The sequence below is a fragment of the Corapipo altera genome, unplaced genomic scaffold (assembly GCF_003945725.1).
Source record: "Corapipo altera isolate COAL_440 unplaced genomic scaffold, ASM394572v1 49, whole genome shotgun sequence".
Classification (NCBI taxonomy): Eukaryota; Metazoa; Chordata; class Aves; order Passeriformes; family Pipridae; genus Corapipo; species Corapipo altera.
The window spans coordinates 18,858,278-18,930,366 of NW_020884879.1; the positions used below are offsets into that span (position 1 = coordinate 18,858,278).

The following is a 72,089-nucleotide window of genomic DNA, read 5'->3' on the forward strand; positions in this document are numbered from 1 at the left end:
GTTGGCAAAAACTAAATCTTACAATTCCTTCATCTTCACTATTGTTTTGCAGTTTCATTTAGAAATCTGATGAATGCTTAAGTTTCATTGGTTTTCTTTCCTAAACATAGGTAGATCACGAGACAATGCCACTTATATTCTTAGAGAATTTATCCGGGTTTTGTAAATAAAGTAGTCATGTTGCTTGGGGCTTAGATGCTTGAGTTTCAGGCAGAGGAGGAAGGAACAGAGACATTTTTCCTCCTCCAGCATTGAAAAAGATGTCTGATATCTGACAGCATCAGGCAATCCACTCAATACAGCTGAGTCACTAGCTTGTAACTATATCTTACGACTGTTCTGAGATTCAAGGGTACTTTCCAAAGCCCCTTGAAAGCCCAAACTGTATTTTGATTTGGTATTGTTATAGAACCTGAACACTTCACTCTATATGGCCACTGTTTGGTTTCCAACAGAAAGAGAAGTGGGAGGGTAAGAAAGACACTGGTGTAGATGATGGCGGCAACAAGAAGATTTTCAAAGTAAACTTTTCCTTGAGATATAGACTATGTTTACTATAATAGATTCAATTTTTAGAAAAGCCTGGAAGATGGTCTATACACAGTTTTCTTTTTTGCAGAATGAGAGAGTTGGGAAGATCCTGGTCATGTATTTCTGTTATATTTTTAAAGCAGAAAGAAACACATACACAAGAGAATGAAACTTTATTCCCCTTTTCTTAAATTCTGAAGTATCTTTTCACTCAGTACTGTTTCATTGGTTTAGTTGTTTATGACACAAAACAGTAAAAAATAGTATTGAGGATAGAAAATGTCCATAAATTAAATGTTTGGAACACAGTAGCAGACATATAATAAGAACAAAAAAAAGATTTTTTTTCTGCTGCTGTTTGAACCCTTCCTATTGTCTTTGTCACTTCAAACTTCTGTGCAACACCTAAAAGCTTATCTAGGACCTGCATTCAAACACTGCACAGGGAAAACAGCTTCATGTACAAAAGGTTTCATGAAAGAGGAGTTTTAAAATTCTTAACAAGAAGATGGTCAACTGCAAAAAAAATGGAGATTGAATATACTGGTCTCTATTCTCCAGTCCTGCTCAACTTCCTTGAATTATGAGCCTGTATAAAAGGATTTAGGACAACTGAACAAAAAAGATAAATTGACAATTATTGCAGTTGTAATTGGAAACAATTTTGATGAGCTATCTGGTGAGTACGGCTTTTGCTGTTCTGGTGGTAGATAGTTCAGGAACAAACAAAATTTGTAGATAAATGTGAAAATTTGTAAGCTTTGTCAAAAAGAAATTATTAAAAGAGGAGGTGCTACATCTCCTTGGAAATTGCCCTTGCACTTCTAGCCCACCATGTGAAATCAGTCCTAGGCAAAATGTGAAGTAAGTTTGTCACTAAGAATAAAATGTGGTTTGAATTGGCAACCCTTGTTAGCTTCCTTCCTTTCTTTCTCTGTTCTGTCTCTGATAGATAGATATACATTTACAAATGACAGTATGAAAATTAAATGTCCAGACAACACCTGGCATGAGTCTCCATACTGTCTAATTCTGCTCTTGTGATGGTCCACACAAAACTATATTGATGGCACCATATGTTGGGTCAGCCCACACAGCTACTCCTGCTGGTCCTTCCCTGTCTCACAGAGATCAACTTACCCAACTTAGTTTTATCCATGGAATTCATATAGTGTTTGGAAGGTAAATGCTGCTCAAGATAATAGTTGAACTCTATCAACAGGTTTGAAGGCAAGAGAAAGCCACATTTCATTTGGTGACACACTCACTGCTCAGCTGAAATGCAGGAAATGCAACACACAATGCTGTTCAGAGACAATCTGAACACATTTGTGGGTATTTTCATGCAAGTGGAAACAAAGACTCAGAACAAATTCATTGTGTGGAGGAGAAACCAACAAACAGCAAATCTTTGTCCTCACCTATGGAACCTTAAAGCCAAAGTTCCTGTCTGTGTATACACCATAACTCATCCAACAGTACACATATACAATATGTTAGGTATGTATACAAAATATTTCTATAAGTATTCTAAATTCTTCATAAGAATTCTAAACTCTCATAAAGCCTATTTTTTTGCTATGTGATTGTACAGCAGTTCCAATCTATGAGGCAAATAAGTAAGTAAAATTATGTCTTTAATTTGTTGAAATAGGTGTTATGCAAAATACAAGATTTTCTTTTTCAAGAACAGTAGATAATTGTTTTCTTATACAATATACAGAAGTTTACATTTGCAAAGTGTTTTCTGGACTGAGTAAAGCATTGTATTATAAGTTGAAATGGAATTATTTTTGCTGTTACTAAAATATGATGGTATAAATTATTTTGTCTTCTGTTACTTCTGAGATTTAAAAATAAAGGTACAAAAATTCTAATTTTACTGTCTGTGGTGAACCTTTCACAGAAAAAGAATAATTTAGAAATGATGCAACTGAATATAATTTAGGTCCAGTAGATAAAGAAGAAAAGAGACAAATGCAGAAACTATTACATTCTAAGATGCATCAAATACCATCAACTCTTATTGTTGACTCAGTTACTGTTGACATCTATGGAAGTTATCTTCAGTATCTCCCAAGTGCTGAACTCCAAGAAGATACAGAACTGGCAATCAAGAGAGGTAATAAAAAGATATATTAATTAACAGAATAGTTCTTCCAACTACCACCTAAGGAGTCTTTCTGGTGTGCCTTTTACAACCGGATATGTCCATCTCGTATTGGCCTTTTCAGCCACCAACGCACTTGTAACAAATGTGGGTAGAGCCCTCCCCAAATCTTCGTTCACGAAGCCCAGCCATGATGAGTTCTTCCAACATAGTACTTTATTACCTTTTCAATTGAAAATAAGGGGTAACTTGCTTCCAGTGGAAAGCACAGTGATGAACCTATACAGAAAGGAAACCGATCATTAAAAGGACACATCTAGACAGTATAAACTCTTACATATTTGACTGCTGCCTCCCCTGCAGCCTAACCTAGAGCTGGTGCTGTCTCCTCACAGGCATGTGTGAGCTGAACTTCCAGGAGGTGTAAATCACAGAAATCAAATCTCACTTCTAACCATTGTTATAATAAAAAATACAGATATAGGCAGGTGCACCTCTTACAGCTTCTTTCTGTGTTATGTGGATGAGTCTCAGTCGTCAATGCACGTTTGGAGATCCTGGTGCATGCCTGCTGAAACATGCCTTTCAGGAGACATGGGTAATAGGGTGGTTGCTTAATAAATCCCAAGTTGTCTTAGACACTAGGTGAACATTGTCATGCTCCGCTCTCTCTCCCAAAGAGCTGTACTTTGGGATTGCATAGCACCAGACTAAGACATGTCTAAGAATTTTACTGTAGTAGTAAAGTTACTGGTAGAGAAAGGTGCCTACACATTCCATAGGGGTTGTTGATTCCTGTCTTGGATTTAGGTGCTGAAATACTTTGTTGAACATTCTCTTAGAACCTGATTATTTCTGTTGAAAACTAATCAAATTTATCTTATTACTATTTAAGTCTCTTTTTGTGAATATAAAGTTTAAAGAAGTTCTCCCTTAAATATCCTAGGAATCTACTAATTTCTAAATATGTGCTTTTTCCTCCCATATAATAACTGAAATTTATCTAGCAACTGCTTTTCCAAGATTCCTGAGAAGAGCAATCTCTGCTACATATTTCAGCAAATACCCCACCTAAGGTACAGGAAGACAAAGAGTTCACTAATTTATACAGAGCATTACTTTGTGTTTTCCTTTACACAATAGAAATTAATTAATTTTGCTAGTTATTGGCTGATTACTCACTGAATTTCTGGTGAGTTGGATTCATTAACTAATACACAGATTCAAGACCTGGTGTTAAATTAAACTGAAATATAAATTAAACAAGCAATACAGTATAATTTCACACTATATAAAGATGACTAAATAATTATACTATCAGAGTTCAAACAAATATATTTTTTTAGAGTTTCTCTCTCAAAATAGCAAACAGTAATTTTTTCTTATTCACTTTTCTTTTTGGTAGGTGATAAAGGCACCATTCAAGAGACAAATCTGTAGTGTCAGTCCTTTCCTGTTTGCCCAGAAAGCTTTATTCAGATCAGAAGTAAAATTGTTAAATAAAAATTAAAAACATTTGGAACCGTTAATGCAAGCCACTACAAACTTTGGAAGTACAAACCATTTCCATATTAGTGTTATATCTTTTTTTTTTTTTGGTACACACAAGGTACATTTGTTCTCCCTTACAAATCAGTAAAAACTTTTTTCCCCCTAATTTTATAATTCTAATGGAGAGCAGAGACACTACCAGTTGTACACTGTGCTTCTGATAAGATTTTTCAAATTTGAGCCAACTGTTTAAATAACATTAATCTATTTTTCTTTTAAGTGAAGCACTTTTTCAGGTTATGCTTTCTCTGTATAAGTAGATGTCATTTCAGCTAACATCACCAAAAATTTATTTTTCCTGAATTGTAATTGCTTTAGGCATGACTGTTATCTCATTGAATGCAGTTACCCTTCCTCATTAGAAATAATACGTGCTGTACTTAGAACTAAACTTATGCATATAATACTTTATTAGAAATATTTAAGTCAGAATTAGTTAAGTGATGGCTTAGTAAAAAGAAATGTCTGGATTTATTATTTATCAAGTAAAACAAACAGAAATATATTATGCTTCTATGATTGTTCCACATTAATAACGGAATGGTAAGCTTATTTCAAACTACCATTATTTCAAGAGAATTTTTTTGATTCCTGTTCTATTAGTATAGATTTATTTTTTCCCTAGAAGATTTAGGAAAATTTGTATCCACAGTAAGATTTTGTTGTTATTAGTAGGATGAGTGATCAGCAGCCAGATGCTGGACCAGTATCTTGTTTCCTGTCTTCTGCAGGTGTCTTGGCATATAGGAAACAATTTCTTCATAGCATTCAAATTAGTTTACTTGGTTTGGATGGACAGTCTTGTTGACTGGTTTCCTTGACAATGACATGAATCAATAAGGACACAATCCATGCTATGTGCATGAAGCTGAGGTGTCATCACAGTGAGCCGTTTATTATGCATTACCACTTACATCCAAATGTGAGAGAGGAGAGCCAATGTCTCATACTTTCAGATTCCTAGTTATGTAACATAGTTAGAATCTTGGTTCCAAGAACATAAGGATCATACATCTTGCATGCAAAATACCATGCTAGTGTTTTCAGGGCATAATACCTGTTTAAATTCTCATGACACAAATTAAATCAAACACTGTTGGAGGATTTGGTATAATAAATCTTAGGACCCTTTTGGTCAGGTTTTAATAGCAATCTTTTAATTTAGGTTGAAGTTTCTTTACCATCAATTTATTTATTGTTTAGTTTTCTCTAATTTTAATATAACATCTGCTTCTGAAGCAGATGGCTCCTCTTACCTTAGTTTCAACAAGATGTCTATATGAGACTAATAGCTAAATCATTTCCTTTTTTGTTCTTTGTTTTTATTCTTAGTGGACTTGCATACTGGAAACATTTGCTCTTGCTTCTTAGTATCCAGGGGCTTCTAATAAAGTACTCATAAACTGTTGTGTCCTTCAGTTTTAACTGCATGAGTTGGTTGGCTTTACCTTGAAGACTTTCAATTCTCATCGGCTTTTCAATATATAAATTAAATGTTTCACCTGAAATTTGATTGAACATAGATGCTTTCAATACCTTTACTCATTATCTGTTAAGTATGTTCATTAATCAACATTTCCTATTTTAAATAAAAATGTATTATTCTGACACTTGTGATTATGGTCTCCTAGCAACTTTCTCGAACCGACCCTTTTCATTTCAATGCTTGAAGGACAGAAAAGAATGAAGATAACCTTAATTCTATATGTGGTTTAATCCTTTTCTCCATGTGGTATAACTTTAATTTGCTAAAGGAGCTGATATCTGTAATTTCATTGGACTAATGATAAAGTGCAGTATTAAACTTCCATTCTACATGTCAGTGTAACCTATATCACAGAAAGAAAAATCTTTTCCCATATATTCACTTGGAGCCTGCAGTTAGCAGGCTGATTGTTTTTCACACAGAAAACTCCAGCAAGGCATTTTAAAGGAAAAACTTAATTCAATAGGTTTTTTCAATACCTCAGTAAGAATCAGCTTTTTTTTCATTTTACATGCTGCTCTCCTCAATCCAAGTGGCTGCATGAGGTAAATTTTCTTGTCCCCAGTTGCCAAGTACCTTCTCCTTTTTCAAGTCCTCCTTAAGCTTTTCTCTGAAATTACTTCCTCATCTTTTTATTTCTGTCCATATGTCTATAGCTTTTTTCCTCCTGGAACATATTTTTATGTTTTGTCACAGGTCATTCTTACAAAACTGTGTAAATTTTTCTCCTTAGGTGTCTGATCTTACAATCTCTGGCACCCTGGGGAACAGCTGCACTGCCTTCAAAAGAACACAAAAGTTTGTAATTCTACAACAGTAAATCTTAAAATTAATAAACCACCATATATCTCTCTATATATATTTATGTATGTATAATCTTACATATGAAGAAATCAATTTCTTCTTGGTATCAGGGTGCAATTTCTCATTTTTCACCACACTTGAATTTAGGATTAAACAGATCTGTTTGTGCTGGTTGGCACTTACTCCATAGCTCCATCTTCATGGATACAAGGAAAGCATGACTAATGACAACATCAGTGTTCATCCTTTCTATGTGTACCAAAGTTATGAAATTAAGTATATGATCCTGTTCCTGAATTTAGATTTGCTAATCATCCATGTTGTTTACAACACAATTAAATACAGACATACAGGATAAATTCTGTAGATTTCTCAAGGAAAGCCCTGCATATGCTCAGGGCTTTAGGATGGGCTCAAGTTTTTGCTTTTATAATCTGCAAAGGACAAATAGGTATTTTGAGTGCCCTGTCCTCTAGTAGGTATGTCAAAATCAGTTTTTCTTTGTTGACAGAGTCAACATCCTGGTCCTGTGTGGTTTGGAGCCAGAAATAGGTTTGGAAAGAGCCTAGGAGATAGTCATGCTTAAACCAGTCTAGGCTTTGCCCCATTGCCCTTACACGGCAAGAACTTGAATGAGAATGAAGGGATGATTTCTGTAGCACTGTTCTTACCAAATCATGGATTCTACATTGGAAACATGGACACCAGCAGCTTGACCTCCTTTGCTTAATTCTACTAATCACAGGAGGAAAACCATGTGGGGATTCTGCCCTGGAAAGAAATGAACTGGAGAAGCAACAAAGAAGCAGAGAGCATGCTGGGGGCACTCACAGATCCTTCTGCAGCACCAGTGATGTCAAAGTTGAAGCCAATGCTGCTTTCATGACTCCCTAATCCGACTGATGTCCTTTTTGTGTGGAGGTTGGTATTAGAAGGCAGCACGCATTCTCTGTCTGTTTTTATCTACTACTGAGCTCAGTTACAATACACAATCTGTAAGCATAGTTGGAATACATTGGAAACACTCACCATGTGAAATATATTTGAAATTACTTAGAAATTAAGTCTCTGTGGTTGTTTACAGATATACATATAAATACAGTCAGCTGAGCTTAAGCATTCAAAGTCTTTTTCTTATGACGAGTAGTGAGTTTATGAACACAGATGGGGATTGTGCCATGTAGACTGTCCAGAGTAACAAAAAACTAAGGTCCTGACAGGTTTCATTTTCTGGTATAGACATAGCATAGCTGTTAAATTTCTTGAAATCCTGAATCTGATCAGGTCAACAAAAGTCAGTTGGATCTGGATTTTGCTGTTTTCTTAAAGTTTGAACAAAGCTTTCTCCTTTAGGCCTTTCACCATTCATTTTCAGCATCAAATTACATACTATTTTTGTGGATACAGATACAAGATAGGGCATTGAGAAAGTGCAAACCAAGACACTTTCAATCATTTACCAGCATTGGTGAATGATTTTCAATCATTTACCATTTACTGAGGCTAACTGGGGAGGCCTCAGTTGACTGTAGGTTGGCAAACGTGACACCCATTTATAAGAAAGGACGGAACAACAGGTCCTGTCGGCCTGACCTCGATGCCAGGGAAGATCATTGAGTTGATCATCTTGAATGCCATCATGTGGCACCTGCAGGACAATCAGGGGATCAGGCTCAACCAGTGTGGGTTTGTGAAAGGTAGGTCCTGCTTAACCTGGTCCTACCTTGTACTGGTGTGGCCTCACCTCAAGTCATGTGCGCAGTTTTGGGTGCCATAATATAAAAAAGATTTTAAGCTATTAAAGAGTGTCCAAAGGAGGGCAACAAAGATGGTGAAGGTCCTTGAGGGGAAGCCATATGGGGACTGGCTGAGGTCATTTTGCTTTTTCAGCCTGGAGAAGAGGACACTGAGGGGAGATCTCATACCAGTCTACAGCTTCCAGGGGAAGTGAAGGGGCAGGCACTGATCTTTTCTCCCTGGTGACCAGAGACGGCTGGCTGAATACGAGCCAGCAGCATGCCTGGCTGGCCAAGAAGGCCAATGGCATTCTGGCCTATATCAGAAATAGTGTGACCAGAAGGATTAGGGCAGTGATCATCCCTGAGTACTTGGCATTGGTGAGGCTGCACCTTGAATCCTATGTTCAGTTTTAGGACCCTCACTACAAGAAACACACTGGAGCATGTCCAGAGAAGGGTAATGAAGCTGGTGAAGGGTCTGGAGCACAAGTGTTATGAGGAGTGGCTGAGGGAGCTGGGGTTGTTTAGCCTGAAGAATAGAAAGCTCAGGGGTGATGTTTTTGCTCTCTACAACTACCTGAAAAGAAGCTGTAGTGAGGTGGGAGTCAGTTTCTTCTCTCAAGCAACAAGTGATAGGATGAGAGGAAATGGACTCAAGTTGCACGAGGGGAAGTTTAGATTAGGTATTAGGAAAACTTTCTTCATGGAAAGGATTGTCAAGCATTGGAACGGGCTGCCCAAGGAAGTGGTTGAATCATCTCTGGAGATGTCTAAAAGACGTGCAGATGTGGTACTTAGGGACATGGTTTGGTAGTGGACTTGGCAGTGCTAGAGCAATGGTTGGATTTGATGATTCTAGAGGTCTTGTTCAACCTAAGTGACTCTTTGATTCTATGATTCTAAGACCAGATCTTGCTCTGGTTTTAGTTCATTGATTCACAGACACTTGGAGAAATGTTCTCTCCATGCTAAGAATAGTAGCAATGGAAAACAAAATGGGAAACAGGAGACTTACAGCAAGACTTAAAGTAGTATAAAACAACATTTACTTGTTGACTTTATCTGTGTATTTTGCTACTATCAGATTCTTCTCTAAGGGCTAAATTCAACCCCATCTTGGAGTTATTAATGAAATTAATTCTTCCAATTGGAAAATAAATTTTCTTTCTGATTCCTGCTGCTTGTCAGCTACTGTTTTGGTTTCTCTGCTTCAGACTTCCTCCATCCCTTTTCACCTTCACCTCAATATATTCCTTTGTCTCCTTTCCCTCCTTCAGCTATCAGAATTGAATTCTGTATCTACATAACTTAATGTAATGGAAATGTATTAGGGCGGACTCTATACGCTATACAGAATAGAATGAAACAAAATTGCATACACTTGCGAAGAGTAGTTTTTAGGTCCATCCTTTATTTTGTGCTCATCGTGAAAAAACAGAATTAAATTAATAGTTAATTACCAATTCTTTTAAAAGTAAACTTTAATTTAAAAATTTTTACAAAAGAAAAAAAAGGCAAGCCTGTTAGACAAAGAAAATTAGTGGCTGATTACTATGGGAAATTTCAATATTTTGAAGTATTAAGCAAGCAAGAAAGAAAGGAACGAAGGAGGGAAGAAAGAAAAGAAAGAATGAAGAAAAGACAACTATGTAACCTAGTTACATTTTGTTTAACCTCAAAGGAAGATTTTTCTCTCCTTTAAGTTACTCACTTACATGTACTTGCTATGAAATCAGCATTGTGAATAAGTTGATAGCCTGTACAGGAAAGGAAAGAATGGCAAGCTGATTACTTTTATGGTTATTTCACAAAACTGATGAGACAGCAAATGATATTCAATCCTATTAAAAAGACTAAGCACAGTCTTTCCCCCCCCCTTTTTAAAAAAATTCCTACCTTCCTTGTGCTGGGATTGGATGATATGATTCTACATATTCAGGGAGTCTGCAGAACATCTGCAATGAAATTGGTTTTCTGTGGAAAACTGATGAATCACTTACTGCCAATGACTGGAAGGAAAAGTACTTGTTTATGCCCTTATGTAATGAATTTTTATGAGGTGAAGTTTGCTGTTTATAAAAAATATACTTTCAGTTGCTGTAGATGTAAAATAATAGAATTCAGAATTTAGACCACCACATTACTGAAAAGGCAGTCACTAACAGAAAATCATCTACTTACAAAATGTTAAAAAGGGGCTTTTACATCTATAATAGAATTAAAAATTCCATCCATTTTGTAAGGTCTTACAAGAAAAAAAACCAAAGCAGGGACAATATTAACACCGTTACCTTTGTTAACATATCTTAAAATAAAATGAATACTTTTACCAAAAAATCTGCTTCAAAAAGTAGATCTAAACCATTATGCTCATGAGCAATTCCTCAAAAAGGAGGCAATGTCTCTCTGTAATCATGGAAAATCAATTGCATGCTTTTCCTTGCATGTCCCCTCTCTAACAACATCTTTTAAGCATGAGGTAAACTGATAGCTCAGGGGTAAGAACTGACCACTTCAATGTGAATAATAACTTTTCACAATCATATGTATGTTAAAGAGAGTTGTATGTCCGTAAATGAATTAGTGGAGCTAATTTTGAGAATTTAACCAAAATAATTGTTATATTTTTACATTCAAAAAGAGTTGGGTTTGATTGCTATAATCTTGTAATTACTTTTAGAATCTTGAGACATTTCATTCACTGCTTGAATGTCATTTCTTTTTGGACCCTGCCATATATTTCCAGGAATAGCTGTAGGTGACTGGAAATGTGCAGATATCTATTTTTAATGAGTAATGCATTTTGCATTTCTTTAGCAAAAGCTGGTTTGCTGTGTATGTGAAAAACTTCAAGTGCCATTTTCTTCAGACTTCTATCTCCTTGTCCTGACATCTATATTGGTTCTGCAAGTATGGCTAATGTACCATTTTTTCTTGGATCAATTTAGTATATTTTTATGAAGATGAGTTTTTGTGGCACTAAGCAATGATGCAATGAGCAACCTGCACTGCTTTGTGCCTTGCCACTCACCTATCAAATTGTTGCATAGTGCCTGCTGTTAATGCTATCGGTCACAGCGATTGTGAAAAGGATGGAACTGAGAAGGCACGCTGCAGGTCCATCTACACCTTCTGCAACAGTCAGGTTTGCTTACACCTGGAGACAACCAACCAAGTACAACTGAACTGTTACTCTATCTTCCTCAATGTGTCTAACAGAAGCTGTGCCACTTGGCTAATTGCCCACCTCATGCTTGCATTTGCAGCATGCTCTGGCCATTCAGGTGTTGCTTTTGGAGCAGAAATACCATTCACCACACTGGGACCATTCTGCCCTCTGTGTATGGAATGAACAGCAGTGAGTACATAGTTTTTGCATGGAACAGCCCCTCTTTGAAATCCCCATGCTGTTTACCCTGGAGCCATGTTCCTCTAGAGCTCTGATTCCTGTGTCCAGCACCCCTCACTGCCTCCAGTTTTGCCCAACACTGATCTTTTGGGTTAATATGGAACAAATCAGGGATTGGTCGTTATTATTGGTAGTGTAGCAATCATAGAGATGGTCAGAGCCTGTTGTGGAAGCCAACCTGAAGCGATGGCAATTATCTGCTCTTTGGATCATGTGACTTTATTAGATGGGGGCAATCCATAGGATCCACAATCTTAGGTAGGAGCATGCATCAAAAGAGGCTGGAGTTAGGAGTTATCAATAAATATTGCATTCACATCACAAAAACTTTTATTTTATTACAGGACACTGATTTGTGGATATTATAACTGGCTACAGCAGTCCCTCATATGAGGAACTTACCAACTTGAAGATCAGACTGAAATCTTCATCAGTGCAAAAGCATACTAAGAAGAGCTTAATTAGCCTCCCATGTAAGAGTCAATACTGCCACAAACACAGCCTACTGTCTTTGCCTGCTGCAGTAGGCACTCTCCCTGTGGCCCAGGGACTACCCTGCCCCTAGGCAGAAAACCCTGATCCTTTCTGCCTCCTGTCTTCAGGCCACAAACAAGAGAACTAACTACACGTGGCCTTGTTAGGGAATCAGGTGTATTTGCCTGAAGACTTCTACTGAATCTATAAGCTGTGACTCATTTCTTCCATTAAGACAATGTATCTCCAAGGAATATCCTTGACACAGTTATTGCACCAGAGGTATCCTTCCCAATTGTACAAACAATTTGGAGATGCTGTCTTGGGTTATTTCCTTGGCACGGAAAAGCCTATTTAGGTAATATCTTTAACCAAGATGGCACAGCAGCTATTGGCAAGTGACTAAAAGCTAGGACACTTTGGTCAGCTTAATAACACTTAGCAGGTCTGCAGTCAGAGGTTAGACAGAAGGTTGCAATGGACACAGAAAATGGCAGAAGAGTCAGCCTATCCCCCTCTCCTGATCTACTGCAACATGCTCTCATTAGTTCCCCATTACAGCTCTTCCAACATAGTCTAATGCAAAGCATGCACCAGACTGACAACCTTTACTTCCCTGAAATATCCTTGAAATACATCCACCAAAAGTAGACAGATTCAAGATGAATTGTAGCACACTGGCCAACTTTACCATACTTTCCACCAGTTTGTTCTCTAAGAAGTAGCTGTTCTCAGGATCAGAGAGGTATTCAGCTAAGGACATTGTACTTATTAAAAACTGCCTTCAAGATATAGAACTACCTTTACTTGCTGTTGCACAACTGGCCACACCTCCTATCTAAAATAGGTCTGCATTTTGCATGCAGTGAACAGATAGTTTGAACAGAGGTCCAAAACTACAGGTGTGCTCCAGAGAACAGAAAAGATGACTAGCTGGCCTCAGCAGATGCTCTACAATTATGCCTGTGCACGTTTGTGAGTCATCTGGTCTCAGTTTCCCAGTCTGAGAGGGATCCTGCCCACAACTGTCTTTTCCCTATTTGGTCACTTTGCCAGGCTTGTGCCAGCTCCAGCCTTGGAAGTGAACTCCCCTGGAATGGTGGAAACTTAAGACTGCAATAACAATTTAGGTGGATGTTTTGATGTTGTCAGTATGGAAAGTTCTCCTGGGAGGTAGAAGGCAGGCAGCTGGAATCTACTCAACCAATTCTACTAAGAGTTTTTCCTGGGAATGCATAATGGGTGGAAACACCATTTTGAAACTGTTCCTTGGTTTTGATTGTATTCACTGTGAGTTGCAGTATCCCAGGCTACTATACTTTTATTATTAAAAGTAAATGACCATCAACTTTACTATTGCGGCAGTAAGCACGTGACCTTATCCTGTGTCCAGCCATTGTCACGATATTCTCTTCTTAGAACAAGGCAAGACAGCTTCCTAGCAAACAGACAGTAAAGTGTAATGGTTGATAATTTGTTGCTATGACTAGTCTGCTCACAAGAACAAATATTAAAAAGCTTTAGAACCTTAAACTGAATGAAATTTTAAAGTGAACTCTAAACTAGTTTCTCACTTTGCATTTTAGTCTCATAAATACCAAAGTATGAAATCACCCATTGAGTAAGCATAACTACCCTTCAAAAGAAAAACGCAAACTTCAGAACCTCTTGATAAAAAAGTATAATTTATTTGTCAACTTGGATCTCATATGAATGATACATCCTAGAAAACAACTGCAGTAGTATTCTCAAATAAGGACATTCATTAGATTTTTAGGAAATATATATCTCTTATGTTTCTTCACATCTTCTCTTCATTAATGTTGAGATCATCTTTGCCCACCATTTATGGAAAAATGAAATATTTCCAGGTAATGTAGAAATCAGATACTATCATTCTCATTTTTTTTACAGAATATGTTTACAGAAAATACTGCTTTTAAGTCTTGTATAACATTACTTAAATAAAACCTCTCTTAAAGCATATAGAGTAGAAGGAGCGGTGGTAGCTTGTGGAAGCAAGGAATCAGATTTCTCTGACTCCTTTCAGCTGAATGTGTCCTGAATCACACTGTGGCAACTGGTAATTCTCATTCAAATGAAGATGTGAAAAGTTTTCAAGTATATTTATAATATAATCGATCTGTTTCAGTTACCACTTCATTTTCTGATTTTTGATACAATTAAAATATTCATGCAGCACACAAAGATGAACAACAGAGCACAAAGAAAACTGGTAATACAAGGCTGTAACTCCTATCCAAGACTGAATAAAAGTTCTGGTCCTTTAGCTCCCTTAAATTCTAGGCATTTATCCTTTTCACCGATGACTACTCAGAAGTACATTCTCATGGTAGCTGAGCACTAAAATCCTTTTGTTTGGAGATTAACATTCCAAAATAAATTTTATTCCCTCTACTGCAGGAAGCATTGCCAGATATAGTAGTATATAAAACTAATTATCCCTTGATTAGTCTACAAATTATCTGATTTTTTTTTCTGTAGTATCTTCAAGTAAGCCTTTTCTGCAGCTTATATATCACAAGACACAACAAAACAGAATTACAATATAAAAAAAGGTATATATTTAATTTTCAAGTGCTATAAGGGAGATGCTGAATATTGAAGTCCTAAAAAGCTAACTTGCTTTTCAATATGTAAGTTTTTCAATATGTAAGTTGGAACCTTGGTCTCGTCAATCTCAGCTGTGACTAAACTGAGCAAAGGTTTCACCATATGGTAGATTAAAAAAAATTAAATAATTCTTTATCTGACTAAAAGAACCACTCTCTTCCCAAACCTTCTACTACTGTGAGATGCCTGGTATCTGCTTACCTGCATGGGAAATAAAAGAACTAAACCCCCACCTTAAGATCTAGGATCTTATGGTAACACAAACTGTTTGGTTATGACACAAGAAACAGACTTTACAAACTTGGTCAATTCTTTGGACTACAAACCCAACACTGTGATGAGGAGGTGCTACATTAGCAGGCCAATGCTAAGTATCAAAAGTTCACTTCCAGAAGAAAAACAGTGAGGTAAAATGCAGTATAGCACAGCTGGCAAAAACTCGCTGTACAACAGAGGTACTGAACTGCTGGAAACAGGTTTTGTACTGATTGTGTACCTGCATGAAGCTGCAAGAGACAAAACAAACCTCGAGAAATTCATACCGATTAGGAAAATCAAACAGCAGGACAGAGAAACGTGAAACGAAAAAGGAAGATAACATTCTTTAAATATTCTGAAAAATTAAACATTTCTAAATAGGAAATAAGCTGACTCCTATCTAAGAAGGACATGACACCTAACAGAGGCCACTATAGAGAATCCATGCTCCTTTGACAAAATATCGCACTGTGACTTCAATTTCAGAATAAAGAGAGTTCACAGCAAACAAAGGTCTACTATGATTCTAAGCTACAAACACTGGATTTTGGATGCAAAAAGATCTTAATTAAGGTTAATTAAAGACAGAGGTAGCAGAAATGCTGATGATGCTTTCTGGAGACACTAGACCACCTCAAAGTCAGGGTTGCTAATACATTTCTTTGGGAAAAGGTATTAAGTGATGAAGAGGGAAAATTCACACAAAATGTCTTCAGGATCAGGAAGTGAATCCAGGATACACTCCAACTGTCTTGCCAGTTTTGATTCTTCTACTGAAGACAGATTTGCTCCTGCTGTTTCCAATTGCAACAGCAAATAACAGAAATATGGCAGGCTGCTAATATACACATTTGACGGCTAATAACATTGCGGCACAGTATGGGGAAGCAATTGCTCTGAAGTCTCTGTTGACTCATAGAACAGTAGCAGAATTAATGAAGTTTTGGGATGCCCAAAGATAGTTACAAACTTGCGAACTATATTTAATTGCATCAGATGAAAGCGAAGTGTGTCACTCTAAAGATCAAAACCTAGAATTTAAGATCTTCAAACAAATAGGCCGGTGGGTTGTTTTAATCAGAATGTAGAATGTAATAAATCATTTCATAAAAGTAGATCAAAGATATTGGATCAGTCGTTACCATAGTATTTTTGGGACTGACTATTGATGATAGCCAATCAAGAACACAGCCACCATAAAGCTATTTACTCAAATCATCTGTATAAGTTTTTGAAAATGTAAGAGTCAAAAGAGGATGAAATGTATTTTTGTGTTAATGAGACTCTTCTGAGTAAGACTTCCTGCTAAAAAAGAACTACAAAAAATAATCTTATAAAACCAGGTTGAAGAATAAAAGGATAAAGTGTTAGAACAGTAACACCATTGCAAAGCCAAATAAGAAACCAAATAGTGAAAGCAAAGAGCAGGAAAGCTACCTATTTTAATGCATCAACATGCACATAACTGTGTTTGAACTTTTTTTCTGTGTGGAGGTGAACTGTGAGATTTGGCATCCACCTTGACCACATCAAAAGAAGAAGAGTGTCAATTCCCACAGACAGCATCTTGTGAGTAAACAGTTTTCTCCAGTGTCTCAGACTCAGAAGAGTGCAAGTTACCCTTGGCAGCTGCTACATTCCAGTGAATGATGGACTTCATCCCTCAACTTTGTAGTAGAAGGTCATATATAAGTCACTGAAGATCAGAGACATAGCTGCCTGAGGAAACTAGTTCAGTCAACTCATGAAGGTGTAAAAGGTGCACAGTATTTGCACCGGAGGTGGTTATATCTCCTGTAGGCACATGTTAACTATGGGGTATTTACCTATCTACCAGCTGGATCACAAAGTTTATGGTCTATTAACAAGAAAACAATTCATCTTACATCTTCTCCTTTTTTTTAGTGAAACACCACACTGGGAATAATAAATAAACAAATTTAAAATTATTCTTTAGGCTCGAAAAGAATGACTGTTCCACCGAATCCATCTACTAGCTAAGTTAGTAATGGCACAAACTTTTACAACAAGCCTGAGAAAATACACAAAATGGGTAAGAGCTTACTGGGTGTCCTCTCTGTCTTTGAGGGAAGTATATAGAATGCAGTGAAGAAGCGGCAGGCTGATAAACTAGATCTAAAACCAAATTATTTACAACACAGGGGTACTAAACTGGGATCAAGTAGTATGAGAGAGAGTAGAAGAGCTGCTAAACTTGTTTTCTTTGCTTCAGAGTCAAGCTGGCACTTGTAGGAGACCAGAGGAATGGTTGACTGGGTCAAAACAACGAGGTGGGAAGCAACGGGGGAAGAGGGGGAGCTCTGAGTAGGTGGGCCATGCACTGCTCCCCCTGCCCCCTTGAGTCTTCTCACACTGTGTTGCGCAGTGACTTTAGGAAGTCAGCCACCCATCCACATGGTAACAGGGGCAGTCGACCGCATGGACCCACCAGGAACACTCTGGGTCTGTGCAAACACACCCATGAGACTTCAGTTCTGAAATCAGCATCAACTCACCTGGGGAAGGGCCCCAGCAGACCAGAACAGATAAAAGGATGGTGACACATGCATGTGGCAGTAGGGTCTACCCTGATAAGGCCCAGAATTTGATCAGAGAATGCAAACAATGCAAGCTATCTGTGATGAGTTACCAGTGGTGTCATAGTAATGTTTTTGGTGTTGAATTATGCTAAAACCAGCCTGGTTCACCATATTCCAAACACAAATCCTGCTTTTTAAAGTTGGATGTGACAGATAAGCTGGTAGTTGGCCTGTAAATTTGCGACTAGCAGTCAATCACTTTTATACTATAAAAGTCCAGTCCCCTTTCATAGAGTCAGGTTCTTCTAACATAACTCTTCTTGGGTGTATGTGCAGAGATTCCTCCCTCAGGCTGTGGATGCCCCCCAAGGATATTCCTCGAAGTTGAGCGAAAGAGATCTCCCCACAAGCGCTGGTATGGTTGAGTTACATTAAATCTCTACTTTATAATTATTTCATTTTGCTACCCTTAATTTAATTTCTTCAAGAATGGCTTCAATATAGAGTGCTGTCCTATCTTATACTATACTACTAGTAGTTTTAGCATTTATATGGTATAGTAAATAATTCTGGTTAAGATCTTTGTCTGATCATTTGTAATAATAAATGATTCATTTTATATAAACATTCTTGGTTTGCCATCATTAAAACCTGCAGGACAAAAGTGGTTCCATCACACTTCTATAATTCCTTCAATTTAAACCACTGACAAAATCCAAAGCTAAGGTTGGATACTTTCTGCACCTCATGATTCAACAGCAGGGTTTCTGGATTTAAAAGCTGCTTGAGACTACACTGCATCCTAGGGTGGTGATAACCTACCTTCCTCTCTCTCCTCTTACCTTCTTCTCCTCAAAATATATTGTAAGCCAGACCAAAAGGTTCCAGTAGATGCCTTGTTAAGTACCTTGTTGTGTCTCGATGAGTTAAAGATTACCAAGTTTAAGTCTGTCAAGTGCCTTAATCAGTCAGAACGTTCTACAGTTTGCAAGTAAAAGTTGTTATTGAACCTCCTGAGAATTTTGTTGTTTCTCCCATGCACCGCCTGGAGTAAATCCAACCACCTTCCCCTAAACCTGTCAAGCAGACAGGGGCATCACAGCACTGTTACTCAATAAAAAAACCTAAGAGTAGTAAAAAGTATATGTTACGACAAATTACAGAGTCTCCAAAACCATCTTTAAGCTTCCAGTAGCCTCTGAATTGTTCCATTAATCACTTCAATATATTTCATGTATTGTATAAAACAAAATCAACCGCATATCAGACATGCAATTCTGTCATTTCAATTTTATACTTCAGTGGTTGAAGAGTGTGTACCTCTGAGCCACATTTAGGACATGTAAAATACATATCAAATAAGTAGTTACTTTTAATACAGTAGTAACAAAAAACATGTGGACAGCCTATGGTATGAGGCATGGTAGGCCATTCCCCACACAGCGAACATTCCCTGCAGTGGCTTGCTAATGTGTTTTCACTATTGGAAAGACCTGCAATAGGTAAACAGCAAGAAGAAATTTTAAGTTTCAGTTTCTGTACATTAATAAGTGGCAGTAGATAAATCAGAAATTCAGCAAAGCCATGCCATAAGAGCTCCCTGTTCATGTATTCAAATCCTACCTGACGAACACTTTGCGGCTTGCAAAAAACTGACCTAATTCCTAGAATGCGTTCTGTAAGTGTTGCAAATGTTCCTTTCCGAAGAAAAATCAGAAAATTTAGAACTCCACAAAGTTTTAGAAGTCCAGTTCCAAAGCTAATATAGCTCTTAATTTTGGAGAAAGATTGTTGTTGACGATTGCTAAATAAATCATAACATCTTTCTTCCAACCATCTTCCACCAACAGTGAAAATAAGATACCATAACTTTTGTTGTTTGCTCAGAGGTTGGTATTTCTCTGTCTGAGATAAGTTATTCTTGTACTGAATATTCAGAATACCCTGTCCCACAGTTGCATTCTTGGAATAGATAGTGAATCTCCATAATATAAGACATAAAAATGCTTTTACTTCTGGTTCAAAGTGAGCCAACACCCCTGGTTTAAATCCATGAAAACAGTTGGTAAACTGGGACCACACGAGTTGTTCCAGGGCTTTGTTTAGTTCAAGAGCATCAAGTTGACTTATTCTGAGCACAGGATTCACGCCCTTTTCATTTCCAGTGCTGGAGGCCATTTCTTCAGAGAAAAAACTTTCTAGGAATAAAACACAAATAGATTTCAGTGTAATGGAGCATTTCTTATTTCTCTTTTTATTAAAGATAACAAAATTGTAATATACCAGCAGTAAATAAATATATTCAGAATGCTATTATTTGTTATTAATGTTACAAATCCTTTCAAGAAGCTTTGCATTAATAGTAAGAAATTTCAACTCAAAAGAAATTATATTTGACTATTTCTCATAAACAATATTTGGATTTGGTTACAGAGAAGCATTCAACATCTAGATATTTAGAAAAATCCACCAATTTAGTATTTTGCGGTATACACTTAAAAAAAATATTGCAGGGCATAACTGTAATATTCAACTGGACATTAAAATAGATCAGAAAGAACTGTAAAATTTTACGGTGTTGTATGGAAGAACTGGGAAAAGGAACATCCTATTAACTAAAAATCTAGAAAAGATTAGTGGGGAGGACAGAAAATATACTAACATGAACACTTCAGCAGCTGCATCTGAAAGTATAATCTTAGAAATACTAACAAATTCAGGATTTACTTTTTTAAAAGTGTTTCCTTTAAATGTTATTGTATCTGGAATTCTGTGACTAAGCAAATAAATTCATCCAACTGCAATAGCAAAATACAGATAACACCTGTTACACTCCAGATTTTAAGCCACAAGCTGCCCAGAGTAGCTACATTTATTTAAGACTTTTTAAAAGCCTTTTGGTTTGTTATTACCTCGAGTTCATGTCCGGAGAAAACGCTACTACGCTTTCATTAAGAGAATTTCTTTTAATTTAGTGATAGAAATAAGACATTTTGGCAAAACGTTTTACAGGAGTAAAATACAACCAAGAAAAGCATTTCACTAAAACACTTGACACAGAGATCTAGTTTACAGAAAACCCCTTTAAACTTCTCCTTCCTCATTAGCAGGCAAAACAGGGCTGAAAGTAGCACAAGGCCACCTCCTCTGGACAAACAGCTTTGGGGTTCATTGCATCAACTCAGACAGGTCAAAAAGTCAGCATACAAAGGCTGTACACCCAAGCCTGTCTCACTCACACTGTTCTGTAGCAGGAACCAAAGCACAGGAAACATTTTTCAGTACTACTCAAATAACTTCACTCCTCTACTTTATGATCAAAGGGTCAATTCAACCCCTACTAGATCTTACTGTATCACTTCAAGAGCTTGAGTGCTAACGATTATCCATCCTTCTACCCCTATCTTACCGCACTACCATTTTAGGAACCAGAGCCTCTTATCACCATTTGCTCTGGAACCTGTCACTCTGGTTTAGTGTTATTAACTCATAACCCCTAAAAGTCTAATGTCTTCTTCATTTTCTCTTCTACTCATTTCGCTCTGTTCAACTTGTTCCAGTGTTCTATACAATTCCAAAAACACAAAATCTCCTTTAAAAATCCTAAAGTTACTCGAAAGGGACATCTTATCAAACAACTTCCTTGATCCATCTACTAAGACGATTTTCCAACATCAGTTCAACCACCTTTTCCGGCTGTGTTCCATTATCCCACGTGCCGTGAGAAATTTCTGTTGCAGATTGTTCTTAAGTAAGGTAGACTAAACCTGTAGAGATTTTTCCCCCCATTATAACCATATTTTCTAAAGAAACCTGAGCAAGTGAGGAATGGGTCATCAGGAACTTTCTGAAACCCAAGGAAAAAGTGTCAAATACATAGGATTATGATGGATCATGAAATACATGAGAAAGTCAATGGACCCTTATAGGCTGGGAGCCTCTATGACTGTATACCCACTTTGAAAAAAGGATGCAAGGATTCTGGTAGACAGAAAGCTGAACACAAGTCACCAGTGCATCCTTGCAGTGTATTAGTATGGGTATAGCCAGTAGACTGGAGGATGTGCTTATCACCCTCCACTTGGCATTGCTGAGTCTACACCTGGGATAATACCTCCAGTTTTGCCTCATTTCTATCAATAGTACAAAAGAAATGTCAGCAAACTGAAGAGCCAAGTCACTAATACCTGATATTAGCCCCAAGACCTGATATATGAGAAGAGCTTGATTGTTCAACTTGAAGATAAGGCATCTAAGAAGTGATCTATGAGTAATCTTCCACTACCTAAGAGCTGCAGTGAAGATTAAGTCAAACTTTTCTGTGAGATGAAGTAAAAGAAAGAGAGACAACTGTGTGTTAAGTCACTACACAAGAAATTCCAATTGGACATAAGGAATTGTCAAATCCTTGCTGTTTTAACTCTCTTATTTTGAATAGTTTAAAACCTAAGAACTCAGAATCATAGACCCAGTAATGAAAGAGACAAGTATCAACACTCAAGTATATGATAAACTCTATGTGTGATTAACTTATTCATCATCATCATGGCCAGTCTTCGCGAACGAAGATTTGGGAAAGGTCTTTACCCTTCGAGCCTGTGCAGTGGATGTTTTAGGTGAGACACAGTGTGTGCTGAGCTGAGCCCACCCTTTAATCCTAAAGTTCATCTGCTGGGGTCGAGCAAGCTTGGACAGTGGCAGTGAGGTCCTCAGGACGTAGGTTTGTTTAGAGTGACCTTCTCTTAGATGGATGGCCTTACAGGGCTGAAGAGCTCCATCTGCCCAGAGGAGTTCCCTGACTGGGAATCAAACCCGGGCCGCGGCAGTGAGAGTGTCGCATCCTAACCACTAGACCACCAGGGGTCCGATTAACTTATTATATAAATACATTTTAAGACAGAATAGTAAAGACAAGACTACTACTTGGAAAGGTTCTCTGTTGATTTTATATTGTCGCAGATATTGCATAGAAAAAAACTGAATGGTCTCCCAGAAAAAAAAAACAAACAAACAAAAAACTAATATGATTCTTTCTTAAATAACCTATATTTTGTTTGTTTTGAATTTTTTTTAACTAAACAAACAGTTGTACAGTACATTGTGAAACAAAAATAACGATTGTATATCACTAGGGAAAGAGGAATTTCTGCTGCTATATATTAGTGTTGTTACTGAGCATTGTACAAATTATGAATTAATATATTTTATTTGGAAACATGTTATTGACAGAAATCTATCAATAGTAATGTGAGTATTGTCAACAGCCTGTCAATATTAATGTAATTATAATTAAGGTGATAACATGGATTTTAGCTATAATACCAAGTAACATCTCCTGCATTGCTGCTATCAATATAAGCATTATTATTGACCTCTTCTGGAACTATCAGTATGAGATGTATTACTATCATGGATATCTGTCAATGCATTCTGCCTACAAAAATTCTACATTTAAATTTACAGGTCTGTAAACTTTGCCTGCAGAAATATACAAATCCAAGTAACCTCTTGGGTGCCATTTTTTCCACAGGACTATTCCATTGTGGATAAGTAATCAAGGGGTTTCTACTATCTCAGAACTATTGCAATTGCATTTCCTGCTTTTCTAGCATAATCATTAAAAGAAAAATGAACCTATACGCAAAAGCCTCAAAATAACTTTATGATTTGTAAAAACACTTTTTGGGAAACCAAATAAAAATATATTTACTAAATGACAAAAATAACTTTGTTCCTTACTGCTCCAATTCTTTTAGATGATCTCTTCCGTGCAGCCAAAACATGTATTCGGAGCATTATACTTCTGCAGGGATGGAATAGACCACAAGTGACTACCAAATCCTAACTCAGCACAAACACAGGCTCAGGAATATATTTACAGGTGTTTAACTACCAAGAAAGCTAATTCCACAGTTTTTCTAAGTCGTTTATTCTCCAGTGTTTTATCACTCTAATAATTACAAAGAATCTTTTTCTCATGTTCAATCTAAAGCATCTTTATTACAAAGGAGGATGTTTTTCATTCCACAGTAACGACAGAGAAGAATTTCCATTTTGTTGCACCTTCTCAAGAGCAAAAAGCAGCAAGGCATGCGAGGTAGCCAACTACGCACAGAGGATTTGCCAAACTAGACAACATCCTCTTTCCTACAAGATGCCTGGTATGATCCTCCAGAAAAACCAAACCAAACAAAAAATCCAAACAAACCCCACAAATAAACAACTTTACTCTTTTCCAGCAGCATTATTAGAATTTACCTTGAGGTCTAGTATATCTTCTTATCTTTTTCTGTCACTTTTCTCTCTGAATAATTATTTCCTGTTTTCGATTCATGTATTTGAGTTTATCCTGTTAAATGCAGTGCTTCATACTCGCCTGCATTGCTTTTCATCTTGTTGATTTTCAATATTTTCTGCAAACCCATCAAGAGTTTTTTGGATTCATACCTTATGTTGAAAACAAAGTACAAAAATAAACAAACAAATTTTAAACCCCTCTCTGGTTACTATCCTGAGTAACATTTCTAAGTATGTGTTCTCTCCATCATCCAACTCATTAATGCCTTTTCATCTTGACAGGGAACTACAGATAATTACTCAGTAGAGGCAACTTTTCAACGTGATGCTGATAATATCAGCATGTAATGGAGATAGCATTGATATTACATTTCCTTAGTTTGTCTATGTAGGGAAAAAGACTTTGTTAAAATCAAGCTGTATTTTACTTAAAGTTTTCCTCTTCCTAAACTCGTGATCCTTTTTAAGAGGAGAAACAGACTGAGGTTTCTTACCAACAGGTCTCATCAAATCATACTGGCTGTTTTACAATCTCTCTTCTACCCATTATTAGATACAAATTAATTGCTAAACTATTTACTCCTAAACCTTTATCTGTAATCAAAACTGACAGCTTCAATAGTTCTCTTAACAGAAGAATAAACAGGTACAAAAACAGGCATGTACAAACCCATTTTGCTGGCTATTTTCACCCTCTGGGATATTAAATAAATAAATAAAATCAGTGGTGCCTAATTCCTCAATCATTCTAGGATGAATTTTATTAGGATTTGCCACTTGAGCACATCTATATTAAGATTCCTTAGGCTATTCTTTCTGTGCTTTGGTTCCACTCTTATTTCCTGTATAAGATTAATTTTATGAAAGGAGTAGGTCACAATATATCTCTTTTACAATTTCTGAAGTAAAGAATCAGTCTTTGAAAGTCTGTTACTTGTTCTCCTTTCTTATTTAATAACATCTAGGTAATGGACCTATCCCTTTGTGCCTCCTCTTACTCAGACTTTTGGATCCTTTCACTGATTCTTTTCTTGTGCTTTGTAAACTGAAACTTATTTTGTTATTCAGAGTCATCAATTTTATTCTTACATTCCTATGCTATTTGTTTATATCCATCATTAATCATGTTGTATTTTTGCCTGGACAACTCTTTTGATTTCCAGGCCATGGAAAAATTCCTGATATATAAAGTGTCTTTAACATTAATTATTACTATTTTAGTTTATTATACAAAGTATCTCAACACAAAGAAACAACCGGACAACTTTTTAGCCTTTTCAACAGACTAGATTCTGTCCAGTCCCAGCATTGAGATCTATGGTTCAGGTATGGGGAAGGAGCATGTAGAGTGGACATGCCAGGAATCATACCCCCTCTGGAGATAACACTAACACACAGTTCCTTTTCTCTTCAGGAGCTACAATGCACTTGGCATTATGCATTCAGTGTTGCCATACTGGGTGTGTGAGACAGCTCAAGAGCAAGTCATGCCCTTGGTCTACTATCCCTCCTTTTATGTTCATAAAGTTACAGTATCCAGAGACAGCAAACGAAGACTACCTTTCCACCCACCACAAGAATGCTGAGATTTTTTTTAATGTGGGGTGTTTTTTAATTGGCTTGGAGGTTTGGGTTTGGTTTTTTGTTTTTTTTTCTGGTGAAAATGTATACCATTGAACTGTTCTTTTCAGGTACTTTCAGTGGCAAAGGATATTTTAGATGTCAATTTAAAATCAATAAATTTTAAAGATGAGAAATCAAACAATATGTATTCAGTTAACTTTAAAATCTTCCTTAACACCAACTCTCATAGCACAGAACATGGACCCCAGCTGCTCAAAGCCTCATGTCTTACCACTAATTCTCATCTCGTTCTTGCTTATCAAGTGTGGAGAGAAATATCCTCAGATCAAAGTCTAATTGGGAGCCCCAACTGTGTTGTCTCTTAATCACTGTAAAATTAACTTATCGCTATATCATTACCTCAAATAACCTTACAAAAGATTGATTTTGTATTACTGTCTGGATTTCTATATACTTCAGCCAAATACCTATCATTTTCTAAAGAACATAAATTGATTCTTTAACCATTTGGAATAACTACTAACACTAACTGAAAACCCATAGCATATTGCAATCACAGAAACTATTATTTATTTCTTACATTCCTGGAAGAAAGGACTATTTCTTAAAATAGACAAAGTCAAGGAAAACACTGAATGACTGTGTAACAAATCAATCCAACAGATAAAATTAAGATTTTCATTATGAAGATTGAGTGAGCAGCTACTAACAAATTCCAAAATCCTAAATGCTACAATTACATTTAGTGTCCAAAGATCAAGTACAAGACAAAGATGCATTTAAATCACAGACTGCTTTTCCAACTTTAACTCAGTAAACTTAGATTCCATAAAATGAGGTACAAGAGATTAACCAATGCTGAATGCCTGGAGACAGCAAAAAAACATAATGGTAGCTCATTGGTTTACCTTCCATAAATTACCCTCCGAAGTCAAAATATTAGGGCTTCAAGTTACAAGATCATAACCGGCTCAGAAGAGCCAGAATTGATACAACAGTATGAAGAGCAGTAGGAAAGTGCTGCGCTGTTAGAAGTTGTATATCAGTCGTTTCTGTCAGCATTTGATGCAAAATGAAAATCCCGTCAGTGTAATACTTCAGTAAATGCCACCAACCTAGACTATTATTGGTCACCATTAAAGATACTCTGAACGCTAAGAGTTCTTATGGACTTCAGAAAAATTTGTCATCAGTCCACACTCATAAAAGACAGATTATTAGATGCAAACAACCAGATCTGATAGACTAATTACCACATAACTAATATTTAAAATACTACCTTTTAAAATTTGTGGTGTTGAATTCAAGGCTACAAAAGCTCTAAGTACATTTGTATTCCTCACAGCATAGAAGCCAGAGATAGCATCATCCTACCACTTTTCGGATATAGCCCTAATTTTCATTTATTGGAATAAATAGGAAGATAAGCATGTAACAAATTAATGTTCAATCACTCTACTTCTTAATCCTATATCCTACTTCTCTTCTTCCCCCATCTTATTTCCTCTCTTTTGTAACCCCTCTCTTAGTACATCAAATTACAAATTCATCTGTAAAGGGATGTGTCAGTTCCACTTATAAATTCCCATTCTCTGCTATACTAAATGAAATCCTGTTGTTCTTTTTAATTAATCAGTGATAAACACCCAAAAGCTTAAAAAACCAGCTACATTGTAACCTGAGGCTTTCCAAAAAACATGGTTAAAAAAAATCCCTTGATCACCAAGATGTTGAGCAAAACATATGTCCAATACAAAACATTCACTGTTTTTATTTTGGAATTAGGTAATGGGAATTATCTGCAAGTGCCTTACCTTTACAATTGATGAATCAAAATGGTGAAGAGAGATTTGAAGTAGTTGTACAGTGACAACTATGATGGTTAACTGGGAAGGAACAGCCCCTTGTAAGGAAGTGGCAACATTTCTGACTAAAGCAGGAGGTATAGGAGCATGGGAAAAATGTGAATGCCTTATGCTACAAATGTAGATCTCAACTGCTGATGTGATCACCCAAAACGGGGAGATCCTTGCATTTGAAGACATTTTGGTTGTGATAACATTAAAGGTTCTGCTAAAAGGATGGATAACAAAATAATATTGCAATGCATGTATAAAAGTGAAAAGGACATAAAGCTCAGTATATGTGCCATCTTTTGTGTAAAGCAGGTGAAACATCATCTGGTGGCAGAGTTATGCAGCTCCATTTCTGAATGGTCCAAAGACACAACATGAATGCACAGATGTCAGCACATTGTGGGCAATTAAAGCCATAACTCCTCCTTTGCTGGTTACTGTTACTTACCTGGTCTTACACCTCCTGACATATATAACATCTGCTTTTCACAATTGTAAGGGCACTGTATCTCACATCGCCTTATTTGTCAAGCACAGCATCAATTCCAATTTTATGGATCTTCTCCATGCCCCTCCTTACCTTTCTTCCATTCAAAACTACCTAAAACCCAAACAAAATAAAGTAATCTAACTTAAATTTCCATTTCACAGCTGTGTCTCTGTTCTGCTCCTACCTGTCTGATCCCTATGAATGGATCAGCAGACAGGTATGGAGATGCCGGGATGAAGATTGAGTAGATATGTAGAAGGGATTCCAGAAGGAACACCTGCTCTATATCCTCTGATATAATTTACCACAGATGACAGAATCCTGAAATTTTGCATTAAACACCTTATGTTTATCATTTGTGAAACAGTCACTGCCCAGATTTTATTCCAACTTTCTTTCTTTTTACATACATATGCATACCAACTGTAGAGTCATGAATATTCAGTGATATGCAAGTGTAACAGTGCTGATCCAAGCACTGCACTAAAGGAACATAAGGCCTCTTAACTTCTTATTAGAAATACGTATTAGATGAGAATAGTAAAATCTGTCCTAAATGCCTAGCTAAGTCATAATTAACCCCTGTCCCCATCTGTACCAAAAGAAGGACTGTATGCAAAAACAATGTTGTTACAGACTGTATATGATACGCTAGAGCTAATACAGTTCTGCATCAATAAAAAGACAAGCCTGTTCACTGTAAGTTTTAAGTTTTGGCCTTATTCTATACAGCACAACTTATGAAAAATTGTATCTAATTATAATCAAGATCTCTCAACTGGTGTAAGGATAAAGAACAGTACTTTACCTGACATATATCTCAATTTATAGGTGCGTGTTCTATAGAAACATAAGGTGATGTAATTTTTAAAAGATACAACTGCTGTTTCCCGTTTTCCTTCTACTGTGTACTGTGTCCTTCTCTTACAGACTAGCACCAGCACTCATTTGACCCTCTCTTGAACTGTTCTTTCATGCTAAACTGGCAAAAAAACCACCTGTTTTAATTTATTTTTCTGCAGATGTAGTACACATATGGACTACCACAGAATCAGGTAAGATACATGCAGTACCAGTAAGAAGAGCAACAGGGTGAATAAAGACAGGTAATCATGAAACCAGCTGCCTTTAATCTCAGTATCATACTCTTACACCCACCACCAGCCAACAGCAAGATAGGAAACTAAACTTTATGATCCTTGTGGGTCCCTTCCAACTCAGAATATTCTGTGATTCTCTGAACACCGAGACAGTGGTGATAAGGACTGGTAGAGACAGAAATTTTAGAGACATTGTTCCCAGGCAGCTACTGACACAAACATAATGAATATTAGCAGTGTTCAATTCAACTTCTTCCTAAAGGCCGAAAATCTCCACAGGCCACCCCTGGCAGAGAAAGTAGGAAGTGCCCAGACCCAGTCAGAATCAACCTTGAATCAAGAGTTGTTCCAGTCGAAATTCCCTTCTCTTCCCAAATTGTGTATTTGTCCTCTTTTTCATCTCAAAATTTTTTCTCTCTTCTCATTTGCACCTTTTCTTAGTCTGAAAAATCTGAATTTAGTTTCCTTTTGAAAACAGTCTGAAATAACCTCAGACTTCCAAATTTCTTGTATTCCACCTCCAAACCAAAAAAAAACCAACAACTTACCACCATCTCTGAGAGAGGTATGTTACAAATAGACAGCATCCTTCCTGTTTTCCTTCTCCTGAAGATTTTTGTAAAGCTTAGATGTAAACTGACAATGCTTGTAGATGTAGATCAGCTGCATGGCTGCAGGAACCATTTAGCTCATCCAGGAAGCTACAGGACAAAGAGCCTGCTACCTTCTCTGTTTGCAAGCACAATCTGACAAATGAGACTGCAGTTTTTAGCACAACATATTGGCCCTTTTAAATTTTTTTTTCATTTGCTGCTTTTAACTTCACATAGAGTGCTGTAGAGTAGCTGGTGTTGAGACCAGGCTAGTTAGTTAAAAGGAAAGTCACACCCCTTCTCTGCCTCCTGGTCTATGTGAAAAAGTATATATTGTATTAGGTGTCAAAAGGAAAAAAACTAACCCTATCTTCACCCCCTCTCCATCCAGTAAAACACCAAACCAAACCAAAAACCCCAACAAAAACCCTGAAACAGCATAAGCAGCCTGCTTGAAAAGATGATCCTGAAGTAATCTGCTGCTGCAGTCCTAGAGATGTAACAAGGCGTAGGGTCTATCATCATTAACTGCAGCAGCAATACAGTGAGTGAAGTCTATTTCCATTTTAAGTCATAAGCAACTTATTATCATTTAGGTTGAAAATTTAAATTCACTCTCTACATGCTCTAAAAAACTGCATGAATTCAGATGTTTTTCCTGTAAAATTAACATTTGGAAAGCAGAACTTCCTACGGAGAAATTTACATTAGCATATTCCAATGAAAGACTGATTTTAATTGACAAAATTATTATCTTTTAATTGCACACATTGTATACAAGTGCAAATATATCCTTTTCACATTTTGTATCTTACAAGTTGTTCAGCTCTGTATATACTAAACAAATGTATCAGGCTAATATACTTGTAGAGATTTAAGTGTATTTATGATGTGAAGGATCAATACAGACTTTAAAATATTTATTGAGATTTAAAGAAAAATATGCCACTCTCAAAGCTTGCTGGCAAAGCAGTCTTTTATTTGCAGTCATTCTACAGTAGTATAGTGCAGTTTTCCTCTAAAAATTTCCTAACTCTGCCTGTTGCTGGTGGGTTGCCCAAATACTGCTTGTGTATTTACTGCAAGCTAAGAAGACAAAATAAAAATAAAAACGAAAAGAGATGACATTGGAGTTGACTGTTACTCCCTCCATTTAATTTTTTCATGTATGTGATAATAGGGGCAAGTAGGAAGGGATCAGTGTGTTTACTGTCAACTTATGAAGTCCAAGCCCTGCCTGCTCAAGCAGGGCTGTCTGGAGCAATTTGTACAGGACCATGTCCAGACAGTTTTTGAGTATCTTGAAGGAGGGGGATTCTACAATCTCCCTGGACAACTAGGGCTTGGTCACCCTCACAGTGAAAAACTGTTTCCTTATGATCAGGCAGAGCTTCCTGCATTTTGGCAAGTGCCTGCTGCCTCTGGTCATGTCACTGCCTGGGTCTGTCCTCTTTGCACCCTCTTTTCAGGTACTTATATAGATGAAGAAGATCCTGCCAAGCTTTTGTTTCTCCAGGCTGGACAGTTCCAGCACTCTCAGCCTTTCCTCACAGAAGTCCTGCCCCAGTTCCTTAATCAACCTTGTGGCCCTCTGTTGGACTCTCCAGGCCTCGCCTATACCAGGAAGCACAGAACAAAGTACTCCAGATGTGGCCTCACCACTGCTGAGGAGAGTGACAGGATTTTCAACCACCTCCCTTGATCTGCTGGCAACACTCCTTCTTATGCAGTCAAGGATACCATCAGCCTTCTATGCCACAGGGGCACACTGCTGGCTCATTCTGAACTTGGTGTCCACTAGGACCCCCAGGGACTTTTCTCCAAAGCTACTTCCCAGATGCTTGCCACCCAGTAGACACCAGGGCATAGAGCTAACCTTCCCCAGGTGCAGGAAGTCATTCTTCACATTTTTTTGTCATCAGCAAATTTGCTGAGAGTACACTTTACCCCACCATCTAGATCATTAATGAAGACGTTGAACAGGATTGAACTCAGTACCCAGAACCCTGGAGTACACTAGTTACTAGCCTCCAATTAGACTTCACATCACAGATCACCATCCTCCTTCTCCATCTCTTCTGCAAGTTTTATGTTGACCTTCACTGTTTGCTCACCCAGCCCACACTTCAGCAGCTTCTCCATGAGGATGTCACAGGAGACACTGCTGAAAACCTTACTGAAACAAGTATCTACTGCACTCCACTTGTCTACTAGGCCAGTCATTTCATAGTAGAACATTACCAGGTTAGTCAAGAATGGCTTCCCCTGGGTAAAGCTATGCTGGTTACTCCAGGTCACTTTCTTGTCTTTAATGTGTTTTAAAATGGTTTCCAGGATTAGCTGCTCCATCACCTTCCATCCTTCTGGGGTATTAAGGTGAAGCTGATCAGCCTGTAGTTCCCAGAGTACTCCTTGCCCTTCTGAAGACAGAAGCAACAGCACAATCTGACTAATGAGACTGCAGCTTTTCAGCACAACACACCGGCCTTTTAAAAATTTTTCCTCTAGTCTACAGGCATTTCTTCCAGTCTCCATGATCAACCAAATATTATCAAGAGTATCAGTGATATCAGCCAGCTCCCCCAGCACTCCATCATGCCCAGAACCTTATCTATGTCCAGTTTACTCAAGTATTCTCTGACCTAAATCTGTTCCATCAAGTGTACATCTTCCCTGCTCCGGACTCCTCCCTGCATTCTACAATTCCTGAAGGTCTTTGCTAGTATAGACAGAAACAAAGAAGGCCTTTAGTACCCCTCAGCCTTTTCCACATTCTGTGTTCATCAGAGCCCCTGTCCCATTCAGCCATGAGACCACATTTTCCATAGTCCTCCTGCTACTGATGTATTTACAGAAGCACTTCTTGTTGTCTTTGACATCCCTCACCAGATTCAACTCCAGGCAGACTTTGACTTTCCTAAGCATATCCGGAATGAATAAGAAATATATTACACTAGTTTCTGTCAGGGACCATACAGCTTAAAGGAAACATTGCTGAACTGCCACAAACATGATGAACTTCTTTGCTGAAAAAGTTATTACCTAGAGAGTCTTAAAAATACCCTCTCTGCCCATAAATTGTTAAAGTTTTCAGAAGCCAGGTATCAAAAATCATGTAATATATCTTACTCTTCAGTTAGATATTATTCCAGAACAAATTTATTGTTAATACATGAAGAACCTTTCTTATCAAATACACTGCTATCTTTTAATTTAAAAACTTATTCATATTTTTCTTATTATTATCATCTTATTTTTATTAGTATTATTATAGGAGCACACCATGCTTGCAAACTAATTTAATGAAATTGTATTTATGTCTAAAACTTACCAGTTAGTGTTAGCTGGACACAATTTATTTGGGTTTTGTTTTTTTTTTTAATCTTCCCAATTCCTGTTTTCACTGAATAAATGTAGAAATTGCAAGTGCAACAGTGCTGTAGGATTTTTTTAAATTTTTTTAACAGTAGGCCATTATAACCATATTAGAAATAAACCATATGCGTAATAAGGTACATTAATTATAATCTCAAATTGTTGACTGATTTTGTCTACTGTTCAATTTACTGCTAGTCTTCCTTCAGACAGCTGTCCATCTTTCTTTCCCTCTACTTTCTCTGAACCTCGTGGCTTTGAAACTACTTTCATATGTTTCAAAAAAGACATTCCCACTCTCTCACATTTTGAACATGTAATTAAATGGGGTTTTTCCCCCTAAAGACCATGTGCTTCATTACTATATCCAGATATATGTTAGCACTGGATTCAGACATCACTCCCTACACCTTGACGATTTATATATTGAAGAGTCACTTATTTTACAATATATTTTTGGTATTGATAATATATAGCCATAAACCTGTTTCCTTCCCAAATACTCCCTGGGTAGTGGTCTTTGGTGATTTTCAGGATTTTCTCTTTAGAAGACTATAAAAGATTGTTAAACAGAGATACATCTCTTTCCTGACTTAAATCACAACATTTGATGTCAAAGCCCAAATGAAGGTCGTTGGATTATTAAGCGCCAAAAACTACCTGAGTATAGGAATTACCTTTCCTACTCTGTTCTACGGAGGGTTCAATCAAGTCTTTATATACTATTAATACTTGCTTGCAAGTTTTAGTTGAATTTAATTTTGTCCATTACAGGAACATTTACTTCCTACATGTCCTGGATCACGCTAAGTATCAAAACCTTTCTCTGAGTCACTACATTTTCTAATGAAATTATACCTACAGTCTTGGGATGGGGAAATAATAGAAGAATCTAAAAGGAGAAAAACATCCAGAGCTGTCAAACAAATAAAAAATTTCCCTCCCAAATCTAAACATCCTCCTGCACAAAACAGACATTGCATATATCAAGCCTAATCCTTAATAATCTACCAACATGAACTGAGGCATACCATACCAGCTACTTGACAGCCTTTTAATAAGTGAGTAGATCCATAATGCATCTGAAGGCCCATTACCTAAGAAATTAAATTTTTTTAAAAATAGATTCAGAAGATGAAATTTTATATTTGTACTGCTATACTCAGAGTTCTAAGGGTAGCTCACTTAAGCATGAGCCAATTCAGATATAAATAACTTTGCTACTATTACTTTACAGTTTTTAACATTTCTAACAAAAGTAAAAGATATTTTTACACTCATAAAGAGTTTGTTTACTTAATTATACCAACATTAATGGGAATGGATTTTCTTCACTTGCTGAAAAAGACGACCTCAACAAATAAAAACCCACGAGTTTTAACTAAGGTAGATCTAGAAACTAAAAGGACTTAGAGGTAAAAGGCTAACCAAAGGGTTATTTCAGTTGCTGTGGTCCCAGATTAATGAAATTTCACAATGCTCTGTACTCAATAAAAACATACTCAATTCTTACCTTAAAAACTGCAAATATATATGCATAAGACCAGGGTTTTAACAACATTGATATACACACAAACTCTCACTTCTAAAAAGTCCTCAATACCCCACCTCTTTCAGCCTCCCTCAATACAATCCAGAATGGTAGGCAAGAAAGAGGACATAATATAACATCCTTGCAAAACATTCATAGTGAAGAGACTGAAACGTATTCCACTTTCCAATCCACAGACTGTCAATAACTTAATGATACAGAGAACACTTATAAGCATCAGGGTAATTAGAAGTGTAAATCATAGAACCATAAAGGTTGGAAGAGACCTTTAAGACCATCAAATCCAACCATCAACCCAGCACTGCCACTATCCCTAAACCACATCACCCAGTGCCAGATCCAGACACCTCTTAAACACTTTCAGGGATGGTGACCACCACCTCCCTGGGTAGCCCTATTCCAATACCTGACCACCCTAAGAATGCAAAACTTTTTTTCTAATATCTAATCTGAATCTCCCCTGTCTCAGCTTGAGAACATTTCCTCTTGTCCTCTCACTGTAGACACGGTAGGTAAGGCCGGCCTCCACCTCACTACAGCCTCATTTCAGGTGGTTGTGGAGAGCAGTGAGGTCCCCCTTGAGCCTCTTCTTGAGACTAAACAAACCCAGCTCCCTCAGCTGTTCCTTATAAGACACGTTTCCAGACCTTTCATAAGACTTGTTGCCCTTTGCTGGACACACTCTAGCACTTCAATGTCCTTTTTGCAGTGAGGGGCCCCCAACCGAACACAGTACTAGAGGTGTGGCCTCACCAGTGTCGAGTTTAGGGGCATGAAATGCATAAGCTATTAAAATTTTAAGACTTTTAAAAACAAAACATAATGCTGCTTTCTGAAGCATGTTTGCACAGGCAGATATAAACTTCTGACAATTGTCAGCAATAAAAATACCATCTGATTCACCCAGAAGAAGACAAATTATTTAAAAAACATTACTGTAACGTATAGGATAGCAAAATATTGGAGATTTTTTTTTTTCCTACAGAAAACTGAACTAGTTTACTCATGGTGTAATCTCTCACGTACACCACTGGCTCTTCTCCATGTACATCACCACAGACACAAGTGTTGAACTATTCTCTCCAAAGAAAGGGTTTCTGGAAAATACAACTTTTTAACTCCAAAGAAGTATTCTTACTAGCAACCAATGCTAGAGCACTAGCAACCAAAGTAGGTGTTCCAATAACTGACATGATCATCTATTTCTGTAGTAAATTCCAGAAAAACTAAAATATAAGTGTTAAATCCCTCCAATACTCTTGATTATGTGCCCTACTGGTCTATTCAATTTCTACCAAAAATTAAAAATGAAAAAAAACCAAACCTTTTAATGAGTTAACTTATACATGTTACAGGTATGAATTTAACTTCACAGCAAGTAACTGAAATGGATGACTTCATGTAGCATGAACAAACAAAAAATAAAAATCAGATGTGAATTTTTAATCCCCTTAACAGTTTATCTGCTACTCCAGTTAAGGTACCAGCAATGAAACTTTCAGCTGTTCTCCTACTAATCACTTTATTAGAAAACTAGTGATGGTGGACATCCAGAAACTGAAAAACAAGCTGCTGATGAATAGAAACGAAAGCAGAAAGATGAAAAAGAATCTGTAGAAGAAAGTACTAATAAAACATATCTTCATAAAGACTAAAAATAGTATTAGTCTTATAGACAAATAGCTCTCAACTCCTAGTCTAATATTGCAACTGTTGTTGAACTACACGTTAATAACAGCTCAAAAAAGTTTGACAAGAATTCACTAACTTCCAGTAAAATCAAATGGCAAAATATTTTGGAGTCAGATTTTACTACAAATTGGCCAGACAGTCTTTGACCTTAGTGAACACCTCCCTCCCACTGACAGGCGAAGATCACACAAAAAGCATACAGTGCTATGGTTTCTAGTATGGACAATGTCATAAGCAGAATTCAGCCCTCTGTCAAAACACACTGGCCATTCAGAATAAATCCACCTTCATTTTGTGGAAAACCAACGGTCTGTTACTTACAAGCTACACAAAACTGGATAAACAGAAAGTGGAAAGGTGCCACCCTCACCTTTAGCAGGCTTCCTACAGGAAACCTTGTCACCTATAACACGCAGTGATAGGAAAGAACCTTGGAGATTATAAACGCTTCACTCTCTCAACTGACATCAGAATAACAACTCAGACGAAAACACTCCTCTGACAAGATATTATACCTTCTCCTCTCTATGGAGCTTGTCCCCAGGTTCCGTCCTCTCTTCCCGCACGCCCGGGCCTAGCCAGAACCCTCGCCATCCCTCTGCTGCACCAGGAGCCGGAGCGCCAGCGGGACTCCCGGCAGGGAGGCGCACGGGGAGGGCAGGAGGCTGAACACAAGTTCCTACAGGTAGGCCCTGGAGCAGAGCCGGAGACTGACCCAGAGGGGCTGACCGCTCGGCACTGCCCCGGCCTGCCGGGCCGCGGGAGGAGCCTGACCGGGATCCGCCAAAGGCCGCGGCCACCGCCCAGCGCAGCCCCTCCGGCTCGTCCCGCCCCGCGCCCCGACTGACCTGCGCCGCCGCCGGGCTCTGCCTCTAGCCTGCCGGCGAAGCTCTGCGCGGACGGGGCCGCCCTGGGCAGTCTCCGCTCAGCCGCCCCGGCGCGGGGCAGAGGCCTCTCCCGGGCGGCGGTTCGGCCGCAGTGACCGCGGTGCCGCCCGCGCGGCTGCGCAGGAAGCGCTCGGAGACACCGGGACGGCGCGCGACAGGGGCTTCCCGCACGGCGGCCGTGCCGGGGCGGGGCGCGCGCCTGCCTGACTGACAGGCCGAGGAGCAAATCAGCGGCTCGGGGGAGAACAAACAGCCAATGGGAGCGGTAGGGGCGGGACGGCTCCAAGGCCGAGCGGGGCCGCCGGGCAGCTGGAGTGTCCGCGTGATGCGGGGCCTGCGGTGCCGGGTCAGGCGTCCCGGGGGAACCCGAGCTGCGGTTCCGCTGTCTGCAGTTCGGCGAGCGCCAGCAGGGGCTCCTGGTCGCCCACGGGGCCGTGGAGAGGCTCCGGCTCGGGGTGGGGTGGTCACCGGAAGTGGTGCGGGGAAGGCGAGGTCGAGCCGCTTGGAGCCGGGGCCAGCCCGAGGCACAGCCCGTGGGCGGCGAGGGGCCTGTGGAGGATTTACTGGCGGGAATCACAGGGCTGTGAGAGTAGATACTGAGCTGACTCTGGAGGAAATGTGGCAACGTCCTAAAAATACTGCGGGCGGGTATTTCCCCATCAGTAACACGCCAGCACCGTTGGTTGCGTGGCTGCTCGCTTTGTAACTGGCGTCAGTGTAAGCCAGGTTCTCCTGCTGAGAACGGGTTGAAAGTGTTTTGGGTGACTCGGAGCTATTATTTGGATGAATTGTACACCTTGGGGAAAACTGCATTGAAAAGTTGGCTATTAACAGTTCTAGAAAGCAAATTAAAGGGAACTCTATGAACAGGTTGATAGGAATTGACAATATTTATTAAACGTAGGGATTAAAAGATATTCAAATAGAGGTTTATTTATTTCCAAACTGTAACTATATTTAGTTGTGACATATTCACGAGCACAGATTCACAGGTGACTTTAAGAGTCACAGTTCCTCAGATACCTGGCTGAGGTTATCTGTGCTGAGGAGACTGGGAGCCCATAGGCATATGTTGATGGATTCTGTACTGGTTTTTTCTAACTCACAGACGAGAAATTAGATGGCGCTCTGGACTACTTGAGGTGCCCCAAAACGAAGTATAGGCCTTTATGAATATCAAGATCTTGAAAAAACACTTTTGCTCAGGATTTACATGTAATTTTTCATAATGTTAAAGCAAGACAGATGCCTAACTTTGTCAACAATGAGTGATTCCTCTTTTAGAAGACCTGTTTGAAGTGAATAAGGCTAATTCACTTGGCTGATTTCACAAAATGGGGATCAGGTCTTTTCTGTGAAAAATACATTTTAAGCAAAATCTTTTGAGCTAGGAAGGCACTTCAGTTTCACAAAAAGATGTTGCAGTGGAAAGCTTATGACCACTAATGAAGGAAAAACAATCACCCTCAAATGTTTAGGTAGTCTACTATATACACCAAGGTATCTGGGGTAATTTTTGCTTTGTTTTTAAAACAAAACCATGTAATGATTTATTTCTGCAGAGGAGTAATTAATTGAACCATGATATTAATTTATTATCATTTATTTATCATTGTGTATTTGAATTAGCAACAAAAACACTTCCTTGTACAGGACACTGGAGAGCTTATCAGCATCTAAAATCTTCTGAAGTGGGACCCTATGTTATGTGGGCATAGCAGAGAAAGGCAATAGAGAAGCTCAAGAGTAAAGCAATGTACTATTTCTTGGTGGGCTGATATTGTGACTGTCTCTGGGAGCTGTGATTTCTAGGTGGAAGCTTGCCTCTGTTTTGACTTGACACTGCAGGTGCAGCTGACTGTCTGTGTCTCGTGAGGTCTCTGAACAAAAGTTGCAATGCTAAGTTGTCAGTGTTTGGAACACTTGCAGACCCTGTAACAGGAAGTGTAATAGGGCAGTGCTGAACAAGTCTCACATACAGAATAAGAGTTTTGACATGAGTTCTGGAAGATGACTTTCAGAATAGTTCATGAGTAAGTCTTGATGAAGCCATTTTTCCTCATTTATTCTAGTTCCTGAAAGAAACAGCAAACAAATAGGAGTATTTAATATTTGAATTTTGTCCTCATTTTTTCATTTCTGTACTCATCTGACACATTTCTTCCTGCTGTTCCTTCTGCTCTGTTCATATGGAGATCATCTGGCCCTCATGCTGGTGAGAACTCTCTCTCTCCTCCAGGATTCAGTGTGGATGAAGACTGCAAATTCATTGCCAAACAGATCGGTTTCACAGACTTATCGTTTTCTAAACTGGAAAAGAGCATGCTTGCTTAAACTCCTCCAGTGATTAAAAAGGGAATTTTCAGATATGCTGAATGAAACTGAGAGTAAACTGAAGTTACCTTTCTCTTTGAAAAACTTTAAACACCCTTTACAACCTGCAAGCAGTACTTGAATTGTTGTGCTTTGCTGGTGATTCAATAATCAAAATGTTATTTGTAGTGTCTTTGTAGCAGGCTGCACGGATTAGGAATTCAGTCACTGCTATTAATATTCTTCCTGAAGTGGAAAACCACAACTAAGGGACTGAAATATGAAGAAAGAGTGGGGGATGGAAGAAAAATGAAAAGCTGCAGCATACCTTTGTCCAAGGTTTTCATTTGTGTCTAACCTTCTCTGTCATTTCTATCCTTCTAATTCTTTCAGGATATGATAGAAAAATGTCCTCTTTGACTACAGAAAAGCACTCTCAAATTTCTGTGCCACTACTTGAAACATGGTGATGCTTTTAATGCAGACATTTTCTGTGGCCTTAACTGCTCACAGGTCTGTACCAAAACCAAAGTAGCCACTGTGAATAGCTAGTAAGTACTGTTCATAAACATTTTTATAATGTTTGACCTTAAGAGTGACCTGAAGATTAATGGATATGTTGTATCAGTTTTAATGGGTCTCTTTTCTCTTGGATACACACATGTGACTCCCATTAGTCTTAATGGGAGTTATATGTGTGCCTAGAGGTTAGACAAGATCTCTAAAGGTGCTGTTATGCTCTGTTGTATTAACGATCTCATAATTGCTGAGGTGCTGCACCTTTGCATTGAAAGCAAACTAATTAAATTGGTCTAGTATAAGTTGGTATACTAACATACCCAGCACGTATGTGTGTTTTCCTGTGAGTCTCTCAGTACACAGAGATACAGGCCAAATCAAATGTGGAATTCAAATTTTATGTGTGACTTGACTTCCTTTGTAATTGTTCTTTGTAATTCAAAATGATTTCATGAGTTTGATTCCTAAGAAAGATGATTGTTCGTGTGAGTACAGGGGAAGGAGCTGAATGTGGTGTTTTATTTTATCATTAAAGGATGTAGTGAGAAAAGACTGAATTGATTCTTATTTTGATGTTGCAAATCATGCACTTTGAAAAAAGGCAGTTAAGTCTCAAGGATTAACCTGAAGCTTGATGTTGAATTTTAATTATGGCTTTGTTACTTGTTTCTTCCAAGTGCCTTTAGACTAAGCACTTCACCTTTCTTTGATTTCCAGGTATGTAAAATATCTACTTGCTTCTTAGTGTTGCAGACATAAATTAATATCTGTTCTATACTTTGGAATTTTAAAATTGGTGCATCCACCTGTATTCTGTTGGCATAATCATGACAGCACAGGAGGAGAAAAAATCATAGTATCTACCTGGTACAACTGAGTAGAAGTCCTGGTGATGATGCAGATCTGTCAAGAGAACTGATTCTGTTCCATAGTTTATGATGTATAAGACAGTGCATTGGTAATGAAAAAAATTTGGTATGTTTTTTGATGGAAAAGATTATACAGTAGGCAAATTGACATTGTATAGACATTTGACATTTTTATAGATCAAAATAATAATTAGAATCAGATAGTCACTGTGAAAATTTGTGTGTCTTATTCCCTGTCTCTGTGCATTTGAAAATCACCATGATGTAGTCTTCTTTGAAAATATAGATTTGAGGAAAGAATGAATCTTAATATTTATGTTCTGGAGGAAAAGAAGGGTTTATGTAGTAATCTTCACATTTAAAGTTGATCATTTTCTTTTTTTATTTTATCAGATAAGGGTATTACATAAATTCAATTTCACAATTTAGTTTTACTATTTATGAAGTATCAGACCCCATGGCATATTTTTGAGTGGTTTTTTTTTGTTAATATAATTATTTTATTTTTGCCCTTACGTGATTCTTACTTAGTAGAAAGTAGCAAATTTCATAGAATCACACAGAATCACAAAATCAGCTAGGTTGGAAAAGACCTCTGAGATCATCAAGTCCAACCTGTGACCCAACACCACCTTGTCAACTAGACCATGGCTCTAGGTGCCACATCCAATCTCTTCTTAAATACCTTCAGGGACAGTGAATCCACCACCTCCCTCCACAGCCTGGTCCAATGTCTGATCACTCTCTCCATAAAGAATTTCTTCGTAATGTCTGTCCTAAACCTCCCCTGGCGCATCTTAAAACTGCCCTCTTGTCCTACTGATAGCTGCCTGGGAGAAGATACCAGCCCCACCTGGCTACAACTTCCTTTCAGGTAGTTGTAGAGAGTGATAAGGTCTCCCTTGAGCCTCCTGTTCTCCAGGCTAAACATCCCCAGCTCCTCATAGGGCTTGTGTTACAGTCCCTTCACCAGCCTCATTGCCCTTTGGACCTGCTCCAGCACCTCAATATCCTTCCTGAACTAAAGGGCCCAGAACTGGACACAGTACTCAAGGTGCGGCCTAATTAGTGCCAAGTACAGGGGCAGAATCACTTCCTTGGTCCTGCTGGCCACACTGTTCCTGATCCAGGCCAGGATGCCATTGGCCTTCTTGGCCACCTCAGCACTCTGCTGGCTCCTGTTCAGCTTCATGTCAGTCAGAACCCCCAGGTCCCTTTCTACCTGGTCGCTCTCCAGCCACTCTGTCCCCAGCTTGTAGTTGGGGTTTTTGTGGCCAAAGTGGCACTTGGTCTTGTTAAGCATCGTACCATTGGATTCAGCCCATCTATCCATCTTGTCTAGGTCCCTCTGCAGAGCCCTCCTACCCTCCAGCAGATTGACACTCCCCCCACACTTGGTGTCATCTGCAAATTTGCTAATGGTGGACTCAATCCCCTCATCCAGTTCATCATTGAAGATATTAAACAGGACTGGGCCCAACACTGATCCCTGGGGGACACCACTAGTGACTGGCCACCAACTGGATGGAGAACCATTCACCACCACTCTGGACCTGGGCCTCCAGCCAGTTCTTAACCCAGCAGAGAGTGCCCCTGTCCAAGCTGTGGGCTTCCAGCTTTTCCAGAAGTATGGCATGGGAGATGGTATCAAAGGCTTTGCTGAAGTCCAGGTAAACTACATCCACAGCCTTCCCCTCATTCACCAGATGGGTCACCTGGTCATAAAAGGAGATCAGGTTGGTCAGACAGGACCTGCCCCTGTTAAATCCATACTGGCTGGCTCTGATCCCCTGTCTGTCTTATAGGTGCCATGTGATCGCACTGAAGATGATCTGTTCCATAACCTTGCCAGGCACTGAGGTCGGGCTGACCAGCCTGTAGTTTCCCAGGTCTTCCTTCCAGCCCTTCTTGTGGATGGCTGTCACACTGGCCAACTTCCATTCGTGTGGGACTTTCAATAGTGATCCAGGACTGTTGATAAATGACGGAGAGCAGCTTGATGAGCTCCCTCATCGCTCTGGGATGGATCCCGTCTGGTTCCACTGACTTATGAGGATCCAAGTGGCTCAGCAGGTCACTAACTTCCTCCTGGATTACAGGGGGGTTGTTCAGCTCCCCATCCTTGTCTACCAGCTCAGGAGGCCAGTTGTCCTGAGGATGACCTGTCTTGTTGAAAACTGAGGCAAACAAGGTGTTAAGTACTCAACCTTGTCTTTGGTAATTATGTTCCCCTTCATTTCACTGAGACTGTGATGGTAATGTCTTTAGCTCCGTAATTTAGAATACCTGGAAAAATCTTGTGAACTGTTTTGTAAATATACTTTCTTACATTTGACTCCAATGTGTAAAATATATTGTATAGTTTAATCAATTTTCTTTCTCATGGAAATCTCAAACATTAATTTCCTTGGGTTTTTTAGTAGTTTGTGATTAGTTCTCCAGTATTTTTTTAAAAAGAAATAGTTAATCTTATTAGTGTTATATTTAGGCTATATAGGATACTGTTAAAAAAAGCTAAAAATGAAAACAAACCTTAGCTCATTTCAGTTTTTACATGTATGCTTATCCATAAAAAGAAAGGAATAGTTCTGTTTTGTAACCCTGGCAAACTCAAAATATTTCCAAATTTTTAAATGTGTTTCTATGTACTTGAGGTTCTTTGCCCTAAATTTTGCTTTGATAGCACACTGTAAACTCCCAGAGACCGGAGTTGTGTCCTCTGTATTTTTTACGTAGTGTCAAGCATCTGCACTCTCATGAAGGAAGCTTCTGCTGGGAAAAAAATAATCTATGTTTTGCTATTATCTATAGACCAATTTTCTAAGCAGAATAAGCAAATTTTTCAAAAGGATTTAGTTGGATTTTTTTCTTCTTTTTCCAAAATAACTACGCTTATATTGTTTTTGACAGTATAATAGTTGATTGAGTGTAATTAATTCTATTCCCCATATTTTAAGGGTGATCTAATCCTGGAGCAAGTTGCCCAGGTGGGTTATGGAGTCTCCATCCCTGGAGATAGTTAAAACTCAACTGGACACAGCTCCTAACAGCCTGCTTTGGATGAGAGGTCGGACGAGACAACCTCCAAAGCTCTGTTCCAACCTCAACCATTCCATGATTCTGTAAATTGTGTAGTTACCTTGTTGAGACTCTTTCATTGTAGAAGAGCTTTGAAATGCCAGTTCAGATGTTTCAAATGGTAATTGAGATTGACCAGTTTTTATCCCTATCTTGAATTAAAAAGCACATGAACAGAAGCAGCATAAAATGACTGACCACATGAAATGTTTTAAGACTAAACAATTGAATACATACAGAGTGCTATGCTGAGTAAATGACAGTTTTTACAGAATGGAAAGACAGTACACAGTACCAGTATGCAAGCTGTCTATTTTTTCAGTCTCCCTTGAAATGCTATGTAAGTAGATACTGCAATAAATATTAACTGCATTAGTTAAATATTTTTAATTTTTATGCATAAACTTGATTGCCTTAGGAATTGCTTTTGTATTAATCATTCATAGTTCTGAAATGAATGAAATAACTATACCTTATAAGAGATTTTTTGTGTTAAATTTTAAATGAGTCATGGAAATATTAGGTGGTTTACTGGGAAGTTAAGGTGTTGAAGCTAAGAACAAAAGTAAGGTATTGGGGTTTTTTTTTGAGTTTGATTTTGAAAAGTAGTCTTGAGTAGTTCTGTACAGAATTTAGTTCTAAGTCTGATATACTGAGAGTTACTGTAGCCAGCTGTTTTACCTTGGTAATATAGAAAGTTAGCTGGGCTGGTAAACTAAAACTTGAGCTTGTGTTTTAGCCTCTCCGTTTCATAGTCCTTCACTAACAGTTGTCAGTTTTAGTGTTTTGAGAACAGGGTTGGTTTAGGCATTGGCACCCTTGATTTTTGGTTGTGGGTGTTACTGAAACAGTGCAAGTGGAAAACAGATTTCTGATACCATCTCAGTAGAAATTTGTTTGAACCTGTCACAAGTGGAAAAGAGATTGGTGATATCATCTCAATAGCAATTTGTTTGAACATACCCCCAGAGCTCTTTAGGATTTTAGAACCTTGTCGTTAGGTTCTAAATTCCATAGAGTTGTTGTGTATGCCAAGTATATTGAAAGTCACTGATTATACCCATGGAAAAGGTCTGGTTCATTACATATGCCCAAATAATTATAAGGATGCTAACAAATCATTCTAGATTAATGATTCCTATATGAAATTAAAACCAGAAATTAAAAATATGAGATAAAAACCTAACACTGCTTTTGGTAATCTGTACTTTTTTTTACTCCTACTTGCACACTTCAAAGATGGAAGAAAAGGGATGATTAAATTTATTAGTAGTCTGTGCAGGGATTGATTTGTTTTCTCAAGCTTGTGTTGAACTCAGATACAAAAATTAGTAAGTTAGTACAAAAATTGCAGGTGTCAGGGTGTGCATGGGAATAGGTTAAGAGGAGCCAGAGCTTGTCTTAATTTTTTATTTTGTATTTTTGTACAATAAAATTTAAATTTCAACTGTGCTTTTTATTTGTGTTCAGTTTTTCAATGGGACAAGAGACAGAGTTCAGCTGCATTGATTTATGAGTGAATAGCATGTCCCATTCAGTTCATCCTATGGCTAATGTCACAGACAAATGCTGGAGGAATTCAGTGCTCTTTAACTCAGTTTTCATAAGCTGCAGTTGCTCATAGCTGAGATAAAGGGACTGATCTAGTTCTGAATGAAGGTAAGGGATTGATAAACAGGAGTATTTGTTGGGTTTTGTAGGGTCCATGTTAATAATAATTTCATCACCCTTATACAGACTTTGCAAATTATGTTTTATTTCAAATTAGAGATGATCAACAAACATTATGTTCTTTGGAACATAATGAAAGAAAAATTTAAATTGACTGTTCACGTACTTATATATGCAAAATCATCTACATTATGCAGATGTCTAAAAGCAGAAGCAGAACTAGATTTGAGAGGAAACCTGTGTTGTATTCCGATATCAACAGCAACTTAGATCACATTGGTATCACATCAGAATAATGTTTTAGAGCCTCTACCAATTTAAAAATCAAATTGATGCTAGATTTGTATAGAACAACACATTTGACTGACAGAAAAGGCTGTTATAGATGGATGTGATGTTCTATCCTTGTCTAACAAGGGTTTTGACTGACAGTTTAACAATAGTACACTTTCTATCCCATATATTCTAAATGATTATTATTACAATACAAAACATTTTTGCACTTGCTGTATATAGATAACATGTACACTTTTTGTGTAATAACATTCAAGAAGAGAAGGTTTCTTTTATGTCTTAAAGATGATGACAATTAATGAAGGCTCCATCTGACGCTTATAACCAATGTCAAGGATTGCTATTGTGGTGCATGGTAATGTAAAAACTATCGAGGTACTTAGTTCCCAGTGAAAGATCAGCATAACTCTTGACACATGCTATATGGTGGATGAAATAAATCTCTTTGGAGAGCAATAGAAATATTTCCTAAACTGAAGAGCACCCTTTCTATTTTATAATCCCTCTTTTCAGCTTTGCAGTTCTTTGCATCACTGTAAAATGCAGTTTTAATCTGAAAAATAACTGTGTAAAGTGGCACCTATTAATGCAACAAATATGCTTTCTGTGCTTTGCAGTCAACATTTTTCTGAAATGAGACCTAAGATTCTTCTTCAGAACAATAGGTCAAGATAAGGAAGCTACGCAGTTTTTTTTATTTGTGTCTCTCATTCATTTTGGGGAGACCATCCTTTGGTAAGTATTCTCCTCATTTTAAAATTTCCAGTTTGAATTCTTGGCATCCTTTGTCCCTTTAGATCTTCACAGCACTGTAGGAAGTGTCTCCCATTTTGTGTAGGTTTTCACAAGGGCAGGAACAGTACAGTGTGACTGCATTATATTTGATGATAATAAAAAGATCAACATTAAATTCTAAACTCTTCTGTAAACTTCATTTTAGTGTTACATGCAACTAAGGAAGAAGGTATACTATTATATGAACCTCCCAACGATGAAAAATATAGAAAAAATTGAATAGAAAAAAATGGGGCCACATTCATCAAAACGCATCTTCCTCTTATCTTTCTGATTATCTAGATGAGGAAAACATGATAAATAGAAAGATTGCTTTTACAATATGGATTTTTTTTTAAATTGGCTTACTGTGAAGGATATTTTTCTTAAATGACTTTGTATTTGGTAAGGGAATTTAATAGATTAGTTTTTTCACCTCATTATGTATGATCAGTGGGATCTTGGTATCTTACGTTTATTCAGCAAGATTTTATTTGTCTGTGAAAGGACAAATTCAGTATATGTTTTATCCAACAACAGGATTATTTATTGGCTTGGGACAGTGATGGTGATATTTTCTGCAAAGCACTAAAAAGATCTTTAAACAATATTTACCCTGTTACTGGTGGTGCCACCTCAACTGTATGTCAGTTTTAGATAGAATACCACTGCTTCTCTAGCAGTGATTTATGATATGAAGGAAGGGATAAAAGTAATCTGGGAAATAATATTATCCAGTTAGAAAACGATCACTCAGAAAAATTGTAGTTTTATCAATATAAACTGCTAAGTTTTAAAGTGAAGCCAACTAAAAAAAAATCCATGATGTGGAATTATATTGATCTTCACATAGGTCATTGTGATAATACAAACATCTGGTACTTAATTTGAGAGAGCACTAACGATAATCATCTGTACAAGGGCCTACTCTAGAGGCTGTTAAAGCATATTCTTTACCGACCACTGAAAACTGGTTTGCAAACTCAGATTGAGTTCCGGTTTCTGAGCAGGATGTGTCATATTGGTACAGAACTGTACTCTACCCCCACTCAGCTGATATCATCTGTTTAACACAGTTTTTCTTTCTCTGACATCTTTCCTCATTTTGCTTAACCCATAACCTCACCTTACTTTGTGTCCTGACTTTGCGTATTGTCCTTCATGAGCAAATACAGGTCTAAAACTGTCTAATCTTAGTTTCTCCCCCTTCTGCTGTTTTTTCCCTCTGACCTTTTGTATCATTGTTCCAGTAGCAGTTTTCTGTCTAATCTACGTAATTTTCTTTGGTCTTTCTTGCCTCTTTTATGCTTCTCTCATCTGTGAACTCTCAGTGCTCAATTAGTGAAGGAACAAAAGGCGCAGAAGGAAATGTTCCCTTGCTGTCTATTCTTGTCTTTGGCATTGTAACAGACTGGAACAGAGGCAACTACAAAGGGCTGGGTTAGCTCCTTCATCTCCAGTTTGGAGAATACTCAGTAGGGATATTTTTTTGAAGAGGCTTTTGCTTTTGGAATGAACTTCCTGCTGAATATATGCAAAACATAATTTGCAGAGATTCACAACTTGTCTAAAGGTGGGAGAATTTCTGCAGGATTCATGAAAGCACAGTGTTGAGATAGCTCATCCCATATGCCCTATCTTAAACCTTTGTGTTAAATTGTGATGAGCTTTCAGTTTTAAGCAAAACATTTCCTCACTTTTAATAGGGACAAAGCATTTCCGCTGTACTTCATTTTTCGAGTGAATGCAATATTTTTCTTGATGTCCGTATGTGTAATTCTCTCCCTGATTTAACAAAAATGGGAAGTGCAATCTGGGATAAGCATAGAGATATGCCAGCCAAGAAGCGAGGATCTGTCACTTGGGGAGCTGAAGTGCTAAGTTTTAGAATATGTCAAAGTCTGATGTCTTTAAACATTTGCTGTACAATGAACACCACTTACAAATATGTGTGAGGGAAAAATATACACATTTGTCAAGTTACCTTATTTTTTTAATTAAAAAAAATTTAATCTCCTTAGCAGAGACATTTCCTCTCAGAATAAAGACCTGATTCAGGAGTCTCATAGATATTTAATTTGCAAGATAGCATAATGAAAATATGCTAATAGCTTTTTCAATAAGTTAATAGCTTTCAAGTTCATACTAATTAGTTTGTTAAAATATTCTATTGGTAAAATACTTTTTTTTCCCTCCAGTAAAAGTTAAGAATGTAGCACAGTCTTACAAGGAGCATCTTGCCAATAGCAAAAACCGAATGAGAAATAGTATCAAAATTGTTAGAACAAAATAATTAGCAATTGAGTGATGAAGGAAGCTGCCATGATTGTCATCAAAATAACTTTCTGTCATTTTACAGTGAAATCTGAGATTGTAGGAGTGGATCTTGTGGAGTTAAGTAAATATTCTTGGGAACAAGGACAAGAAAACAAACTTCTCATGGTGTCATACTCGGTCCCAGGTGTCTTACATTCCTGCCTACCTATGGCAGCAGCTGCAGGAATGGTGAATGGTGCCCCATTTTCTGCCCATCCTTGGTGGCCAGAGCACCGTGAAATTAAAGCATCCATCTTCACATTGAGAAGATAACCCATACCTCTCATTTTCCATGTTAATTCTCTATTCTTAGAGTAGTGTAATACTTTGTTCAGGGAAAATTAATGAAGTATGTTTTCTTTGATTTTTGGTTGGGTTTTTTTCGAGAGGGTATTGTATATTCCCCTACATCCAGCTTTTTGCTAACCTCCCTGTTTCTTTGGCATCTTTTAGTAATACCGTTAGATCTCCCTAGGACTTTCTAAAACAGTACCCCTTATATCCTTATATATTCACTTGATATACTTTGAATCCTACTGCAGTTGTTTACATCTTTCTCATGTCCTTTTGAAAACATACACTTAGCTTACTTTTGCTTCTGTTGGCTGGGCAAAAGGCATCATATACTCTGACTTATTCCAAAGAATGCATGTGTTGAATGGCCTACTGCTATTGTCAAAGTGAATAACATCTAAAGTCTCCCTGTTCTTCTATCAGTCAGGGAATTAATAGAAATTATCCCTGCTCTTCTGTCCCCTGGTCCTCCCCATTTACTGAGTACCACAATAGCTGTAATTCTTTGTGAATTCAGTTGCTCTCAAATTGAGTAGAACTAAGTCACTGTATTAAAATTTAAGGTAATATAGCGATGAGACAATCTAGAGTTGGGGAATTTTACTTGAGGTAATTTATTTTCATCAAACATGAATCTCTGGTTACTCCTTTGATTGTCAAGAGGAAAATTACAACCAATAAGACATACACTTTCATAAGCAAATAGTCCCTTCCTGCCCTGGTTCAAACAGGTGCAGACAATTCCTAAAATACCTGGATGACAACTATGTGGTAAAGGTACTAAGAGAGCTGAATAGGAAGGAGGCATTCCTTGATTTGTTACTTGTTAACACATGGTCTGGTGAGCGAAGTGGAGATTGATGGCTATCTTGGCCACAATGACCACAAAGGAGTCAAGTTTAAAATCTCTGTTGACTGGAGGAAATGTACCAGCAAAACTTCAACCCTAGACACGAGGAGAGCAGACTTCAGGCTGCTCAGGAAACTAGTGAGTCAGGTCCCTTGGGAAAATGCTTTTGAAGGTGCTGGGGTCCATCAGTGCTGGTCACTTTTTAAGCATCACCTCCTAAAGGCAAAGGAACAGGCAATTCTAAAAAGTCAGAAGTCAAGCAGACAAGGCAGAAGGCCAGCTTGGCTGAGCAGGGATCTTCTTTTGGAGATAAGGCAGAAATGGGAGGTGTGTGTCTCACCCCCACCAAGCATGTTTCCAGCTCCCCACACCTGCTGCTATTGTCTTAAATATGTCTGAGCAGGGATGCCGTGTGCTTCCCTGGTAGACTGAAGTTTTTTCCACCTTTTCTTTTTGTTTGTTTGGGGTTTGTTTTTTTGTGGTTTGTTTGTTTGTTTGTTTGTTTTGTTATTTTGTTTTGTTTTTGTTTAGGACAGGCTGGAGCCAGTTTTGACTGGCACATGGCAGTACATGACCTGCTTCCATATAGGTCACCACGCTTCTGCTACTTAAATCCTGTAGAATATACTCATTTAAAGCTAAGTAAAGCAAGATGAATGAATAAACAGATAACATCACATGTACCTCTTTTTTTCCATACAAAAGTATGGAGAAAAAGAGATAGCACTAACTTTTCCTCTGATTTTTTTTTTGGTTTTGGTTTGGTTTTGGTTTTTTTTCATAGAAAGCAAAGTATTTGCATTATTAGTCATAGGATGAACGAGGTACTTACTACAAAGGAACAATTTTTTTCAGTGGGTTTTAGTCTTTTATAGGCATCCAATATTATTCTTTTAAGAGTGATATTAGACAGGAAAGACCAGCAGAGAAATTGCATTTGAGGTCCTGTCTCTCTTATATTTTTACTTAGTGGTTCTTCTCTCTTGCAGTACAGCTGTTTTAATTCCTAAGTATGGAATTAACCATTCTCGTTTGGAAAAAAAAAAAAAAAATTTGAGACTTACATTTGGTTCAGAGTCCCTAGGAATAAGATCTGGTCAACATGTGAGTTTTCTTGTTAAAATTCCAGCTTTCTGTTCATTCAGACTTCTCTCAAATTACCTACTTTATTTTGACTAATATAACACTTCAGAAAAAGTCCTCTCTCTGAAAAGAGTGTTTCAGTTTTACTTTGGTTACAATTGGTTAAGTCACTTTTCTTTTATATTTTCATCCTGATAGCATTTTTCTTCTTGTTCCGGAAAATAATTTCCTGTTTCTGTACTTTTTTTAATACGTTTCTTTCTGTTGATCGTTATAAGGTTTCAGCCTTATCATTTTTTCAGTGATATAATCTTCAAAAATAACTCTGTATAATTATCAATTTCGTTTGAAAATCTGACTTGGTCAAACATGATACTGTTTTAGCTCACTTGTAGGAAATTTATGAAATACATGTGGCATGGAACCTTGATTTTAAAAATATTGATATAATAATTATTCTTTATATATTTTGAACTGTGTTGGTGTTTTACAAAGGAGACAAAATCGTGTTCACATAATGAAAAGGATGGAGCTGTAGAAAATGATAAATATTATATTTTCACTGTGAGTTAGAAAAATAATTTAACTTCTTACAGTCTTTGTGGCAGTCATGAGTTTATGGAAGGAGTCGAATGAAGCAAAGAAGTTTGTATAGCAAGCAGGGTTAGAATTGTACAAGGAGCTAAAATTTGTCTTGGTAAGTTTCCAAAAACTATACCCTAAAGGAAACCATGTTGTTAGCGTGTTATAGAACCTTTAACCTGTAGGTCAGTCTAAACTTCTAGTAAAAGTAAGAAACCTTGCCCTTTTCCTCAGCTGTTCCTTGGGGCTACATTTTAAATATTTTTATTCTGTTTAATTGTTTTTATTTCAGTACATATTAACTGACGTAGGCATGCTTATTATGACAATTAGGAAGAAAACAGTGGTGAAATACTGTTGAAAGATTAGGAACGAATGAGTATATTAACTCATGGTAAATGCCAAAAGTTTGAATTATTTTTAATTTTTTTTTATTATATTCAATTCATTTGCAAGTAAAAATATTTCAGTTCTGTAGAAATTATTAAGTGATTCAGATAGAGTTTTGCTTCAAACAACCAAATCTTTTGAAAGAATACAATGATGAAATTGTTCAGTCCAATGATATTTTTTGAAAGCAGACTAGATAACTAATGTAAGATCATTTTTCCAGCTTTATGGTTACTTCTGTCTTTCTGCTTCTGTTTTCAATGTATATTTTTTGCCCATAAGTTTCTCCAGAAGCTTGAGTTTACTGATTCTTCCAAATATTTGCTAAATTGGATTAATATTATCTTCCTCAGCTCACCATGACTGAGATAAACTAGAATGCTAATTTAACAAAAGAAGTTTAAGAAAAGAGTTAATTAAAACTTACAGCACCCTAGAGGAGATTTCTGGTGGCAGGCTCTTGCATCTGGTAGAAGGCTGAGCAGTTTGATGTGTGTTAGGTTAAGTTAGGCAGATTTAGATAAGATTTAATTTTATAGTTAGGGTACTTAAACAGTGGAACAAATGGTATAGGAATATGATATGCTCTTTAAAGCCTGAAGTCTTTTAAATTGGAATTAGAAGTTATTTAATACAATAAATTGTTGCTTTAGCAGGATTTTATAGATTTAATTTGGAATAATATAATTCTTTTGTCTGCATTATTCAGGAGGTCAGCATAGATGGTCATAATTTTTTTCATATCCTTAGGTTCTCTAAGTCTACAATTTCACCTCTTACCTATGTCAGAAAGAGCAAAATAATTAGCAAGTAAGGTATAGAAAGAACACAGTAGACCTGAACATGAATGATACTGTGACAGAAGGCCTGTCATTCATTTATTAGATAGCTACTCAGAATAATGTTACATAGGTATGGCACTCAATTAGCTAATGGGAGGAAGATATTCACATTGAAAATAGGAGCTGAGAGGGGATTTTAAAAGCATATCTGCAACTTGCAATGCAAGCCTATGCACAGTGTGCTACTAATGAAGTTATTCTGTTATTAGAAGTGAAGCTAGTGCTTCTGTACAATTTTTTAATATGGCACGTAAATATACTAGCTGATGATGAAGTGCTAGTTGAATTGCCTCTAATGCGAACACTGCATTACATGGCCACAGAATGCCCTTGGAGTTGCAGTTGACTCTCTTGGAAGGATTTTATTTTTGAGGAATTTCTCCTGTTCATGCAAGGAAGAAACATAAATGAGATGTATAATGCATTTTGATTTATTTTGGAACAACTACATTAATATTTTGCTAGAGAATTCTTGCTTTTAACTAGAGTTTGTTAGTTAATTTCATAATGGATTTTGTTCATCTGCCTCATATAGTAGCGTTTGTGCCTATGTTGTCTCTGATAGACAAATTCACTTTAATTACTGCTGGTCAAGTCAATAAAAGAGAATAAACAGCTAAAAATGGTGCTAACCTTAGTTCATATGACTCTGACTATCATATTTTGACTTCTGTGCAGTTGGTAGATGTATAGATGTATACTACCAGTATAGTTAATGATATGTCATTTATATTTTTAGAGGTAAAAGGTTTGATCATAAATGTAAGGTTACAACTCCAGCATCTCTTCAGCTCCTTTAGTATGTCTTTCTTCAATAAGAAAGCAGAGTACCTGGGCTGCAGGTGGAAAGAGAGACACTTGCTTCATCCTTCATTTAAAGTCTGAGCATGTCTGCTTTTATTAGGGCATTCACATGATGTAGTGAAACCTTGGCCTTGTTTCCTGTGGATAAGTATACAAAGATGACCACCTTACTGGAAGATGGGAAACCTGGTCTGTCAATACACAGTGCATCAACGAGTGTGAAGCATTGAAATGCGGAGTATGGCTGAAATGGAAGTTAGTGGCAGTGGAATTTAGAGGCAACCATCCAAGCCCTGGAAGAGGAACTGGCTGTCAGCTGCAAGAAGCAGCATTTTTTTCAACCAGCCACTTCCTCCTCCTGAAGGTAGCAAGAGTTAATAGTCAGCCAGGTCTTGCAGCTTCTCAGCCATGTTGAGAATGTGAATATGGGATAATGGGTGTTTTTAGAAAAGCCTTCTAAAAAAAAAAAAAAAGTCTTGACTTGCATCTGCATGAAGGTACCAATGCTTTCCTCTACGTTTAATTATAATGTGGTTTTCTGAAATGAAAATTTCAAAATGAAGAGCTAAAACACAGGAATCTAAAAAAGTAATTGAAATATTATAAACAGGCAAATTGTTCTCCATCTGAAACAATTTTATCATGCTTATGAATTACTAGAGAGTATGGTCTCCAAATGCCATATCATTTGTTAGTTTTCTTTATCTCTAGCAGTGTGTTATGTAAATTCTAGCTGAACTGACAAGTGGTTTATCACTGTTGGGCATGTCTTATGTTTTTACCCTGGGACCATATTCTAGAACTATAGGAGATAGCTTTGCTAGCTATCCTGGTGGGGTGATGAATTTAGAAAGATAATACACCACATAAGCAAACAGTTTGCCCATTTCAACCCTGAAGTCTGGAAAACTCAAAATATAAAAAATGTCAAAAAAACCCCAGAATTAAAACATTCTTATAGGTCCCTTCATTTAAAGTACAAAGAGCTTCAATACTTACATTTAAAATTTTAATTTAAACTTTAAATACATTTTAAATTTACCAGTTAACTTATGCATCTATAAGTAACATACACATTCATCTACTTCTATATATTATTTTTGTATATATTATTTTTGTGATTTACACTTGGAATTCAGGATGTATCAATGAGATACCATCAGAGATTGTTTCTTTCTACGAAGGACAATCAAGAGTGGAAAATAAGGTACTGTACAGTATGATACTTTTATTCTTTAATGTCAAAACAAGATATGGCTACTGTATTTATCATAACTTCTGTTTTTAACATGGCAACATTTGTTATTCTTCTTAATATGCTAAAAATAAAATAATTTTTCAAGATGTACTTCATCCTATGCATGCAAAGACACAGACTTTATGCTACATGTTGCTGTATGATGTAATTGATTTTTTTTGTTTGTTTTGCTCATCTTTTGTAAGCCATGATTGCCTTATTACATGATGTTTCTTGCAGAATGATTCCTGGAGCATGTAATTAGCAGTATGCAGTAATTTGGAATAAGTGCTGTTAAAAAAAACAAGACAGCATCCCAGTTGTTTTGCTTTCTTTTACCCTTCACAGGTGGCAAATAGAAGAGATAAATTAAGTAAATTCATTTTGACTTTTTATTCATTTTTATTTTATTTGATACTCTTACAGCAGTTTGGATTAGTAAACTTTTTTTTTCCCTCCCAGATTGTAATGACTTTTCTTCCTGTGTTGCTTTTCTTTTAGGACAACAACAAGATTTATTTTAGGAGTTCTAGTCTTTCTCTATTTCAAACATGGTACTAAGCATAACCTCATTGTGTACCTCCTTTGTCAGTTTTTTGATATGAACTTGAGATTTTGTTCAGGATTTTTTCATTTGTCACATATCTCATTTTTTTGATACATTTTTTAAAATGGTATTTTTTAAGTTTCCAGGTGGAAGTAGGAAATATTTTCTATTGATTTCTCTTACATACAAATGATATATGTGTAATCAAAGTGAATATTTTAGGTATGTAGTTAAATGTGCAAATCTGTTTAGAAAATACAATTTTATTTTTTGCTTTGCACTGTGTGAGAAGAGTATGTAACACTAATTTATAATACCAGTGAAAACAAAGTGTCTTGAGATGAGAGAGTAGGTTTAGATTAGATATTAGGAAGAAATTCTCTCCTACGAGGGTGGTGAAGTACTGGAACAGGTTGCCCAGAGAAGCTGTGGATGCCCCATCCCTGGAAGTGTTCAAGGCCAGGTTGGATGGGGCCCTGAGAAACCTGATCTAGTGGAAGGTGTCCCTCCCATGGCAGAGGATTTGTAATTAGATGATCTTTAAGGTCCATTCCAACCCAAACCATTCTGTCATTTTTTAATTCCATGGAAATATCTCTGTTTTAAAAATGTGGAATTTAGACCAGATACAGTACAGACTCTGGGTGTACAGGGAAATATTATATTCTAAATGTATAACTATTGCAAATATTTATAAGTCTATGTATGGATATTTTTATTATGGAAAAAACATGACCATGGACAAAATTCTAGTGATATAAATCCATTGGTAAATTACATTATGTAAACAAGTTGGAAGTACCTGTGCCATGTGCAGACTTCCAGGCACTATGGCAGGAAAAGAGCTAAGTTGGCTATGCTAATGGGTTAATTCTCCCCCTGTGAATATAAAAGGAAGCAAAGTAGAAAACAGTGTAAAAAGCATGTTAATGTTGCTATAAAAAGTAAAAAACATCAAATATTCTTTAATTTTATGTACTCTACAAAGACACAATAAAGTTATCACTTGATTTTATAGTACTTAATTGAATATTTCAAAAACTTTTCAAAGTAAGCAACGTACCTGGACAGTTATTAAATGGAACGTAGTTCAAAACAAGTAAATTTCTTCCTTTTAGATATTCTAAAGTATGGTATGTTCGTTATGATGAACAACAAAACAGAGCAATCATGGCACAAACAAAGCCCTTAAACACAAACATTTATAGTACCACCTCAGGTAAAGAGAAAGACAAACTTAAGAATTACACAGATGATCAGCAAGGTGTGACTTGATAATATCTTGACCAACGCTGTGGTTGTCTCACAACTGTAAAGCTTCCTGTGTGTGGGGATAGAAATGTCTGAGTCTTTCTCACACTTTACCAAACTCATGCTCGGAAACACATTCATTTGTAAATATGAAACCTGATGCTGCTTTTTCATTATGAAAACACAATAGTTGTGCCTGATCAAAGAATGCTTTTTCTGACTTTTCCCAGTTTAAGTAATACTGTGGATGATGGAGCTGTAGAAAAGAACTTAAAGGGGAAAGTCTGTAATAATGAATGTACTCCCTCTTCCTGCTGCTTCCTACAGTGTGTAAATAAGACTTGTAAACAGCCTAGAATCGGATTGAGTGATGAGGATAAGACAGAGGTAGATACTGCTTAGATTATTATTGTAACTGAAAGAAACTGTCACCAATGTACAGCTTGAGAGAACTGGGTTGAGATTTTAGAGAATTATTACTTATCAGTTTCTGAGATGCACGTAGTTTACAACAGGATTTAACATGCTGATTTCACAAATACAAGTCATACTAAAAAGCAGAGGCATTGGGTGAGCTGCATACCATTTTGAAGCTGTTTGTATTCCACTGATGGTACCTTTTTATGTATGGTACACACTAGCACAGCTTGAGAACTGCTGGCATGAGAGTAATTACATGGTTGGGTCTCAGAATATTTTTTTCCTTGTTGTTGATCTTTCTATGAACATTTTCATTCTTGAGTAGCATTTGCTCTGCTAGTCTTAAATGATGAGTAAAGAAAAACCATTTGGCAGTGTAGCTATGTGAGGATTGTTTAATGTGTGGATTGAGGACATAAGACAATTGCAGAGTAATAGACAGTACAGATGGAAAAAGACCTGTTAGGTCATCCAGTCTGTCTCCTTTCAAATTCAGGACTATTCTCTACAGAACATTTTCCAACATTTTGTCCAGTTTGGTTTTAAATATCCTAAATGATGGAGATTCCACTACTTCTCCTGGGATGCTCTTGTGCTGCTTTGCCAGTCTCATTGCCAAGTAGTTTTTCACGATATGCAGCCACAGGTTTTTTTTTTATTATTATTTATTATTATTATTACTCCTTTTAATATTGATTTCAAATTAATTCTTTAATAATTCTAAAAATCAGTCATATAAAGATTATGTGTAATTATTAGTATCACAGTGGCTGTCTCTGTCAATCCTCTGTAGTGAAATTGTGTATTTTTAATTTTCAAATGTCTTTCTTTGTGTGTCAACATTGCTGGCTCTCTAGTAACTTCCATTGTTCTCAGTACATTTACTTACACTTACTTATTAGTGCATGTGAACATATTTTCATAGTAAACTGTTATGATTTCTTGGTGGACAGGTGAAATTTTAGGAAATATTTTGAATGCATTGGTATGGACCTATGATTAGGGTTTCCATGTTATTTCAAGGATGCACAGTGACAGTGCAACAGAGGGACAAAGGAGTAGGTCATGCATGTACATTAGTGGTATTCCTCTATAACAGTATGTAAGCAATGTGAAACTCCTGAATGCATAAATGACATTTGCTGAACAACTCCAGGTATAAACTTTGCAGTTACAACATCAAATGTAGGTTGCCACTATTATAGAAGCTTATAAACTGATTTTGTGGCGTTAATTTGGGAGTCAGAGTGGTTCCTGATAATTAGCTCTTTTCCCACTTTTTTTTTTTGTGATTCCAGTGACAAGTATAGTAACTCTTGAGGGAGGGTAGCTGTGTTTTGTCTTCAAACTTTATACAGACATCAGTTCCCATGTGTGTTTATTATTTGGGCAGGTGATGAATTCATTAGTCTCCATCAGCAGTTTGACCGGTTGCTATGTGGCCTTTGAGAAACTGTTGATGGTTCTGAGACATTAAAAACTATAAAATGTTTTGGTGTGAGGTATCATTAGGGAGCCTGACCAAATTGAGGTTTACTAAACTTTTCTTAGAAGTCAAATAAAGAATGTGTTTTCTTCCATTGCCACTCTGTGAGTGTGTTAAAGTTAGAAAATACTGGCATATAACTTCTAAAAATAAAAAAAAAAAAAAGGAATGATGAATCTATCACCTTCATCAGGTTTTAGACTCTTTTCTTACAAAACTGTTTTCCAGAGTCTACTACAAAAGGAAGATGTCCGTATGTAATGCACTTTAGTGGTTTCTTGGTGCAACTTGGCATAAGTTTATCATGGGTTTTTTCTGTTTCCAGATATGTTGTTTACATTTTGTCTTAGTCAGGTTTGAGTTTCATATGATTAAGGATGCTAATACCAAACTTTTTTCAAATTCTTAATGCCCAGAATGGACATGCTATAGAGAAATCAACAGGATTCCAACAAACAAACCCTAAACCCACAAGAAAGTCTAAATTAACCATATGATGCTGGTGATCTAATGTCCCTGATCTTTGTGAATTGTGTATTTAGTTAGCTATCTGAAATTCTCTCTCTGAATTAGGCAAAAAATGGTGGCACAGGCAGTGGAATATGTGCTTTGAGTGGCAGGCATTAATTTTGTTCATCTCCAGTTCAGATGTACAGAGCTTAGAACTTAGTCTCTCTTATTTGGGAACACTGAAGACCAGTCTAATTTTCAGCCAAGATACAATATTTTCAGTGAAGTTGAAAGGGAACAAGCTTTTATTGAAACTCAGAACTGGAGGCGTTTGATCATGCCTGAGCATGAAACAAAAAGCATGGCTGCACTTTCCAATACGTGTTATTCAGTGCTCATGTAGCATTAGATTAATAAACTCTTTCAGTCAGAGATCATACCCCAAATCTAATAAAGGAATACCATAATTTTTGAACTGCCCTAGTAGTATGCATTGTATTATCCCATGAGAAATAACCATGGTGCTACATTAACCTTCTTTTATGCAATGTTTCTTTAAAAAAAAGGTGCAAAAAATTCATTTAGCCTTCATATCAGGTAACATACTTCCATACCCAGCCCAAGTCATCACTGGAGAGGTAAGGTGGGTGTTGTTTTTTTTTTATTAAACACAAATGTAGCAGGTAACCAAGAATGCATCTGTGTTCCTTTAGCTCCATGTTCTGGAGTTATTAAGTCTAAATGGTGACACAGGACATTGGATGGCACAGGACTGGATGGAGATGATAAATATGACATGTGCTAACAATCATACTGTTTCTAGTAGAGCAGAGACTTTTTTCTCTCATACAGTCTACTTAGTCTTCTCAACTCTCTTTATAACCACTGAATTGGGAACACATTATTTGCTCCTTCTGCAAACCAGAAAATAAATTCAACTCTATTTATTTAGAAAAGGAGGAGGATTTAATAGTTATGAGGCAAGTGGTAATTGTAATAGCAGTTAGGCCTCCATTTCATAGTCACCTGTGTCAGACTTTGCTCGTCCTATCCAAAGAGTAAGACACAAATCATTGGGCTTTTGACCAGCACAAAACTGATGCAGATTTGGTTTTGTTTTTTTTTTAACTACTGGAGACTATAGTCGGTTTGAAGAAAGGTTGTTCATACAAAAAGAAGGTACCTAGCAGGGCTCCAACATCCTGACAGTAGGCAGCACTTTCTATCTGCTCCATCAACCAATCAAGAAAACTCCTTGTTGGCTGTTTTGGACTCCTTTCCATGCATTTACTCATGCATTTGCTGTCACAATAAGTTCTGCTCAGCATCTCTGATGAAGAAAAGGCCACCAGCTCACACAACCTATGTGAAAAAAAAAACCCTATATACTGTAAAACCAAGCAAAGCCTCTCTTGAACTGTGTATAACCTGAGATGTTCCTACTGCATGGATGAATATATCCATCAAAGTGATAGCTGTTATCATACTTCTGTCAACTTTTCAGGACCAGTATATCATTTTTCCAACTGATTGTCTATGTGTCTTCCATTTCTTTCTGTCTTCTAGAGCTGCAGAAATGGGAGTGGGTTTGCTACAAGATCCTGGAGATCTTTTCTGCCTCTTCCCTAAACTGGGTAGACATTTTCTTGGATGATACCTTGCATCTTCCAGGCCATAATTCTGTTATAACACCTATGTTACTTGAAAATGGGATGTTGTTGCACATAAAGCAAGTTTGAAAGTCCTCACTAAGTTTAAAGGACTTACTTTTCTATTTGATATTGACAAGCACAGTACTTCAGTTATGTGCCACTGGAGAGGGAGATGATTAGTATTAAATTGATTACTTATCATGCCCTATTTTTAAGTGATTTGGTCAATATTAAGTAATTTCTCTTCCAAGTGCATGCTGCAGTTCAGTACTCCAGGTAGATTTGGCTGTAATTGGAATTTCCCTTGCATCCGGACACCAAAAGTGGTGCAGTGACCCAGGAAAGAATTTTGTATGTCTGTGTCCTCCTCCCATTACCCTTTAATTTATACTTAAATGGCAACTGGTAGTAATTGGTCGTTATTCTTCTATCACAAATATGTTCATGCACCATGCATATTTGAATGCAAACTACAACTTGTCCAGTGATGCTTTCTTATCTGCTTTGTCTTCCAAAAATCATCATCCTGGTTTGTCTTCTTGATCGCATATATTCAGTTATTCGTAAATACATAAAAAATAAAAATAAGTTCTGGACCGAGCCTTTGTATTTTCCCTTTAGATTTCTGTTGTGGACACAAGTGACTTGATTTTACCTAGCTGTCTGATCTCAAACCCACAAACTGGAAGTCATAACGTATTATCTGAAGCAGACCCACTTTCTGATCCATCGTATGTGCCAGAAATACACATCAGAACATAGAGAAAAAAAATTAAAAGTCCGAGTCATCTGAATCTTGTTTAGAAGATAATAAAAAACAAAACCAAACCAAGAAACCTCCCAAAAAACCCCAAATAAACAGCCACCCTTAAAATCCAAAAGTGGAAATTGCAGAGGTGTGAATTGACTTGTCACCAACAGTTTCTGTGAACAAGTATGATGCATTAATTTCTTATACTACAAGCCTTAGAAAAGACTTCTAAGATGCAACAGTCATGGCTGTCAATCCTGCCTTGCCCTATTGCATTTTTTCCTTGCAATTTTCTCTTTTCCTGTTTGGACTGATTAACTTCTCACATCCACTGTGTTCCTTCCAAGTGAACTGCAAGCTGCCATCTTCAAATGGCAGGCAGTTTTCTCACTGCAAAGGCCTGTCTGTCTCTCAGTTCTTATTTAATGGGGCAGAATTACTAACTTCAATCATATTTATAGTCCTTAATTATACTCAAGTGCAATTCTGTGTCGATGTTCCATTTCGTATATCTTTGTCTGATTTGTGCTCTTGCACAAACTATGATTCTTCATGATGATGATCTTGTGCTGTATTTAAGGACTGGGGTAGTTTCATCTCTTTCCAATTTAATACAGTCATGTATGTGTAGAATACTGATGTCCAGTGCAAAATATATGTATCACATGTGTGGTTTCTGTTTCTTCATCTTCAGGACATAGGCCTGCTGTAAACAGCAGGACCATTTTCTGTAGCAGTAAGAAAAACAATTTCAGTGTGTAATTTCATAGTTAGCTTAAAGCATTGCTTGCTCTCTTTCCCTTCTCCATACAGAGCAACTTGATTATCTGGTTAAAAGTCCAGGAAAATGAAAATCAGTATTGTTCATGTGGGCACATGATGGCTGCTGCAGCACAAGAACTTTCTGGAACCACTTCTAGAACATGAGGATTCTGGGGGTTTTTTAAGCCATCACATCTTTTATTGACTGAATCTGCCATGTGTATATTCTCCGTGTGTCCCCTCTGACACTTTTCCTTTTTAATTTTGAGAAAAATACCCAACTAGCTACTAATTGCAATAGATGCCTCAAGAATTCATGTTATTCACTTTGTTTAGTATTTTGTTGCATGTTGCATTCATAGAATCATAGAATCATAGAATAGATTGGGTTGGAAAAGACCTCCAAGATCATCAAGTCCAACCCCTGATCCAACTCCAATTACTATATCATGACACTAAGGGCCACGTCCAATCTCTTCTTAAAAACCTCCAGGGATGGTGAATCCACCACCTCTCTGGGTAGGCCGTTCCAATGCCTGATAACCCTCTCTGTAAAGAATTTCTTCCTAACATCTAACCTAAACCTCCCCTGGCAGAGCTTGAGCCCATGTCCCCTTGTCCTATTGTTGGTTGCCTGGGAGAAGAGACCAACCCCCACCTGGCTATAACCTCCCTTCAGGTAGTTGAAGAGAGTGATGAGGTCGCCTCTAAGCCTTCTCTTCTCCAGACTAAACAACCCCAACTCCCTCAGCCTCTCCTTATAGGACTTGTGCTCAAGTCCCTTCACCAGCCTTGTTGCTCTTCTCTGGACCCACTCCAGCACCTCAATATCCTTCCTGAACTGAGGGGCCCAGAGCTGAACACAATACTCAAGGTGTGGCCTCACCAATGCAGAGTACAGGGGAAGGATCACTTCCCTGCTCCTGCTGGCCACACTGTTCTTGATGCAGGCCAGGATGCCATTGGCCTTCTTGGCCACCTGGGCACACTGTTGGCTCATGTTCAACCTCCTGTCAATCAGCAATTCCAGGTCCCTTTCCGCCTGGCTACTCTCCAGCCACTCTGTCCCCAGCCTGTAGCGTTGCAGGGGGTTGTTGTGGCCAAAGTGCAGGACCCGGCACTTGACCTTGTTGAACTTCATTCCACTGGAGTCAGCCCATCTCTCCAGTCTATCCAGATCCCTCTGAAGAGCCCTCCTGCCTTCCGGCAGGTCGACACTCCCTCCCAACTTGGTGTCATCTGCAAATTTGCTGATGATGGACTCAATCCCCTCATCTAAATCGTCGATAAAGATGTTAAAAAGGACTGGGCCCAGCACTGAACATTCGACCATGTCCTTGCAACTCCTCTGTGCCCTGTCTAGCCATGGAATGAAAGCACTTTATATAAATTATGTGTAATTGGATGGCAACTAAAAGAGTATTATGTGTGTTTCTTCTGCCTCTCAAATATATTGAGATTTGAGAAAATTGTATGTGTTGGCTTTCCATAATGTAATCTGAAGTTTTGGAGCAATGGAGTTAATATCCCTGACTATGTACATCAGCAAATACAAGACTTTAGATGCTGTGATTCCTGGGGGTCTTAGAGGGATTCTTGTGCTTGACTAAAACAAATAACCCTTTTCTGTAGACTTACTCATTGTTACTCAGAGCAAAATATTGCCCCACATACTTGTGCTCTTCCTCCTCACCTTTGCCTAATGCATCCAGCATACTTTGTATATTGTCTTTGTACCTTTTCTTAATTGAGGGTCCAGAGGAGAGAGAAACCCTGAAGTATATGTCTATATGTCTATACTCCTCCTAACTTTTTTTTTTCTTTTTCACATTTTCAGTCTAATTGGAAAGTGTTAAAATTCTATATGAATATGTGTGAAATAACCTGGTGTCCACTAAGTTACTTAGTTGCAACTTGCTATCCCCACCCTAGAGGCTGAAGTGTACTTGAGCCTGGTCCCTCAACTCCATCCTCTTAACCTGTATCTAGCAAAATTCTTGGGTAAGTGGAGGTATCACTTACATGATTTAGGTTTTGATCTCTTGTTAATGATTTCTGTTATTAAGAACAGAAAATGGTCTAAAAAGAGAGATTTTGTATAAATTTCCATCGAATTATCAGCTTTTATGTCTAACTGCAAAATTGTTTTTTCACTGGAGGGAACTTTCTCAACACATCTTTTTCATAACTTTACTGTTCGCATCATTTATGGATGATTTTTGTAAATCTTGGTATCTTTTACCAAGGATGGAATTTAATAGGTCTAATTTTCAGCAGATGAAAATGGTCATTGCTGTAAAGGTTAAATAGTTATTTTAATATGGTGAAGGAATCTGTGGAGTAATTTGTCTGCAAATTTCAATTTCTGCTGAGTTTTGTTCTTTGGGGTTTTTGTTTGTTTGGGGTTTTTTTCCCCATAAAATATATTCCTTTCAAGTATGCATTAATGTTGAGAGATGAAAAGCAGAAAAAATAATTTGACTTTTCTTTGTTGAAAGCATAAATATTTATAATTTTTTCCAATGATGTTTACTGGATTTGAAAAGGATTAAGTGGATAGTAATATTGAACACCTATTAATATGTGGCCTTTTGACCTATGGTGAACTGTAATTGTTCTTTCTTAGTTAAAACACTTCCACATTGTTTGTAGGGATTTCCAGTATTAACGCAGCCAAATTAAAGTGCACTGGCAGTTCCTTACCATCTGGGAAAGGCATCATCCTTTCAAGAGAACTTGATTGAAGTGATAGGAAACAATACGTTTCATAGGACTGAGAAATGAGTGCTAATGAGCTTATTTCTTCAGTAGTATTGAAGTAATCCCCCCATCCCCCAGATCAGCAGCAAGGGAGATCTCAGCATGACAATACATTATTTGTGTGGGTTATTATCAAGTAATTGTGTTTGTGGATCAGGTTTCTGTTCTAAAGCCAATGCACATTTATAAACCATATCAGTGATTCTTTGTCAGAATTGCTCAAAAAAGTCAAAAGCAAGGAAAGACAAATGCTCTACCTTTGTCAAGGTGCTTCACCTTCAAAATTCATTTGCATTCAACATGCCCACGCAGTTGCATTGCTCTGTAGTTTGCCTTTGGTTATTATCTCCTGTGAAGCACAATGGGAACGACTACTTGCAGGAGCAATGGAAAGTGTTAGCTGTTGCCACCATGTTATTCATCTACCTTGCGTCAGCTGCTGAAGTTTGCTATGTTGTCAAGAAAGATGCTAGCCAAAAACTAGCTGTGGGCTTGGATGAATTACTTTGAGGAAGGCAGTCTGCTCTTACCTATTTCTTTGTTGTTTACTCCTCAGTTATGGGAAGGGATTAGATATTTACTGTGCACATGGAATACAGATGAAATTTATAAATCAAATGTTGTCTGGACTCAGTGAATTTATTGTGCATTTACAGATTGACTGTTGTGTGCATATTTGTCTAGAAATGCAGGCCGTGGGACTCAAACCTGGGAGAGGTAGTAAGTCAAAAACTTGCCACTTAAATCTTGTTCTGGAAGAATATTATTAGTCTTCAATATACTCAACTATATTAGACAGAAAATTTTTCTGTCCATAACTGACTGTTCTTTGAGGCTTCTTCTCCTTGATCCCACTGATTTATTCCACTGAGAGTGTTTGGCTGTCTCTAGCAGTCTGTCTATAATTTAATGGGAATCCTGAACTTGTCCTCTTCAGGTCAAAAATTTGCAAAGCATGTCCAGTTTCTCAGCCTCAGTACTTCACATCCTTTGGCTTTGAAACTGTTACTTAGACTTCTTAGTTGTTAGCACAGTGTTAAAACATACATATTTTATTGTCTGAAACTGTCTCCAGTATAGTAAAATACTCAAAGAAAAGTTAAAATATCCCAAAACTACCAAAAACATCAGCAATCATGAAAAATTACTCTTCATAGATAAAACTCCCAACTCTATGCATGCGCGTTAGTCCCACCTGCCTTTTTCCTCGTGTGATGATCTGCTTTCCAGATGAGCCACGTTGCATGTGCAGATGAGCAGTTGCTCAGTTCAAAGTCCTCTGAGCATCAGGCTCAACAGTTGGCTACTACCTGCTTAACCCCTGGCTCTTCCTGATCCTGTAGGAACTTGCTGCAAGTTGGATTTCAGTTGGATTTTTTAAAATGCTTTCTGGAAAAGAATATACATTTTCTTATATCCAAGACAGTATGATAGAGAAGGGGTTTTGTGTCAACAGGTTCTGTGAGTAATCTGTTAATCTATATAATGTTTCTTACTCTAATATAGGGAACTCAATTGTCTAAATCAAAGGTAAACAAAGTTAGACTAAGACATTTATTCAACATATAAATATTTCCAGAAATGTTTGGGGTTTATTATGTTACAGACAGTACATTCCCATGCTCTGTTCTTCCTTTCTTTTGTATCCTTTATCCCTTCAATCTGTATCTGGTTGCAAGAAAACCAAAATAAAGAAAAAATTAATTAGGTCAATTTGAGGGAATTCTCCTTTCCTAGAAGTTTCAAGATTTACTGTCATAGTAAATGTGCATTCACTTTTTTGAAGTCAAAAGGAACAATTTTTATAGAAGAAGAGGGTAGTCGAGAAATGGACAGACTGTCATTGTAACTACAGTGTAAACAGATGCTCACAAAACGTATGTTGTATTTTTACAGATTTATTACCCTGCAACTGTTCATTATACCCTCCTCCACTGAGATAGGATAAATGAATTCATAAATGCTCCAAGTTCATTTCAGTACATAACAAAACAGGTTCACATAATGTAGTATCAGTAATATTAAATAGTTACTGTTTTTTTATGGGATTTTCTTTCTTACCTGAGTGCCCCAAAATTAAACAGTATTTGTTTAACTGTGTTTTGCTGATTATCAAAACAGTTTATTTTCTTGTAGTTTTAAACTATATTCGTGATGTATTTTATTCAGATTAGTTTTGATTGGGAATGTAGTATAAACATACTAGGAAGAGAAAAAATCAACTCTTATTGCTTGGAAGAAGTAGTAAAATGAGGGCAATATGTGCCAAACCTTTCTCCTAGATTTCAGTTGAAAGGATCTTTTCTTTATATCTTTTCCTTTTCCTAGATTGTGGCACAAAAGACATCCGCAAAAAGATTTAGAATTCAGAAAGAATTTTAGATGATACAAATGTAAAAATATGGAGAGAACAGAAAGGAATATAAAGTTACTAAAGATTTAGTAAAGGAAGACCTAATGTTGAAAGGTCAACTATCAGACTGTAAGTACATCATTATTAGGTTCACTAAGGATTGTTCTTTACTAAATTTTGGTTCTAATAATTTGGTAAAATATTTTCATATAAAGAAGTAGGTGGTTCCTAATTTTTTTTTTTTCTGATAAGATATATTGGCGAAAGTGTCAAGAAAATAAAAAGTCTTTTTGGGTTAAATATTATATGGTCAGCAGAACAAACTACTGAGACTGCACATGAACTTAGTTGGACATAAATGCTTCTGGTAAAAAAAGAAAAAAAAGAAACTTTGAAAAAACTTTAAAAATGGGCTCTAATGTCAAGAAACATAGCTACTGTATAAGATAGCAGTTTAATGAATCATATTGTAGATACAGTGTACTATATGATGAGATTCTTAGAAGTGTAGCAAATTATGTTAGTAAAATTAAAATGCAATCCAAGGAGAAAAGATAGTTTGTCATATATAAAGCAAACCCTCCAAACTCTGTGACTGAAACATAGCTGAATTTTACTAAAATTCTGAAATGTTTTAAGTGCTCAATTATTAATATCCTGACAATAAGACAAATGCAAAGTTGCAATGTTGAATGAAAGATTGCAAAGTGCTATTTGTTTTAAATGAGTTTAAGGTCATGGGCTAAAATTAACATAAAAACTGTTCGAAAAATCATCTGTGACCAATTAAATATAGGAGGTGTTATAATACATAAGTCCATGGGACCTATTTTGGGACTTATTTATGCAACTCCGATGGTTCTACATTTCTTTCTAGTCATACACATTTTCTTTTCAATACACCGATTTTTATGGAATTATTATAAAATTGTACATTATTCATTACTGCAATTGCTCTGCATTTTGGTTTTGTGTAAAAATCACATCCAGACTTACGCTGGTCTATATTGTAGTTTGAGTGCTGCCTTCTAGGTGAGATTATATTTTTTTTACTGTTTGTTAAAGTCATGCAGAAAAAATCATTGACATATGTCTGTACCAAATTCTTGTACACATATCAAGTAGAAATAAATAAGGTAAAATAACCCCAAATCCTACTAAGAGAAGTTATATTGCTTAATATAGTCCTTGGGAATTGCAATAGGTACAAATAAGCCCTCCGGTCTTGGAAATGATCAATGGCAGGTAGGCAGTCTCCTTTTGGTTATATTTCTTCTATTGTTCTGGAATGGACAATTACCATGTCAAAGAACTTAACCAACTGCTTTAAAATGTCATTAATTTTCATAAATGAAATGTATCACAGGAAATAGCTCCAGTGCTTAATTTCAGAAGCTTGGATAATATACTGTGGACCTATCTTGGGACAAGCAGTCCTCTAACATTTTGTTTGCCCTTGAGATTTAGAAGGAATCATATCTATAGTATTCATAATAAGTAGCAATTTAACCAAGTTCAAATTAGATGTGAACAAATGGATTAACAAGCACCTCATTAAAATTTTAATTTCCATTTCATTTATCACTTTTAATAGAATCAACTCTGTTTCAGGGTGGGGGAGAATTAATTGCCAAGTATAACGTTAATTTCACTTGTTTTTATCAATAGCTTGAATTTTTTTCTATAAAATATGCTTTGTGTAGTTTCAAAATATCTAACCTGCACATGGAACCAACAAATATTAAAAGAATAAGGAATATCTAGATTGAATTAGTGGATATTTTTTAAAGTACTTAACTTTACAGTACTGTTGTATGTATTTTCCTCTAGGTGATAATATGTGCTTACTTGTAATGATTTTTAAGAATAAATGAATTTAAAAGAAGCATGTATTGGGAGTTATATAAATAATTTCACTGAAAATATCAGCTTAAATATTTCAAAAGTAAATTGTGACTTTTAAACTTTACATTCAGATTCCAACTTCAAAGCAATATTTTAAAGTATTTTGAATTCCTTGTATAGCATATATCATAAACATGTGCAGAATTTTCATAATTTAATGTTTTCTTTCAAATAAGCTATTCTGAAACTCTAACTTGAATGATCTATTACTGAAGAATGATTTTATACAAACATGTGTGACTTAAAAATGTAGTTTATTAAGAGTTATTTTCAAGGGAAAAATAAACCAAATTATAGGAAGGTAAGAATTTTTTCTTGTGGTTCATGTGTTCTTTGAGGTCCCTCTATTCTGTCATGATGTGTTCTGAGTATCACTTTTTGGTTACAGAAAACTTTTTTTCAGGTATGGTTTTTTCCCAAATATTTTCTACATGTTCTTTTCCATTTTACACTGACACACATTCCAACATCACCAAGAGAAACAGAATAATTGTTTAGGGCTCTCTGAAATAATATGAATGTCAAATTCTTAAGTCTCTCAAGTCTCAGATAATATATATGGAGATCTAAATCACTTTAAATCCTTATACAGTGTATGGGAAAGCAAATAGTTTTCAGTGTAATGGCAGGCTATGTGCTTGAGAGATTGAAAAGAAGAATTCAAATAGTATTTCAGGCACTTGCAAGATTCTTCCAGCACGTGTTTTGGGCAAGAGTGAAAAAATATTATGAACAAATGTCTGAAAAAAAATTCAAAGCAATAAAATATGTTGTTTAAGATGGAGAAATATATATTAGTCTTTTTGGGTGTCAGTACAGGTTGAGAGTAAACTTAGTAACTGTCAGGGGGTTTTTTTGGATGTTTTTGGTTTGTTTTTTTTTTTTTTTCCTAAATATAGATGTTTAAATGTAGCTTCTCTGCAAGCTTGTAATCAATTTTAGACAGCTATTTTTCACTGAACTGATTGCAGCTCTGGTGCAAAAATCTAAAACTAAATAAATACCAGAGCATTCATTAGGATATTAAAAAAAATCTATAAAATAAAATAAAAAAACCCCCACCCCACAGGAATTAATTAAAAATAAAACCTGTCATTCCAAGAGTAGCAACCTACCACAGGAAAACATGAATAGTCTGTTTCTCACTTTTTTCAGTTAAAGTGGTTCTGCAAACCCAGGAAAGCTATAAGTCAAAAAAAATGCTCTGATTTCACAACTGAAAGACAAAGAAACATTAAAGATAAAAAAACCTTGAGTGAGTCCATACATATAAGCATATGGTAGTGCTTCTCAGTTGCTACTGAAGAGTGGCTGACTACTTTTTTCAGGAAGAACTGCATGAGCAGGTTAACGAGGACAAATGGTTTTCTGGATGTAAGAGATGCATCAGGTCAAATTATATGTGTTGTGAGGCCTGTGTTGTTCCACTGCTTCAACAGCCTGATGTTCCATTCTACTAGATTCCTTTATGTGTTTGAACTTCTGTATGGCAAAAGAGTGAATAGAATCCCCCTTTTTTTTTTTTTCTGTCCTCCAGTCTTCTTTCTGTTCTTGAGAGTTTTGTTTTGCCACAAGTTTATGTTCTTTAATGTGTAATTATATCTCTGGTATTAAGATATCTAATTTGATGTACCTTGAGTCACCCTAGGTCTACAAATTCATTTATATCGTACAGATTCAGAGCTAATTTTAATTGATGCCATTTTGTAAACGTCGTGGTTTAACTAAGGGAGGCAGCTAAGCACCATGCAACCACTCGTTCACTTTTCCACACTCTACCCTCTGTGGGATGGGAGGAGAACTGGAAAACTGAAAGTGGGAAATTCAAGGGTTGACATAAAGACATTTTAATAGGTGAAGGAAAAGTCATGCACACAAGCAAAGATAAGCAAAGAATTCGTTCACCACTTCCCTTGGGCAGGTAAGCATTCAGCCATCTCAAGGAAAGCAGGATTCCATCACACATAATGGTGCCTTGAGAAAATAAGCACCATAACCCTGAGCACCTCCTCCTTTCCTTCCTTATCCCCATCTTTACATGCAGAGCATGATACCATATGGTATGGAATATCCCTGTGGTCACCTGGGGTCAACTGCCCTCGCTGTGTCTCCTCTCAATTCCTTGTGCACCTCCAGCTGCTCGTTGGTGGAGTGAGGTGAGAAGCAGAAAAGGCCTCGATGCTGTACGAGCTCTGTGCAGCAATAACTAAGACATACCTGAATTATCAACAGTTTCCAGCACAAATCCAAAACATAGCCCATACTAACTACTAGGAAGAAAATTAACTCTGCCCCAGCCAAAATCAACTCAGTAAATCATACCTTGCTGTACTATTTTATTAAGTAATGTTTTGACAAGTTCCAATCAAACTTTTCTTTCTAACTTATTGGAGACAAAAGAATATGTCAAGGAACTAAAGGGTACTTTGAGTTATTAAGGTAAATTAATTCTGGTAATTGCTATGAAGGTAAAAGATGAAAGTACAGGCTAAGGTTAATAAAGATGATTTAGACATTTTATTTATGTATACTTTCTGTCACGATTTACATTTCCCAGAATGCCTGTTTAGTATGGATTTCAGTAGTGGCCTGAATGTAACTAAAGAACAGGCACATACGTGGAAAAGTACAACACTTTGCTACTTTTCCAGAAGGTACAGTTTCCTCTGGTAAATTGAAGTTACAGTTTATTGAAAAGATGTCTTGAAAAAAAAAGAAAGGAAAAAGAAAAAGACAAAAAACGCAGATAAACACCAAACCCAGAGAAGAACAAAAAAAGAAGTCTGTTAAGCTCATTTGGCTGGGTATTTTCAAAGACACAGCTTTGTCTTTCTGCCATTAAAAAATCACATGAAAAAACCAATCTTTTAAGGA

General features: G+C 37.1%; 1 protein-coding gene and 1 long non-coding RNA gene across 5 annotated transcripts; both read right to left on the reverse strand.

Moving 5' to 3' along the window:
- Positions 1-15,110: 15,110 nt before the first annotated feature.
- On the reverse strand, positions 15,111-42,921 carry LOC113944912. The gene is made up of 4 exons (XR_003526884.1): positions 42,912-42,921; positions 34,692-34,696; positions 32,788-32,800; positions 15,111-16,887 (listed from the first exon to the last, which is right to left on the reverse strand). It is a non-coding gene; the product is annotated as an uncharacterized LOC113944912 (long non-coding RNA).
- PEX2 (peroxisomal biogenesis factor 2) lies at positions 18,650-37,062 on the reverse strand. Of its 4 annotated transcripts, none has more exons than XM_027638593.1 (3): positions 36,924-37,062; positions 27,854-27,874; positions 18,650-19,734 (listed from the first exon to the last, which is right to left on the reverse strand). In XM_027638593.1, the coding sequence occupies exon 3, from the start codon at positions 19,712-19,714 to the stop codon at positions 18,800-18,802; it is 915 nt and encodes a 304-aa protein (XP_027494394.1). In that variant the 5' UTR covers positions 19,715-19,734; positions 27,854-27,874; positions 36,924-37,062; the 3' UTR covers positions 18,650-18,799. The 4 variants fall into 4 exon arrangements, with proteins under 4 accessions (XP_027494394.1, XP_027494393.1, XP_027494390.1 ...); XM_027638592.1 differs by lacking the exon at positions 36,924-37,062 and adding an exon at positions 36,591-36,852; XM_027638589.1 differs by lacking the exon at positions 27,854-27,874 and having other exon boundaries at positions 36,924-37,031.
- Positions 42,922-72,089: the final 29,168 nt, after the last annotated feature.

Bases quoted from the DNA above. Each gene is read 5' to 3' on its own strand.
- PEX2 (XM_027638593.1), bottom strand. From the start codon at position 19,714: ATGGCCTCCAGCACTGGAAATGAAAAGGGCGTGAATCCTGTGCTCAGA.